Source organism: Leptopilina boulardi, unplaced genomic scaffold, assembly GCF_019393585.1.
Source record: "Leptopilina boulardi isolate dan_hultmark-lab unplaced genomic scaffold, ZJU_Lbou_2.1 LbouV2_373, whole genome shotgun sequence".
In the NCBI taxonomy this organism is placed as follows: domain Eukaryota; kingdom Metazoa; phylum Arthropoda; class Insecta; order Hymenoptera; family Figitidae; genus Leptopilina; species Leptopilina boulardi.
Genome location: NW_026137944.1, coordinates 841,444 through 913,532, shown reverse-complemented (window position 1 = coordinate 913,532; position 72,089 = coordinate 841,444). Strand labels below are relative to the sequence as shown.

The 72,089-nt window shown below is 31.1% G+C and overlaps 2 protein-coding genes across 2 annotated transcripts; both read right to left on the bottom strand.

Annotated features, from left to right (window-relative positions):
- Positions 1-22,994: 22,994 nt before the first annotated feature.
- On the bottom strand, positions 22,995-23,672 carry LOC127287845 (uncharacterized). The gene has a single exon (XM_051314967.1). It carries the CDS (start codon positions 23,670-23,672, stop codon positions 22,995-22,997), a length of 678 nt encoding a protein of 225 aa, XP_051170924.1.
- LOC127287844 (uncharacterized) lies at positions 23,672-24,514 on the bottom strand. Its single transcript, XM_051314966.1, has one exon. The coding sequence runs from the start codon at positions 24,512-24,514 to the stop codon at positions 23,672-23,674; it is 843 nt and encodes a 280-aa protein (XP_051170923.1).
- Between the last annotated feature and the right edge of the window lie 47,575 nt (positions 24,515-72,089).

Sequence of the window (72,089 nt, the reverse complement as noted above, 5' to 3'; positions counted from 1 at the left end):
TTTTGTATTTGATTCAAATAACTATTTATTTGATACGATAAAATAAAATACTTATGTCTAGTAACTATTTATTTGAATGGAATAATTTTCATAATTGGTTCAAATAATTATTTATTAGCTTTGAATATTCCATTTATTTGATTTGAATATTTTGTATTTGATTCAAATAACTATTTATTTGATACGATAAAATAAAATACTTAGGTTTAGTAAATGTGTATTTGGTTCACATACATATTTATTGGCTAATAGACAAGTAAATGATGTATTTGGATCAAATAAACTTTTTTTCAGTGTGTTTATCATGCTAAGGACTAACAATTAGCAAAAAATTGTTCGCATTTGCACCTTAAAAATAAATATTTTTTTTTAATTGAGTCAAAAAAATCATAAATAAGTTATTCATTATAAAACACATGAATACAAAGAAAAAGTATCGAAAATAAATTTAATTATTTTAGAATTTCAAAAAAAAATTAATTAAAATTTAAAACTTAAAGATTTTTTATTGTAAATGGCTATATACATATATATATATAGATTGTTAAGTAATTTATGCATAAAAATGGAGAATATTATTATTATAAAAAAAGCAATAAGAAGTTAAACAAAATAAATTTGAATTTTAAAATATTATTCAATACTCTTTTGGAGACTCAAGGAAGTTACAAACTCTTTATAATTGCAATCAGAGTTCGAGTGCCGTGGTCGCAATTTTTTTTACCTTCCTTGAGTCTCCAAAAGACTGCAAAAATACTGGAAAATATTAGAAACTATTAAATTATTTTCAATATTTTGATTTTTAGAAATTATTATTAAATTAATTATTTAAATTAATTATTATTTGTTAATGAATTATTAACAAAAGTGATAATTTGTTTCTATTTTAAATTTGAATAGAGTAGAAAAAATCATTTTCCAATAAGTTTTTATTATTTATTACAAAATCATTCTGACTACTTTTGCTTCCTCGTGGAGGAAGCTATGTAGTCCTTTCGTTTATAAACTTTTTAAAAATGGTGAAAACAAATTTTCCTCTATATAGAAACATGTTATATGAGATCCTGATCGATTGTCCGGATGTATGTATGTGTGTGTGTATGTGTGTGTGTGTGTGTGTATGTGTGTGTGGATCGATTTTGTGAACACGATATCTTTAACAGGTTTTAATGGATTTGGATAAAATTTGGTAGGCTTATTTAACACATTAATCTCTCAAAAATGACGAGAGGATTTTTAAAAATACCCCAAAAAAAAAATTTTATCGTCTTTTTTCCAAAAAATTTTTTTTAATTGAAAAAATTTTTAAATCGAAAAATTTAAGGTAATATATAATATAATCGTCTTCTTTATGTCAAGATGAATCGATTGATATATATAAAGTATAGATTTGATTGAAATTTAAAGAATTAAAGAAAGTTAAAAAATCAAAAATTCTCATTTTAGCTAAAAAATGATGTGTTTATTTAAATTCATGTTTATATATGAAATAATTTTATTCCCTGCATTGAAACGAATTGGTTGGTATATATAAAGTATAGATTTGATTTAAAATTTGAGAATTAATAAAAATTGAAAAATCGAAAATTCATATTTTAGCTAAAAAATTTTGTGTTTTTTTAAAATTCAAGTTGATGAATAAAATAATTGTATTCCTTGCATTAAAACGAATCGATTCGTATATATAAAGTTTATGTTACACTCAAAATTAATTAAAATTTTCTTTATTTTTCAAAAAATTTAATTAATTTAAAACATTTTTAATTCGAAAGTTTTTAAATCAATCAATTGAATTGGACAAATTCATTGCTTCCTTCACGAGGAAGCGAATTTTTTGCTTCACACAATGAGGAAGAATAATGTTTATGAAATAAACATAAAGGACCCCCTACTTGTTTACATTTCCGAGAACGCTGTCAAAACATTGTGGTAGGAAGCTCGCAGCAAGGTGATTCCTGGAATTCGACTATAGCTATTTCCCTCTCTATTCAGTCTATAGCACTCCACTCTTAGCTTTCACAAGTTTGACATTATTTGATGAGCTTTTTACTCTCAGTTCGCGTAAAGTGCAGTCTTTTCTTTTTTTAAGTGATTATTGAAAAAGGATATTCATTAAAATGGAAACTCCTACAAATGTTAAACGTAAGTATTTTTAAATTTCATTCCTAACAATTAATCGACGTATTTTACAATTATTACTAAACAAGATTGAAGGAATTTTTTTTACTAACTATATATTTGAATGATTTTAGTTTAGATTTCAGAAATAATTGAATTTTAAAGAGATTTAAAAAAAAAATTTATAGTTTTGAATTTTAAAGAGTATTTTTTATTTTTTTTTTTAATTTTTAAAATAATTTTAAAGAGTGAGTTTTACAGAATTATTTTAAATTTTAATGGAAAATTGATTGATTTGATTGGATTGATTTGATTGATTTTTATTGATTGATTGATTTTATTGATTTTATAATTGATTTTTATTGATTGATTGATTTTATTGATTTTATAATTGATTTTTATTGATTGATAAATTATTATCATTGATAAAATGAAATCATTATCATTGATTTTTATTTAAATTTTTTTTTAAATTGAAGCTATTTTATAATTATTCGAGATTACTTTATAAGGAAAATATATAAAATAAATTTTTTTCAAAATTCAAAATTTTGAATTTTTTTAAAACTGAAAAAATTCATAACTCTTCTATTTCGATCTATAATTTAAAATGTTACAGGAAAAATTTGTTTTAATTTGGGAGTACTTTATGGGAAAAATAAAATAAATTGTTTTTCAAAATTCAAAATTATAATTTTTTTGAAACTGAAAAAATTCATAACTCTTCTATTTCGATCTATAATGTAAAATGTTACAGGGAAAAATTGTTTTAATTTAGGAGTAATTTATGGGGAAATATATAAAATAAATTTTTTTCAAAATTCAAAATTTTGAATTTTTTTAAAACTGAAAAAATTCATAACTCTTCTATTTCGATCTATAATGTAAAATGTTACAGGAAAAAATTGTTTTAATTTGGGAGTACTTTATGGGAAAATATATAAAATAAATTTTTTTCAAAATTCAAAAATTTGAATTTTTTTGAAACTCAATAAATTCATAACTCTTCTATTTCGATTTATAATGTAAAATATTACAGGAAAAAAGTGTTTCAATTTGGGAGTACTTTATAGGAAAATATAGAAAATAAATTGTTTTTCAAAATTCCAAATTTTGAATTTTTTTGAAACTGAAAAAATTCATAACTCTTCTATTTCGATTTATAATGTAAAATGTTACAGGAAAAAGTTGTTTTAATTTGGGAGTACTTTATGGGAAAATATATAAAATAAATTTTTTTCAAAATTCAATATTTTGAATTTTTTTGAAACTCAATAAATTCATAACTCTTCTATTTCGATTTATAATGTAAAATGTTACAGGAAAAAGTTGTTTTAATTTGGGAGTACTTTATAGGAAAATAAATAAATTGTTTTTCATAATTCCAAATTTTGAATTTTTTTGAAACTCAAAAAATTCATAACTTTTCTATTTTGATCTATATTGTAAAATGTTACAAGAAAAAAGTGTTTCAATTTGGGAGTACTTTATAGGAAAAATAAAATAAATTGTTTTCCAAAATTCAAAATTATAATTTTTTTGAAACTGAAAAAATTCATAACTCTTTTATTTCGATCTATAATGTAAAATGTTACAGGAAAAAATTGTTTTAATTTGGGAGTACTTTATGGGAAAATATATAAAATAAATATTTTTCAAAATTCAATGTTTTGAATTTTTTTGAAACTCAATAAATTCATAACTATTCTATTTTGATCTATATTGTAAAATGTTACGGGAAAAAATTGTTTTAATTTAGGAGTACTTTATGGGAAAATATATAAAATAAATTTTTTTCAAAATTCAATATATTGAATTTTTTTGAAACTCAATAAATTCATAACTATTCTATTTTGATCTATATTGTAAAATGTTACAGGAAAAAATTGTTTTAATTTAGGAGTACTTTATGGGAAAATAAATAAAATAAATTTTTTTCAATTTCAAAATTTGGAATTTTTTTGAAACTCAAAAAATTCATAACTTTTCTATTTTGATCTATATTGTAAAATGAAACAGGAAAAAGTGTTTCAATTTGGGAGTACTTTATAGGAAAAAATATATAAAATAAATTTTTTTCAAAATTCAATATATTGAATTTTTTTGAAACTCAATAAATTCATAACTATTCTATTTTGATCTATAATGTAAATTGTTACAGGAAAAAATTGTTTTAATTTGGGAGTACCATATAGGATAATATATAAAATAAATTGTTTTTCATAATTCCAAATTTTGAATTGTTTTGAAACTCTAAAAATTCATAACTCTTCTATTTCGATCTATATTGTAAAATGTGACAAGAAAAAAGTGTTTCAATTTGGGAGTACTTTATAGGAAAAATAAAATAAATTGTTTTTCAAAATTCAAAATTATAATTTTTTTGAAACTGAAAAAATTCATAACTCTTCTATTTCGATTTATAATGTAAAATGTTACAGGAAAAAATTGTTTTAATTTGGGAGTACTTTATAGGAAAATATATAAAATAAATTTTTTTCAAAATTCAAAATTTGGAATTTTTTTGAAACTCAAAAAATTCATAACTTTTCTATTTTGATCTATATTGTAAAATGAAAAAGGAAAAAAGTGTTTTAATTTGGAATTACTTTATAGGAAAAAAAAATAAAATAAATTGTTTTTCAAAATTCAAAATTTTGAATTTTTTTGAAGCTCAAAAAATTTATAACTCTTCTATTTCGATTTATAATGTAAAATGTTACAGGAAAAAATTGTTTTAATTTGGGAGTACTTTATAGGAAAATATAGAAAATAAATTGTTTTTCATAATTCAAAATTTTGAAATGTTTTGAAACTTAAAAAATTCATAACTCTTCTATTTCGATTTATAATGTAAAATGTTACAGGAAAAAACTGTTTGAATTTGGTAGTACCTTATAGGATAATATATATAATAAATTTTTTTCAAAATTCAAAATTATAATTTTTTTGAAACTGAAAAAATTCATAACTCTTCTATTTCGATCTATAATGTAAAATGTTACAGGGAAAAAGTGTTTCAATTTGGGAGTACTTTATAGGAAAATATAGAAAATAAATTGTTTTTCAAAATTCCAAATTTTGAATTTTTTTGAAACTGAAAAAATTCATAACTCTTCTATTTCGATTTATAATGTAAAATGTTACAGGAAAAAGTTGTTTTAATTTGGGAGTACTTTATGGTAAAATATATAAAATAAATTTTTTTCAAAATTCAAAATTTTGAATTTTTTTGAAACTGAAAAAATTTATAATTCGTCTATTTCGATTTATAATGTAAAATGTGACAAGAAAAAAGTGTTTCAATTTAGGAGTACTTTAGAGGAAAATATATAAAATAAATTTTTTTCAAAATTCAAAATTTTGAATTTTTTTGAAACTTAAAAAATTCATAACTCTTCTATTTTGATCTAAATTGTAAAATGTTACAGGAAAAAAGTGTTTCAATTTGGGAGTACCTTATGGGAAAAATATATAAAATAAATTTTTTTTCAAAATTCAAAATTTTGAATTTTTTTGAAACTCAAAAATTCATAACTTTTCTATTTTGATCTATATTGTAAAATGTTACAGGAAAAAAGTGTTTGAATTTAGGAGTACTTTATAGGATAATATATAAAATAAATTTTTTTTCAAAATTTAAAATTTTTTTGAAACTTAAAAAATTCATAACTCTTTTATATTTTGGTCTCTATTGTGAAATGTTACAGGAACCCTCTAAATATTCAATTTTTTTTTATTATTTTTAATAAATTAAAAAAAATCATAATTTCTTCTTTGTTTCAGTCTGTATCGAAAAATGTTATAACAAAATAGTGTCTCATTTCGAGAGTAGCCCCCTCGCGGTCAAAATATCGAAGCTTAGGTGGTTAGCGATATATATTTTCCTTAAATCGGTGAGGCTTCACACTTACGTATAATGTAATGGCTAAGCCGAATGACGTTCGGAATTGATCGGGCGGGCTCGTGTATCTTTGCGCGGATTAGAGAAACAAACTTAAAACGAACCGTGCGTGCTGGTTTCATTCAATCTTTTGACTTTTTTTCAGATTTCATTATCGGCCCATATATGTTTTTAAGTTTAAATTTTTATTAAATTCAGAATTCTAAATTTTCTCTCGTCGAATATATACTTGAATAAGTACGAAATTCGTTTTCAAAAAATCTTATCATAATTATTATAAATTTTTAATTAAAATTTTTTTTCTTTAAAATATGGGTGATTTCAGTCGACCATTTAATTTCAGTCAAATCTAATTTTTTTTGTTCTGTAGTAAAAAAAAAGATTCTTTTTTTATGCAATTTTTCGAATTATAAATTTTAAGAATTTCAGTTTTGTAAATGTAGACAAAAAAAAATGAATTTCTTTTATTTTCGCCAAGAGAAGGAAAGTTTCAGTTTTTCTTTTACTTTTCAATAATGTTAAAAAAAATTTTTGTTTCATTTTTTATTAATAAATAAAAATTTTTTATAAACAAATTAAGTTTTTTTTAAATTTTGATATGATTTAAAAAAAAAAATTTTTTTAAACATATCTGGAAATACTAAGATTTTGCAAAAAAATTTAGAGAGGCGGTAAGTTTTATAGGTTTAAATAAACATTTAAACACTGCGCGCAGCGTTTAAATAAACATTTAAACACTGCGCGCAGCATTGTTCACATTTCTGAAAAGTAAAAAAAATTGTTAAATTGTTAAAAAAAATTGATAAATTGTTAAAAAAAATTTTTTTCATTTTTCATAGCTAAATAAAATTTCAGGTTAAAAAAAGTTTTTTAAATAATTTTTAACAATTTTTTTTACTATTCAGAAATGTGCACAATGCTGCGCATGCGGTGTTTAAATGTTTATTTTAACCTATAAAACTTATTAACCCACTATAAATTTTTTGCTAAATCTTCTTATTATTTCCAGGTATGTTTTAAAAAAAATCACATCCAAATTAAAAAAAACTTAATTTGTTTACAAAAATTTGAAATTTTTTAATAAAAAATGCAAAAAAAAAATTTTGTTAACATTATTCAAAAGTAGAAAAAAATGAAACTTTTTTTCTCTTAGCAAAAATTGAAAAAGTCTAATTTTTTCGAGTTATCAGCCATTGAAAATAGGTCTACATTTACAAAACTAAAATTTTGAAAATACATAACTCGAAAATTTGAACAAGAAAAAAAAAATATATGGCCGAATTTAAAGGGTCCAATGAAATCTCACGTGAAATCACCCATATATAAAAGTTAATGATTAATTTTTTTAACAGAAAAAAATTTATTAATAACCACTGTAAAATAAAATTATTATTGATAAATTGTTTAAAATTATAATTTTTATAAATATTGTCTTTATTTACCTAATTTAGTTAAAACATAAATAATAATAATAATAATTTTTAAAATTGATTATTTTATTTATTTTTTTTAAGTTAAAAAAACTAATCTCTTGACAAAATGTTTTCAAATTTAATATTTTAAAAAATATAAGCTACTTATAAAGTGTAAAGACATCAAAAATTGACTCAATTTTAAATAAAATGAGAACATTCTTAAAAATTAAATTGTAAATATTGTTGTCAGTATTAAAATTTTTAATTTCTAAAATATGTTATTTTATTATAAAATTACAAAGAATATTATTTTTCAAAAATTTTTACGGCAAAATAATAAAAAGAATTTGATTTTCCTTATGACTTTGACAAAAGCACATTATTTCACATTATTATTTATGATCTAACTGAATTAAATAAATAAAGATAATATTTATAAAAATTATAATTTTAAACGATTTATCAATAATAATTTTATTTTACAGCGGTAAATATTTGTTTCATTTTAAATTAATTATTATAAATTAATAATTATTATAAGATTTATCAAAAAAGAATTGCGTATTTATTCAACTATATATTTCTCGAGAGAACATTTAGAATTCTACATTTAATAAAAATTTAACCTTAAAAATATTGGCCGATAACGCCGATAATGAAATCTGAAAAAAAGTCTAAACATTGAATGAGGCCCGCACGCACGGTTCGTTTTCAGTTTGTTTCTCTAATTCACGCAAAGATTCACGAGCCAGCCCGATCAATTCCGAACGTCATTCGGCTTAGCCATTACAATATGAAAATTTGAAAAAATCGCTTGAATTGTATTCCACCTAATATTTAAAAAAAAATTTCATTTTAATAATGGCTTGATATTTTGATAAATTATTGTCTTATATAAAAGTTTCAAAATATAAACTGATTTTTTAAAAAATTATAAAAATTAGAGGGAATAAAAGTTTTGATTTTTCAGGTAACACTGTTATTTTCTAATCCCTATAATTTTTACAAAACTATGGACTTTAATTTATCATGAGGATTTTTGTTTAATTTTTCATGTACTCTTTAATGTCTAAAAAATTTTTTTTTCTTATTTTTTTAATTAATCGTTATTTTTTATTTTTAATCCCCTTTTCCGTTAAAATTTTTTTTGTTTTTTCATTGAATGCTGAGATTTTTTCTAACTAAACAGTATAAAGATAAAAATAGAACAACATTGTGTTGTCGAGAAAATATTAAAAACAGGGCAAAAGTAAGTTTTTTACATGTTTTGTCTTAAACCTAATTTTGTCCCATTTTTATATTTATACAGTATTTTAAACTGAAAAATAAGAGTTAATTAAAAAAATCTTTTTAGGCATTGAAAAGTACATGTAAAATTTAACAAAAAACCCTTATGTTCAATTAAAATCCGTAAACTCTTGTGGAAAGTTATACGGATTAGAAAATAACTGTGTTACCTGAAAAATCAAAACTCCGATCCCTCTTTACTTATTATCGTTTTTTAACAAACAAATTTAAGTATATTTTGAGTTTGTTATTTTCTTATAGGACATTAATTTATCTGAGTATCAAGCCAATTTAAGAACTTTTTTTGAGGTTTGCTTTTTTTCAAAGAATGCCTCCTAATATCATATGTTAATATAATCATATAATATATATGTTAATATAATAAATTAACTATTTTCGGTATGAAAATTGACAAAATTCTAATTAATATTGTTAAAATGAGGACCTGGAAATTTATCAAAACTTGTCCTGAAAAACCTGAAAAGTCATGGAAATTAAAAAACAAATTTCTGTTGCAACCCTAAAAATTTATAAAAATTTGGAGCATAGGACATTCTCCCAATTATTTATTGAACAAATAGAATAAAATTAATTTATTGAACACAAAGTAATAATTTTTAAACAAATAAATTATATATTAAATTTTAATGAAGCAGTGACTTCGTTTTGATTATTTTTTAATATTAATAATAACCAATAGATTAAAATAAATATTTGGACTTGGAATTTTTTTCTCTTTGACATTCTCGTTGTCAACTATCACTGAAAATGTTAAGAATTATCATGACAACTAGATTCTCAAAAAGCAGGGTCATTTTGACGTCCGCATCAGGAAGTTTGTCACAAAAAGTGCAAATAATTTTCCACTGAGACTTTCTGAAGATCGAGCGTCATCCTGACACATGGTATATCAGCACCAGGTGTCATTTTGACGTCCGCTTCCGGAAGTTTGTCACAAAAAGTGCAAATTAATTTCCACTGAGACTTTCTGAAGATCGAGCGTCATCCTGACACAGGGTATCTCAGCACCGGGTGTCATTTTAACGTCCGTTTCATGAAGTTTGTCACAAAAGTGCAAATTAATATCTACTAAGACTTTCTGAAGATCGAGCGTCATCCTGACACATGGTATCTCAGCACCGGGTGTCATTTTAACGTCCGCTTCAGGAAGTTTGTCACAAAAAGTGCAAATTAATTTCCACTGAGACTTTCTGAAGACCGAGCGTCATCCTGACACATGGTATATCAGCACCAGGTGTCATTTTGACGACCGCTTCAGGAAGTTTGTCACAAAAAGTGCAAATTAATTTCCACTGAGACTTTCTGAAGATCGAGCGTCATCCTGACACAGGGTATCTCAGCACCGGGTGTCATTTTAACGTCCGTTTCATGAAGTTTGTCACAAAAGTGCAAATTAATATCTACTAAGACTTTCTGAAGATCGAGCGTCATCCTGACACATGGTATCTCAGCACCGGGTGTCATTTTAACGTCCGCTTCAGGAAGTTTGTCACAAAAAGTGCAAATTAATTTCCACTGAGACTTTCTGAAGACCGAGCGTCATCCTGACACATGGTATATCAGCACCAGGTGTCATTTTGACGACCGCTTCAGGAAGTTTGTCACAAAAAGTGCAAATTAATATCTACAAAGACTTTTTGAAGATCGAGCGTCATCCTGACACATGGTATCTCAGCACCGGGTGTCATTTTAACGTCCGCTTCAGGAAGTTTGTCACAAAAAGTGCAAATTAATATCTACTAAGACTTTCTGAAGATCGAGCGTCATCCTGACACATGGTATCTCAGCACCAGGTGTCATTTTGACGACCGCTTCAGGAAGTTTGTCACAAAAAGTGCAAATTAATATCTACAAAGGCTTTTTGAAGATCGAGCGTCATCCTGACACATGGTATCTCAGCACCGGGTGTCATTTTAACGTCCGCTTCAGGAAGTTTGTCACAAAAAGTGCAAATTAATATCTACTAAGACTTTCTGAAGATCGAGCGTCATCCTGACACATGGTATCTCAGCACCGGGTGTCATTTTAACGTCCGCTTCAGGAAGTTTGTCACAAAAAGTGCAAATTAATTTCCACTGAGACTTTCTGAAGACCGAGCGTCATCCTGACACATGGTATATCAGCACCAGGTGTCATTTTGACGACCGCTTCATGAAGTTTGTCACAAAAAGTGCAAATTAATATCTACAAAGACTTTTTGAAGATCGAGCGACATCCTGACACATGGTATCTCAGCACCGGGTGTCATTTTGACGACCGCTTCAGGAAGTTTGTCACAAAAAGTGCAAATTAATTTCCACTGAAACTTTCTGAAGATCGAGCGTCATCCTGACACATGGTATCTCAGCACCGGGTGTCATTTTAACGTCCGCTTCACGAAGTTTGTCACAAAAAGTGCAAATTAATATCTACAAAGGCTTTTTGAAGATCGAGCGTCATCCTGACACATGGTATCTCAGCACCGGGTGTCATTTTAACGTCCGCTTCAGGAAGTTTGTCACAAAAAGTGCAAATTAATTTCCACTGAGACTTTCTGAAGACCGAGCGTCATCCTGACACATGGTATCTTAGCACCAGGTGTCATTTTGACGTCCGCTTCAGGAAGTTTGTCACAAAAAGTGCAAATTAATTTCCACTGAGACTTTCTGAAGATCGAGCGTCATCCTGACACAGGGTATCTCAGCACCGGGTGTCATTTTAACGTCCGTTTCATGAAGTTTGTCACAAAAGTGCAAATTAATATCTACTAAGACTTTCTGAAGATCGAGCGTCATCCTGACACATGGTATCTCAGCACCGGGTGTCATTTTAACGTCCGCTTCAGGAAGTTTGTCACAAAAAGTGCAAATTAATTTCCACTGAGACTTTCTGAAGACCGAGCGTCATCCTGACACATGGTATATCAGCACCAGGTGTCATTTTGACGACCGCTCCAGGAAGTTTGTCACAAAAAGTGCAAATTAATATCTACAAAGACTTTTTGAAGATCGAGCGTCATCCTGACACATGGTATCTCAGCACCGGGTGTCATTTTGACGTCCGCTTCAGGAAGTTTGTCACAAAAAGTGCAAATTAATATCTACTAAGACTTTCTGAAGATCGAGCGTCATCCTGACACATGGTATCTCAGCACCGGGTGTCATTTTAACGTCCGCTTCAGGAAGTTTGTCACAAAAAGTGCAAATTAATTTCCACTGAGACTTTCTGAAGACCGAGCGTCATCCTGACACATGGTATATCAGCACCAGGTGTCATTTTGACGACCGCTTCATGAAGTTTGTCACAAAAAGTGCAAATTAATATCTACAAAGACTTTTTGAAGATCGAGCGACATCCTGACACATGGTATCTCAGCACCGGGTGTCATTTTGACGACCGCTTCAGGAAGTTTGTCACAAAAAGTGCAAATTAATTTCCACTGAAACTTTCTGAAGATCGAGCGTCATCCTGACACATGGTATCTCAGCACCGGGTGTCATCTTAACGTCCGCTTCAGGAAGTTTGTCACAATAAGTGCAAATCAATTTCCACTTAGACTTCTTGAAGATCGAGCGTCATCCTGACACATGGTATCTTAGCACCGGGTGTCATTTTAACGTCCGCTTCAGGAAGTTTGTCACAAAAAGTGCAAATTAATTTCCACTGAGACTTTCTGAAGACCGAGCGTCATCCTGACACATGGTATCTTAGCACCAGGTGTCATTTTGACGTCCGCTTCAGGAAGTTTGTCACAAAAAGTGCAAATTAATTTCCACTGAGACTTTCTGAAGATCGAACGTCATCCTGACACAGGGTATCTCAGCACCGGGTGTCATTTTAACGTCCGCTTCAGGAAGTTTGTCACAAAAAGTGCAAATTAATTTCCACTGAGACTTTCTGAAGACCGAGCGTCATCCTGACACATGGTATATCAGCACCAGGTGTCATTTTGACGACCGCTTCATGACGTTTGTCACAAAAAGTGCAAATTAATATCTACAACGACTTTTTGAAGATCGAGCGTCATCCTGACACATGGTATCTCAGCACCGGGTGTCATTTTGACGTCCGCTTCAGGAAGTTTGTCACAAAAAGTGCAAATTAATTTCTACCAAGACTTTCTGAAGATCGAGCGTCATCCTGACACATGGTATCTCAGCACCGGGTGTCATTTTAACGTCCGCTTCAGGAAGTTTGTCACAAAAAGTGCAAATTAACTTCCACTGAGACTTTCTGAAGACCGAGCGTCATCCTGACACATGGTATATCAGCACCAGGTGTCATTTTGACGACCGCTTCAGGAAGTTTGTCACAAAAAGTGCAAATTAATATCTACAAAGACTTTTTGAAGATCGAGCGTCATCCTGACACATGGTATCTCAGCACCGGGTGTCATTTTAACGTCCGCTTCAGGAAGTTTGTCACAAAAAGTGCAAATTAATATCTACTAAGACTTTCTGAAGATCGAGCGTCATCCTGACACATGGTATCTCAGCACCGGGTGTCATTTTAACGTCCGCTTCAGGAAGTTTGTCACAAAAAGTGCAAATTAATTTCCACGGAGACTTTCTGAAGACCGAGCGTCATCCTGACACATGGTATATCAGCACCAGGTGTCATTTTGACGACCGCTTCATGAAGTTTGTCACAAAAAGTGCAAATTAATATCTACAAAGACTTTTTGAAGATCGAGCGACATCCTGACACATGGTATCTCAGCACCGGGTGTCATTTTGACGACCGCTTCAGGAAGTTTGTCACAAAAAGTGCAAATTAATTTCCACTGAAACTTTCTGAAGATCGAGCGTCATCCTGACACATGGTATCTCAGCACCGGGTGTCATTTTAACGTCCGCTTCAGGAAGTTTGTCACAATAAGTGCAAATCAATTTCCACTTAGACTTCTTGAAGATCGAGCGTCATCCTGACACATGGTATCTCAGCACCGGGTGTCATTTTAACGTCCGCTTCAGGAAGTTTGTCACAATAAGTGCAAATCAATTTCCACTTAGACTTCTTGAAGATCGAGCGTCATCCTGACACATGGTATATCAGCACCAGGTGTCATTTTGACGTCCGCTTCATGAAGTTTGTCACAAAAAGTGCAAATTAATATCTACAAAGACTTTTTGAAGATCGAGCGTCATCCTGACACATGGTATCTCAGCACCGGGTCTCATTTTGACGTCCGCTTCAGGAAGTTTGTCACAAAAAGTGCAAATTAATTTCCACTGAAACTTTCTGAAGATCGAGCGTCATCCTGACACATGGTATCTCAGCACCGGGTGTCATTTTAACGTCCGCTTCAGGAAGTTTGTCACAATAAGTGCAAATCAATTTCCACTTAGACTTCTTGAAGATCGAGCGTCATCCTGACACATGGTATCTTAGCACCGGGTGTCATTTTAACGTCCGCTTCAGGAAGTTTGTCACAAAAAGTGCAAATTAATTTCCACTGAGACTTTCTGAAGACCGACCGTCATCCTGACACATGGTATCTTAGCACCAGGTGTCATTTTGACGTCCGCTTCAGGAAGTTTGTCACAAATAGTGCAAATTAATTTCCACTGAGACTTTCTGAAGATCGAGCGTCATCCTGACACATGGTATATCAGCCCCGGGTGTCATTTTAACGTCCGCTTCAAGAAGTTTGTCACAAAAAGTGCAATTTTATTTCTACTGAGACTTTCTGAAGATGGAGCGTCATCCAGACGCATTGTATCTCAGCACCATGTGTGATTTTGACGTCCGCTTTAGGAAGTTTGTCACAAAAAATGCAAATTGATTTTTGCTTATACATTGTTATGACCGAGCGGTTTTTATATACTCAGTACTATGGGTTAGTTTAACATCTGATTCAGGATGTTGGTAATGAAAATGTATGTTAATTTGCCCTGAACCCTTTTTTGATGTCATTCGACATCACGTCACTAGAAACTATAGCACCAGGTGTCATTTTGACATCCGTTTCAGGAAGATTCCACCTAAAAGTACAAATTAATTTGTAGTGCTACGGATAATATTCAATTAATGTGTAAAATTTCACTTGTTAGTAAACGGAATTATGGGTTTTGTTAACAGTGGTTTACTTATCGTTAGGAATTAATTAATATACGTTTAGGAAATTAAAAATTTGATATTTAATCTTATCTTTAGGTGACCGTTGTTTTTGACGTTTTTCTTATTGTTTTTTTTATCACTAAATGAAGTTTATAATTGCAGTTTTCAGTTTCCAATCCCGCTTCCTATAGGCATCGTAGATTACAAGAAGATGTACTATGGAATAAAAGTGCTTTGGAAGGAAATTTTTGGGCCTGTTTTTGATATTGCATCGCATCAGTTTGTGGTAAGTGAGACCTGCTCTTTATAAGCAAGCTGGAAATGAAATTAATTTTATTAATTGGGATTAATAACATATTTTGTGTAATTTTAATTATAAAAACAAACATTTTTTGAATTAATTAAATTAAATATGTAGCGTCTATTACTTTAATGTGTTTTATGCTAATCAGTTGTGTATCAAGAGGATTTGTTAATTAAAGCGACATTTATAAGTATTATTTGCAGGTGAGTAATATATATGTTAAATATTCAAATTTCATTGTATTAGTTTCAATATAGTCTGAAAGATTATTAATGGAGAGTTCAGAAGCGATTTATTATTATTATTATTATTATTATTATTATTATTATTATATTTTGAAATTATGTTGAAAAAAAGAAAATTTTGTTGGTTGATTTAAATGTGAAGCAAGTGATCTTTGAGCTAATTATGTGAAAGAGAACAATTGGGATTCAAAATTATAATTCATAATATTATTATTTATAATTGAAATGTACACATAAAAAAAGTTTGAGACGCCTGGATTTTGAAAATTTTTAATGTAGAAGACGTTATTATTATACTTTAAATATTTTTAATTCAATTTTTAGTATTAATTGACGCTTGCAGTAATTAATACTCAAAAATTATAAATTGGCCGTTGATTTCCTTGAAAAAATATCTTCCAACCGCCACTATTCTCTCAAATAATTTCTCTTCAAACATTGCTTAGTAAAATCAATAATTCAAGTTTCTAGATTTGTAAAATTTCATATAGCAACTTGTAACTGAACAAAAATCTGTTCTTTGTACAAGGCATACAGGAAAGCAAAACTATGATTTAAACCAATTATTAATATTCTGAACATGTTTATATTTCGTGTTGAGTCACAGGTCCAGGCAGAATGTGGAGTAGAATGTTGTTAGAACTGTTAAAAGAAGACTTGTTAAATAAATTTATTGAAAAAATAATGTTAATATGTTCATTTTTACATACAATACAATCAGAAAATTTGGTCAATTTAAAAAATAGATATTTGCAATCTCATAATTCATTTAAAAACGCCAATTTTACCTGAAACAATTAAACTTCTTTTTTAATTGTCTATTAAAATCCATTCATTACGATTTCCAAAACATTGTATTCAAAATCCTTAAACACCAATTACTCTTGTCCAGTGAATATTTTCCTTGGTTAGCATTGAGTTACAGGTGCAGGTTGGAAATTAAACAAGATAATTTATACCTTGAGAAAATGAAATTAGAAAAAAATTATTACGATATCTTCAAATTGATATGACAGTATATTTTATTAATGATAGTGAAACAATTTGTATCACAAAATTTAAGTGATTTAACGGGCCCAACAAATTAAAATACTGTACCTGTTTAATATTTAATAACGGTCATTCTTTTCTTCTCTTGATAAGGCATTGTTGCAAATTTCTTTTCAACAGGATTAGGATTCGACATTACATGTCAGGATAGAAAATTGGCGCTAGAACAATTAAATTCAGAAACTTTTTGTAAGCACAGAGATTTTCAAATTTTTTACATTCAAATATAATGATTAAACATGATGCAAGTACAACGTGAATGATTAAAAGTATAGCTATTATATTTAATAATTATACTTGATTAATAAGATTTATAATTTAACTAGCTGTTGTACCCGTCTTCAACGGGTTTTTTTTCCTAAATGATTAATTTTAAATTTTCGTCTGCAAATTAATGAAAATTCCACTTTAAGAGATTTTGCCGTTTTGGTGAAGTGCCCGGATAGAATTTTGGGAAGTAACATAGAAACATACATAAAAAGGCAGATGCAGACATTTCTTTATTTGTGAAAAGTTAAACATTAATTCTTAAATCTCAAGCAACACTCTTAAAGTGTGTCTTCAAACATTTTTTAAATTTGAAAGATTTTAATTTATAAATTCGAATTTGTTATTTATTTTAAAATTGGTTTCTAAAATTTAAAAATAAAAATATTTTGATTCATACATCCAAATTTTTCCTAAAGACGCCGTATGGCTATTTCATGTCACAATGCATCAACGCCAACTTCTTAAAGTAATTTTTTTAAAATGTATTTTTTAAATTTACCTATAAAAAATCCAAGTAAATTGATAGTTTTCAGTTCCGATTATGATCTTGAATGTCGTATAATTCTTTTAAAACCGATTATTTTGTGCACATTTTCATAAAAAATTTTCTTTTCTTTGAATTCCTCTTTTCCGAAATTAATAATGGATATTGTCTGCATAAATTTTCTACCTCAATCATATACTGGTAAACTAATAATTTAATCAGTCTCTGAATTTGCTAAGTATTCATGTAGACATTTGTAACTTGCCAAAAGTATGGCCGATGTACAAGGCATACAAGAATGCAAATCCATTTTTGAAACCAATTATTAGCTTTCTCTGAATGTTGTTCATAGTTACTGTTGTGCCACAAGTAAAGCTGGAAATGAAGTCGAATGTTTTTGAAGTGGAGAAAAAAGTAACCTACAAGAAAAATTAATTTCTCAATAAAGTAATGTACTCATCTTATTTGAAAAATGGTAACTTATTTATATTAAATACGAAATTTACCTAACAAAAATATAAATTGCACTGATGAGCTTCAATAGAAATATCTATATTATATCAAGAATTTTTCTAAATTGTGAGTTGAACCACCAAGAATTGAAAGGCGAAAATCATCGTTGATTTCATTAATCTCTTGATGATATTGTTTTTTCATAAAAATTTTTTAAAGAAAATTGTAAATTTTATAATAGTAAAACATAAGAAAACGAAATTTTTTTATAAAAACAAATATATTACCCAGTGGTCAACTGAAACGACGGCGCCTAAGGCTTACCAGTCGTTGGCGACATAGTTGTTGTTCGAAGATTAATGGAAGCAATTTTTTCTATATCCAAATTTTTGTTCCCTCAAAGTGGTGCTTGAATGTTGTCAGTATTTTATATTACGTCACAGATGCAGAAGGGTGAAGAAACGGATTAATTTATTCGCTAAAAAATAATAAACTTTTAAAGAAATTGTTACAATTAAATTTATTAAAGCTTATATGACTGTATTTTTTAAATCTTAATTGATAAAGTTGCAGTAGCATGAAACTAGAGTTACTTTAAGAACGTAATGGAATAGAATTCTGTACCTGTTTATTAGTAATTGATGGTTATTTACTATTTCCCTCGATAAGACATTAAAGCAATGCTTCTTCTAACAGGATAATGATTTTATTGTACATGACGGGAGTGAGAATTAGAACTAAAACATTTAAAGACATTTTTTTTGTAAATCAGCGGTTTCAAAATTTTTTATGTTTAAATAAAAAATACATATTGTTTAAAATATAGTTGCAAAATCTTCTCTTGAATTATTCATATTCATTTAATTATTAGTTTACCTGTAAAAAATGTTATTGAATTGACGAGTGTTTGTTGACGATTTCAATAATAAATTCTCTGGAAAATTCTCTTCATCCAAATATTGTCCATTAATTGTCTCGAGAAACGTTTTTCTACTGGAATTACTTTTCTCATTAAGGTCTTCGATCCTCAAAATTCTATACATGTAGTTATTTTCTTTTAATCTTCCCCTCACAAAGTGATGAATAATTTTTCCATTGAGTTATCATCAATTGCTGGCTAACAATTAAAGTTTCTAGATTTGTTAAATATTCATGTAGCAACTTGTAACTGGACAAAAAATTTGACCATTGTACAAGGCATACAAGAATGTAAATCTATTTTTGAAATCAATTATTAGTTTTCTTTTAATGTAATCAGAAATTTGCATTGTGTCACATGTACAGGCAGGAAATGTAGTGGAATGTTTTTTGAACTGTAAAATTTAAATTTGAAAAATAAATTTCGGAATAAATAAATTGTAAATGTACAAATAGATATTTCAAATGTTTAATTTTGGATTTAAAAACTTTTTGAAGTAGAATAAAAAAATATTCAGAACTTACAAATCATTTTTATTGAATACCAATCTTACCTGGAACAATTAAACTGCTTTGGCAAGCGTCAATTGAAACGTTCTATTATGATTTCCGAAAAAATTTTAAAAAATAAAGTTCATCATTGATTGATTTTTGTGTCTGCTTTATATACAAATTCCAAGACTTCTGCAAATGTTGTCCACGGTTGTCATTGAGATGCAGATGCAGGAAAGAAATTAAATTGTATAATCGGAACCCTAAAAAAGAAAGTCAAGTATCCAAGTATTGTCCATTGATACTCTCGAGCAATATTTTTCTACGAGAATTACTTTCTTCATTAAGTGATGATGAACGATTTTTGTTGCAGCTCAAGTGAAGATATTTCATTTCAATGAAATGTAAAAATTTCTAATCTGAAAAAATAAGCTTGTTAGGCGGTTTTAAAAATTTTAAATTATATATTTTAAAATTGTCTGTAATGCTAAATTTAAAAAATTTTATTACCATGGTGAGATAAAAACATATACCTGTTCATTAGTAATTGGAAGACATTTTTTTCCTTATTGATAACGCCGATTTGTTCGCAGAATGATGTGGAGTCGATCTTGCATGTCTATAATGGGAAATTAAGAAAAAAATATTATTTACATCTGGTGAATATTTTATATTTATCACAAAAAAATTTTCATCATTTGCAATTTATTTTTAATAATTTTTCATTTTACCTGAAATAAGTCAAAATTGATTGATCGTTTTCATGATCCATTAAAGACTTCAATATCCTCAAAATTTTTTGCATAAAACTAATTTCCTTTAATCTTTTAAATATTTTACCATTCAAATTTATATAATTTTAAAAAAGTACATTATGTTTGATTTAGAAAGTGTTTTATTGTGACTTCTACTTAAAAAGTTTAAAAAGAGAACTCAGTGGAAAAAAAAGTTATCTTTCAAAGAACGTTCATAAAATGTTTTTAAAACGTTTTTAGAACGTGTGGGATAGGTTAAAGGAATTGAAATTATACACGAAATATAAATAAGGTACAACAATATATTTAACAGTTTATTATAAAAGTTGTAGGTTATTAAACAAGTTAAATTTAACTTTGGATTTTTTAACGAGTGAAATGTTCGGATAAATTGTGCGAATGACGAAGGGCACTACGTGGTGGACAAATTCGAACTGAGTGTCTTGTACATAAGGTACACCCTTCTTATAGTCTAAAACTCATTAAAAATCAATTAAAAGTAAATGAGAAATAAGACATCTCATTTACTTACTTTGCAATACTAGAGCGACACATTTAAAAACCTATTAAGTAGTCTAGTCTACTAGACTACAATTGCGAAGCATTGAATTCTACCCTAAATAATGAATTGTTAAAAATACATTAAAATGTGATTGACAATTTGTGTAGTGTGTAAATGTTGTATGAGAATGTTACATATAATATCAAATTTAAAAATACAATTTTTAAATACAAATATTGCGCTACCGCTACAGTACCCCCCTGCTAGTGGTTAACGATTATGAAAAACCACCCTGCAGGCGATCAGGGAAGCGCACGCGTCTGCCAGATCTTGTAGAGTGTGGTACCAAAAATTCCTCTTGTTCTGGTGTTGGTACCTGTTTCGAAGGTGCAGCTTCCTGGCTGCTGGTATCTGGAGATAACAAAACAATGTCCTCAGGATCATTAGCCAAAACGTAAGCTGGCTTTAGGCGATCTATCGAGACATTTACTTCGCGACCATTGATGCTGACGAGAAAGGTCTTTTCGAACCTTTTTATGACCCTGAAGGGACCATCGTATGGTTGCTGCAGTGGTTGTTTTGGTGAATCGTGTCTGACAAGAACTTGCTCGGTTGTTGCAAGATCCTTGAAGACAAATACTCTCTTGGTTCCATGACGAGATCCTTTAGACGGCTTGACGTTGCGTAGTTGTTGGCGAAGCACAACAACAAAATCAGCTGGGTTGTTAGTGTCGTCACTGCTGCTGCCACCATTTTGACCAAGAAATTCACCAGGAAGGCAAAGGGACTGACCATACACTAAGTCAGCTGATGTTGCTTTAATGTCATCCTTCCACGCTGCTCGAATCCCAAGCAGCACAGTTGGTAGCACCTCAGTCCATCGGTTGGATTGATGGCACATGATCGCAGCTTTTAGCTGCCGATGGAGACGTTCCACCATTCCATTGGCGGATGGATGATAGGCAGTTGTCCGAAGGTGAGTGGTACCTAATAAACGATTAAGCTGTTTAAATAGGTGCGACTCGAACTGACGACCTTGATCGGTCGTGATCCTCAATGGAGTTCCAAATCGAGCAACCCAGGTATTGTAGAAGGCTCGAGCGACAGTATCAGCTTCCTGGTTTTCCATTGGTACAGCTTCTGGCCACCTAGTGAATCGATCAACCATGGTAAGGCAGTATCGTTTTCCCTCAGAAGATGGCATGATGACGATGTCAAGGTGCACGTGCTCGAACCGAGTAGACGGTGATGCAAAGTTGCCTAAAGGTGATGAGACATGGCGTGAGACCTTTGACTTCTGGCACTCGATGCAGCTGCGGGCCCAATTTCTGCAATCAGTTTTTATCGACGGCCATACGTAACGCTGTGTTACGAGCTTAGCCGTAGATTTAACTCCAGGATGTGAGAGACTGTGGACGGTGTTGAAGGCTGCTTTCCGGAACTTTTCTGTGATGAATGGTCGTGCTGACCTAGTGGAAACATCACAGAAAATCGAGACATCTGCATCTGGAATCCGGATCAGCTTGAGCTGCAGGGCAGATTCTGTATCTTCCAGGATGACCTTCAACTCCTCGTCATCGCGTTGGGCGGCTGCTAGAGCTTCGTAGTCTAGGGCGGCTTCAACTTCAGAGATGCGTGAGAGAGCATCAGCTACAACGTTATCCTCGCCTGAGATGTGTCTGATGTCAGTTGTGAATTGGCTGATGAATTCAAGATGGCGGAACTGTCGAGGAGAACACTGATCATTCTTCTTCTGGAAGGCAAAAGTGATTGGTTTGTGATCAGTGTAGATGGTGAACGTTCGTCCTTCGACCATGTGCCTGAACTGCTTGATGGCCAAGTAAATGACAAGAAGCTCACGGTCGTAAGCTCCATACTTCCTTTCAGCTGGGCTTAATTTCTTGGAAAAGAAATTTAAAGGCTGCCAGCTGCCATTGATCAACTGTTGAAGAGATGCACCAACAGCAAAGTCGGAAGCATCGCAGAAGATGGCCAAGGGTGCCTCAGGATCAGGATGAGCGAGCATAGTAGCCTCAGCGAGGCTTTCCTTGCTTGCTTCAAAAGCCTCGACGGAGTCTGGTGTCCAAAGAACGGGAGCTTTTCCTTTTGTGTTCCCTAGTAGCAAGTCGTTGAGCGGTGCCTGGACCTTGGCAGCACCAGGTAGGAAACGCCTGTAAAAATTGAGCATCCCCAGGAACTGGCGCAGCTGCTTGACTGTTTCCGGGCGTGGAAAGGCACGAATAGCCTCAACTTTGTCAGGTAATGGTTTGGTACCTGCAGCAGAAACTAGGTAGCCGAGAAATTTGACCTCTGATTGGCCAAACACACACTTGGCTGGATTGACAACTACCCCATACTTCCTGAGTCTGTCGAAGATGAGTTCCAGGTGCTTCAGATGTTCCTCGGGTGTCGCAGATGCGATGAGGATGTCGTCAATGTAGACGTAACAGAAATCCAATCCTTGGAGCACTTCATCCATGAAGCGTTGAAACGTCTGCGCAGCATTTCGTAACCCAAAGGTCATGAATTTGAATTCGAAGAGTCCGAAGGGCGTGGTGATTGCGGTCTTCGGAACATCTTCCTCAGCGACTGGAATCTGGTTAAAGGCTCGAACAAGGTCAACTGTTGAAAATATGTTTTTACCTTGAAGAGCGTGCGAGAAATCCTGTATGTGCCTCATCGGATACCTATCAGGGTAGGTCCTCGCGTTGACGGCACGATAGTCGCCACATGGCCTTCATTCGTCCCCCTTCTTCGGGACCATGTGCAGCGGTGATGACCAGGAGGCCTTGGATGGTTGAGCGATCCCCAGCTTGACAAGCGTTGCAAAATCAGTTTTTGCGATCTTTAATTTGTCAGGTGCAAGTCGTCGTGGTTTTTGCGCGACTGGTGGTCCGGGCGTTGTCAGGATGTGATGTCTCGTAGAGTGCTGAACCGTTCTTGCAGCTCCATCTGGACGTGTTATCTCAGGATATCGTTGAAGGAGCTCGTGATATCGTGATGTCCCGGTGATGGTTTTGACACAGGGGACTGTACACTCAACTACTTCACCCTGGGAGGTAAGATGAGTTGCTTGGTCCAGGAGCCGTTGCTTCTGAAGGTCCACCAGGAGTCCATAGTGAGCCAGGAAGTCTGCACCGATGATAGGCTTCTCCACGTCGGCGATGACGAATCTCCACGTGAACTGACGGCGCAAACCTAAACTAAGGTTCAAAATTTGCGTTCCGTAAGTGGGGATGACGGTTCCATTGGCCGCGAAAAGTTCATAACTCGACTTTGCGCGTTGTTGAGGGAGTTGTATTCGCGGAAACACACATAGATCCGCACCTGTGTCAATGAGGAACCTGATTTTTGACGAGTCGTCTGTCACGAAAAGTCGGCGCGATTTTCCGGGAGAGATGTCGTCGGCCGACATTAACGACTTCCCGCATCGTTTCCCGCACTAGAAAAATTGCACGGCTTATCACATTTTTGCGCGTCATTGCCGAACTTCCAGTGGTACCAACACATGCCGCTGGATTGATGGTGGCGCCCCCTGGAATGCGAACGAGATTTAAATCGCGATTTGGACCGTGAGCGATCGCGACCACGCGACACTTGATTTACTTCCAGGGAAGCGAACTTCTGAAGCACAAGTGCAAGAGTTTGTTCTAGGCTGGCAAACCGGGCCTCGAATGACGTTCCAGCGGTGGAACTTGATTGCACTGCACTCGACATACCCGTGTGCGTTTCCGCGACGTTGCACAAACTTCCGTACGCGTCCGCGACGGAGTCCGCGATGTCGGCGCGTTTGTCCAGGTGAAGATCCTTGTGTGCTGCTAGCATGGCTTGCATGTGCTTCGGTAAACGTCCAAGCCACAGAGTCTGGAGCACATCCTCTGGAAAATTTGGTCCAGCCAGATTGCGGAGATGTCTTAGGAACTGCGTTGGCTTCCTGTCACCGAGCGGTTCGTTCTCCAGGAGGCGGCGCGTATTTTGCTCCTGAGAAGCGCCCATTCGCTTTATGAGCTCTGTTTTGAGCAGCTCAAATGTTCTCTCAGCTTTTGGTTTTAAGAGAACATCACGAATTTCCACTGTGTAACGCGGATCAAGAGCACTCAACGCGTGACCGAACTTTGTCGCGTCTTGCGTAATTCCCGCCGAATCAAAGCTGCTTTCTAATAGCAAAAACCAAAACTCAGAATCCGCGGGCAAGAAGGCTGGCATTTTAAACGCGACTCTACTGACGGAATCGTTGTTTTCAGTATTACCCGTCATTTTGATTCTTTTTTTTTTAACTTAGATAAATATTGTGACAAAAAAAAACCAAAGAAAAACTTTTAACACTGCACAAACTATTGTCACCAACAAGTCACTCTGTTGTCACTTATATTTTGTCAATATTGCCCCAGTGTTGGCACAGCGTCGGCACAACGTCGGCACTATGTAGTTGCGTGGTTGTCACAAGTTTGTTACGACGTTGACACTGTGTATTGACACTGTATAATGACAGTGTATATTGACAGTGTCAATTGGTAATGTCAATTGGTAGCGTTTGTTTTGACAGTGTGTATTGACACTGTAAATTATCACTGTATATTTTCACTGTATATTGTCACTGTATATTATCACTATTTTTAATAACAATTTGTCACTATATACTGTTTTTCACTTTTTAAACTTCCCACGATTAATATTTCGCGATCACGTCGGGGTCACCAATTTGTGGGATAGGTTAAAGGAATTGAAATTATACACGAAATATAAATAAGGTACAACAATATATTTAACAGTTTATTATAAAAGATGTAGGTTATTAAACAAGTTAAATTTAACTTTGGATTTTTTAACGAGTGAAATGTTCGGATAAATTGTGCGAATGACGAAGGGCACTACGTGGTGGACAAATTCGAACTGAGTGTCTTGTACATAAGGTACACCCTTCTTATAGTCTAAAACTCATTAAAAATCAATTAAAAGTAAATGAGAAATAAGACATCTCATTTACTTACTTTGCAATACTAGAGCGACACATTTAAAAACCTATTAAGTAGTCTAGTCTACTAGACTACAATTGCGAAGCATTGGATTCTACCCTAAATAATGAATTGTTAAAAATACATTAAAATGTGATTGACAATTTGTGTAGTGTGTAAATGTTGTATGAGAATGTTACATATAATATCAAATTTAAAAATACAATTTTTAAATACAAATATTGCGCTACCGCTACAAACGTAATTCTAATTTTACCTGTAAAAAATACAATTGAAGTGACGAATTCTATTTGCCGATTCCAAATAATTTATTTATTTATTTATTTAGTTAACGGGACAAGCCCTTTCGTACATAGGTACTCTTAAAACTAAGTATAATTTCAATTTATTAATATTAAGCTAATTAATTTATAGCTAGGTAGGAACATTATTAATATGATTCAATATTAATCTACGCAATAATAAGGTGAATCTGGAATACCTGTCATCAAAAAAATCAATATCATTTGCAACTAAATTTGCCTCTCTACTAAGCCTATTATTCAAAGCATTATTACCATAATTAGTTCTGTGATAAGTAACAGAAAAAAGAGAATTATATCTCCTCGACCTTCCAGGAACTGACAAATTAACCATTGAAAGTAGAGTAGGACAACTAATCATACCATTTACAAGTCTATAAAGAAAAATCAAGTCAGCATAAAGAAAACGCGAAGAGATCATAGGCATGTTAAGTATTGAACGCAAGTTATCATAGTCATGTGAATGAGCATCATATGGTATAGCAAGCTGTCTTGCTGCAAATCTGAGAAATCTGTTTTGAATACGTTCAAGTCTAATAATATTATATACATAAATTGGTGACCAGATAACTACAGCATATTCAACTATCGTTCTAACAAGCGTCAAGTATAACACTCTCAATGTCGCAGAATTATAGAAAACCGACGCATTTCTCATGACGAACCCCAGAGATCTTAAAGCTCTTGAGATCACTTCTGATATATGTTCATTATACGAGAGATCACTACACAATAGTACTCCCAAATCTCTTACTTTTGTTACTCTGATCAATTCTTCACCAGCAAGAGTATAGTGATATATTAACATACTTCTCTTTGAGAATGATATTATATTGCTCTTCTTAATATTAATAGTCATAAGATTACGGTCACACCAATCAGACAGGCGATTCAAATCAGACTGAAGATCCGAAGAATCCTGACATGGTTGGGAAGGACCTATAATCCTATAACATTTGAGATCATCTGCATACAATAGAAATAATGAGTGAACAAAAACAGAATTTATGTCATTCATAAATAAAACAAAGAGAAGTGGGCCAAGATTAGATCCCTGAGGCACGCCTGAGGTTGCAAAAAAAGGATCAGAATAATCATGTTTTACTTTAACTACTTGACACCTGTCAGAAAGATAGCTTCCTAGAAAAGAAACAAAGCTCTCACACACTCCCATGGCAACAAGCTTCCTCAATAATAATTTATGATCAACTTTGTCAAACGCCTTAGATAAATCAGCATAGACAACATCAATCTGTTTACCAATCTCTAGGTTGACAGTCAAAAAGTTAGTAAAAACTCCAAGGTTTGTTACCGTAGAGCGACCCCTCACAAACCCATGCTGCTCTTCAATAATAGTACTGGATACAGAAACATATAGAATATCAAAAATCAAACTTTCAAAAATTTTTGAAAAAATATTTCAAATCGTAATTGGTCTGTAATTAACAATATTATTTTTATTATCAGACTTGTAAACGGGAACAACAATACCCCTTTTCCATTCAGTCGGAAAGGAGGAAGAGTTTAATGATTTATTGTAAATAATAAACAAAGGTTCAATAAGCGAATAACCACTTGCTTTAATTAGAGAACCAGGAATTTTGTCAGGTCCTGGACCTTTATTTACATCAATATTCTTTATCTTATTAAAAATATCATTTCTAGAAATATACATATTTTGAAGATTAACTTCAAAATTATAATTAAAAGATTCATTGGAGATCTGAGGATTTGATATTGTATAAACCGATTTAAAATGTTTTGCAAAAAGATTAGAAACAGCCAATGGCGTATCTCCATTATCATCTCCAAGAAACATATGATCAGGTATAAAATTTTCACATCTAGATGAATTAACGTAATTCCAGAACACCTTAGGATTAACAGTAATAGAATTTTCAGTATTAATCACAAAATCATTATAACAAATTCTTGATAATTTTTTGCATTCGGATCTCAAATTTGAAAAGTTTAAATAATTGATGTCATTTTTGTTTTTTACATAATTTAAATGCGCAATTTTTTTTTCGAGAACTAATCTTTTTAACTCCCTAGTGTACCATGGCGGAAAATGTGAGGTCCTTAAAAATTTTAAAGGCACATAAATATTGAAAATTTCATATAAATAATTATAAAAATTGCTAACAGACTCATCAACATTTTCAGCGTCAAGTAACTCACTCCAATTAGTAGCATTCAACGTTGAGACAATACCAGCAATATTTGCATTTTTAAAATCATACACAAGGTTTCCCGATGACGATTCAGGATGAGCGGCAGTAATTAATTGATCAAACAAAATATCCACCAAAAGTGGTGGATGATAACTATCAATAGGTAATATCGAATCATGAATCAAATTAACATAAAAAAAATCTGTATTAACAAAAACCAAGTCAATTCAAGCCTGTATAATCAATCATGTCAAAAAACAAAGCCGCAATCGAAAATTGATGGTAAGGGAGATCAAAATTAATATCACAAAGAGGAATATCACCCCCAACATTCCAGTTAATAAAAGGCACATTAAAATCACCAAGTATGCATAATATAGAATTAATATTGTGTTCGTAAATATTTTCAATTAGTTTACACACTTCAGAAAAAACAGATTGCGATGAGTTAGGGGGGATATAAAAACAACCAATAAATATTAATTTGTCACGCACTTTAAATTTAACAAATAAGTATTCAACAATTGAAGATTGAGAAACAAGTAAAGAACTTTTCAAATTATTCTTAACTGCCAACAAAACTCCACCACCCCTCGACTTCTCACTCGTAACACTACTCCTGTCAAAACGAAAAACGTCATAATTAATGAAGCCAAGCTCTTTTGAATAAATATTTTTATGTAGCCATGTTTCTGTAAGAGCAAAAGCACTATAAGAAAACATAGAGACACACTGTCTCAGTTCATGTAGTTTAGTACGCACACCTCTGACGTTTTGGTAGTAAACCTGTAGAAGAGGAGAAGAACGAGAAGAGGGGAAAACACAATAAGCATTGGGAGGGGTCACTTCTCCTTGCTGTCTCCTATCTGGATAGTCAGCGTGGCTGTTCGACGACGGGGAGGGATCTGAATTATAGTGGGGACACCACGACGGAACACCATTGAAATATTCATTTCTCCCTCTGCTCGCCGAGCTTCCAGCTGTGCCTTTACAGCCTTTATCTCCTCCCTCTGCATCACGGTCTTGTCTTGTGTCATCCACAGATTTGATAAAGTCTTTGAATGTACTTTGTCCTGCTTGGCAGCGGCAAATGTTTTCAGGATTGCTCGTGCCCTCACCTCCGTCACACACACCAATTTCACTGGGCGTGGTCTTCGAGAAACCTGCGTAAGAGAGCCAATTCTAAACGCCTTTACATTATGTAGGTCCGTGGCGGGAGTAAATGGTTTTAACATATTAACAACCAGATCACTAACATCGTTAGTAACCGAAATAGAACCAGAAGCAGCTGTAGTGGAGGATGTTTCTGGTAAATTAAATAAAACTAAATTTTTTTTCTTCTCCTCTCTATCAGCCATTTCATTTATGCAATGACTGGTTGAGGTTGTCAAATCAAAATCAGTATTCACACCAACCACAGGAGCATCAAGTTTCTCCTCCACAACAGCAATACGCTCTGACAAATTAGCAATCCTACCTTCTACTTTTGACAGCCTAGTCAACGCTTCATCAATTCTGCCACTCATCTCAGCAAAGTTCGACGACATAGTATTATAGTTGTTATTCAGTGATCTATAATTGCTATTGAGTGATGCATGATTATTATTAACAACAATAGTCAGATCACGAATATCTCTTAAAATGCCTTCAGAATTAGATGTTGATTGTGATGATTCTGCTGAAGGGGACAATGACCTTTGTCCACAACACTTTGAAAAGGCACCATTAGATAACACAGATAACTGTGCTGTACAACCAGGATGGTAAGGCAGATTACATCCTTTACACAAAATTGGAGGAACACGTGTGATGTCCTTATTGCATTTTGTACATTTATCAACACAATCACTCATAGTGCATATAAATTGAAGAAGAAAAAAAAATAAAGTAAAACAATCAAATATCAATATAAGCACTATACACGATGATAAAAGAAACAGAAATTGTTCAAGAAATGTTTCAACCAATTGAGGTTAGAAAACTAAATACTGAATTAGCAGATCAAAAAACGCCTATATCAAAGTCAAAAAACAGTTCAATAACAAAACAAGATAAACACTACAATTCGTCAAACTCCGCAGAACTCCATCAATAATTAATAATAATGAAAAACAACAAAAAATTGGTTAGACACGCACGATCGAATGTATCTATTTCGCCACCTAGCGGCAATAATAATAATAATTAATTCTCTGAAGAAGTCTTTTCATAAAAATATTATCCATTGATATCCTCGAGCAACATTTTTCTAAAAGAATTATTTTCTTCATTGAGTGCTGAATAATTTTTCCATTGAGTTGTCATCAACTGCAGTCTAACAATTAAAGTTTCTAGATTTGTTAAATATTCATGTAGCAACTTGATACTGAACAAAAATTTGTTCGTTGTACAAGGCATACTAGAATAAAAATCTATTTTTGAAACCAATTATTAGTTTTTCTTTATATGTTGTTCACATTTTGTATTGTTCTAGAGGTTTAGTCAGGAAATTGAAGTAGAAGAATGTTTAGAGTGCGAAAGATGAAACCTATAAGATAATTTAATTCTTTAATAAAATAACGTTGATATGATAAAATTTACATACTTATAAAAAAGTAAATTATTCTTGATTTACAAAGTGCTTTATTGATAGTTCTACTTAAAAAATTTTAAAAGACAGCTCAGTGGGCATAAAATCATGTTCGTTCCAAAAATGTTGTTAAAACGTTTCGTGTCAGCTGCACAATGTTTCAGAACATTATTTGAACATTCTTGTTTCTAAAATTTTATAAAACATTATTTGAAACGTTTTAAAAAGGTTCTTTAATCGTTTTTAAAACCAACATGGTTTTTTTCCCACTGGGAAGATACATTTAATTAGTAATTATCAGACTAATAAATCCAATGCGTAAAAACTAAAATTAACAAATAATTTCAATCTTATTCTAATTTTACCTGTAAAATATTTATATGATGTGACGAATTTTAGTTGCCGATTCCAATAATTATTTCTTTAAAGAGGTCCCTCCATCCAAGTATTATCCATTGATAGTCTCGAGCAAGTAATATCAGTTTAATGATATGAAAATAGTTCTGCACTGAAAAAAGCTTGTTAGAATATTTTTGATAATATAATATTAAAAATGTTTGTAATGCTAAATTTGATGATATATGACTATAGTGAGATAAAATCTTATACCTGTTTACTAGTTATTGGCGGACATTTATTTTTCTTCTTGATAACGCCGATTTCCTTGCAGCATGGTATGGATTGAATTGTTCATTTCTAGTATGGGAAATTCAAAAATAAGAAAATTATTTACATTTAAGCCGCTATAAAGTTTTACCACACATAAAATTATAACGCCCATTAAATTAGCATGGTGGTCAGAATTTTATGGGCGATTATATTTTCCAGTTGATAATTTGGTGAATATTTTAAATGTAACTCAACAAATTTTTATCATTTGCAATTTAGTTTTAATAAATTGTAATTTACCTGAAAAAGTCAAAATTAATTAGTATTTTCCATTAAGGTCTTCAATATCTTCAAAATTTTTTACATCTAACTATTTTCCTTTAATCTTCCCCTCACAAAGTGATGAATGATTTTTCGATTGAGTTGTCATCAATTGTAGGCTAACAATTAAAGTTTCTAGATTTGTTAAATATTCATGTAGCAACTTGTTCATGTAGCATACAAGAATGAAAATCTATTTTTGAAACCAATTATTAGTTTTCTTTTAATGTTGTTTCTAGCTTTACACTGGCACAGTTGTAGACAGGACATGAAGTGGAATGATTTGTAGACTCTAAATAGCTAATTTTATAGTAATACCATGATATTATTTTGAGCAGGTGATATAATTTTTATGTTTCCTTAGAGTAATCATATTTTTTAATAAATTTAGTGTCTACTAAAACTTTACGAAAGAAGAAAAAATTATTTTTGAGAGATACTATCAATCGTTTCTTGTTTTGTAAATCACTATATTTTAGTTATGAAAATCAGTTGGAAATATTTTTGTTCTTTTTAGGCTATTAGTTTTTGTGTTTTCAAAATATGGCAAGAGTCCCAATTACTAATGCACTTAAGAGTTTTACATATTTAGAAAGTATTTTAAAATTTGACATAAAAAATATGGTTTTTCTTTTCATTTTTGTTTGTATGTATCAAACAGTAACATAAAAAATTTGTCATTTTTGCGTAATAAGAAAATAATTTTAAAATTGATAGAAAATATATTATTACATGTGACCGAATTGCCGAGTACTAAAAGTCACTGTGTCCCAATTCACAAGTCTCAAATACCTTCATGTCAGAATTAAAATGATAAACACCTAACCAAGAACACTCTATACTTACTCAACCAATTTTAAGATTCCTTATGAAGAAGAAAAATTGTTGTCTAATAAAGTCAGTATTTTTGATTTTGTAAATTTAATTTTTAAATTTTGTTAAATTAAATCATTTTTGGCTAATTTATTAATTGTTTGTTTATAACCACAAATTGTATACTGAAATGACATATTAACATCTCGTTGCAAAACAAAACACGAAAAGTCGATGTTTTGAAGAAAAGTCATGTTATTTTTCGAGGCTTGATCGAGTTAATGTCGACAAATAATTCTATATTGTATCAGAAATATTAAATTACTTATTTCATATCATAATTATTTTGAATAATTGTTTTCTTTTAATTTTTTAACTTTCCACGAAAAAGGTTAAATTATCAAGTATAATAAATTCTGTTTATATCCAATTTCTATATTATATTCTTTTTTTAGGCTAATATTTTATAAAAGTGAAGTCCAATCAATTCCTTTTTCATATTTTTATAATTTTAGATTTTTTTCAAATTTGCATAAACAATGTAGAAAGTTCAATTTCTGTTTATTCCGTTTTAAAATTTTATAATTCATTAATTACTTCAAAGTTGCCGAGAGTCTATGGTAGATCTTTTCAAATTTAATATTTATAGTGTAGTTTATGGGTCATTTATAAACTGTTACTAATTTTTCAATATTTTAAATGCCCCCCTCCCCTTCGTTGACAACCGTAAACTTTCTGTTGAGAATTCAATTTAATGCAATTAATGGTTAATTCAGTGAAAAATGCACATTTTCAAGAATTTATTTGTCTATTCAGAGAGAATAGATTTGTTTTATCCATTTCCATTTAACAGTGTAACATTTGAACAATATTTTTAAAAATTTTCCTGCAAGATATTGAGAATTTAACGAGTGAATGTGTATCTCTTCAGCGGCCACCAAAAAAGGTAGTTTTGAGCAGTACACTATAACTCGTTTCAGAATTATCCGAAACAAAAAAATGAAAATATTTTCATTTTTTTAAAAATATTATAAAAATAATATTTTTATTGAAGATTTAAATATTGAGGATGGTTGTGGGCAGTAAAATAAAGTGAAACGAAAATTAAAGGAAATACATATATTCAAAAGGAAGTATAATGCAATGAAAATTGAAATAAATTAAAATAATGCTCTAAGGTTATGTCCTCACTTATGGTGTAGCCCTATAAAATTTTATTACATATTAAACATAATTTCTAATTTTTAACCAATTTGCCCTGTATAAATTAAAATAGTATAAGTCACATATAGTTTTTTCAAAATTATACACCTTTAGAAGGTTTTTGGAAGTAAAAAAAGAATGTTTCGATTGTTTTAATCTAAAATGAATTTTTTGAAGTAAACCTAATGAAGTAAATTATTATTGTAGATAATTGAGAATTATATTTTAATGGTTTTTTTCGAATTGAATTTTCTCGTTTTGTGTAGTTTAAAAAAGAGAATCAAATGCTTCTAATAATTCAAAATTAATTTTCATGGACTTAAAATACCTTATATAATCCAGAACGAATTAATGATTTTTAGTTTTCCATCTTTGTTTTATTGAGCCTCTAAAAATCATGTACATGTATATATTGACAGGTGTTGATTCTCAGAAGCAATTTTCTTCTCAAGATTTTTCTTCCTCACAAACTGCTGAACGATGTGCTTCATTAATTTATCTTCAATTACACATTGCAATTGAGATTAGAGCTAACATGAAAAAATTTTAATAAATGAAGGTTGATAAGTTAATTCTTAAATGTATCATAAGTCAACAATTATTTACCTCTAATATAAATGAGCAGCATTTAATATTTTATAATTAAGTAGTAACAAAAAAATTGTAAACAATATTGAGCATTACAAACTTACCAATATTATAATTTTCTATTACACCAAAATTTAATAAATTTGAAATAATTTTACATTTAACTCTCATAATTTAAATATTCAAGTTTTTTACATTCCATATGAAGAATAATATTATTGTTTTGAAATTTGAATAAAAAAATTTTGCCAAAAAACAATTTTGTTTAAATCAAACGATCAATTTTGTTTATAAACCTAAACTTTTGCATATTTAAAATTAAGTTTCTTTAATATAAGTGATTATTTATTTTATTTTAATAAACATTTTGATCATTTTAATTAATTTTCTGTTTGAAAAAAGAATTTTGTTACTAAGGAAAACTTTTAATTGAACCAAATAAATATTTGGATATCTTTTTAGTAATGCATTTTTGGTTAATTAAAACAAAATTTGACTGTTTTAAGTAAACTTTTTTTGGAGTCTTCATTACCTTTTCTCGATAAAATTAATTGTCTTTCTTCTTTTTTAACGTCACTTAAATGAATGCTACAAATGCTGTACAAAAACAATTTTGTTAACAAGATATATTTTAGCCACTTATATTTCCGAAACCGGTGTAATGTATTCCACTATTATATTGGTAACTATTGTTTGGATAATTGTCAACTCTCTCAATATGTAATTAATTTTAATAAATTAAAACAAATTGTTTGATACATGTTTTAAAATATTATTATTAATCTACATTTTATTAATTGCAGTACTGTATTCATGCTTTGAAATGTCTACCACTTTACTAAGTAAATGCACGGCAGGCATGAGAAACAATAGATCAACGCCAGGGTTCGCAAGTAATATACGTTAGTATATAAAGGAGATTCTACAATTTTCTTTACATTGACTTGGTGTCGACCATAGATGGGTAAAAGTGCTTTTCTAGAGGTTTTCTACGTATAATACATATATAACTAATATAATTTAAATTTTATCAAAGCATCGATAATTAATTTTTGACAATATCAGAACTTTTAAAAATTGGAAATTCGAAACAAGCACATTTAGGATTATTTTTTAAAATTAGCCTTAAGGGTATGTGGGCGAAGGACGTTTTTTGTAGTTTGAAACTTTCTCTGAAATAAAAAATGATTTCGGGTTAAAATTTTGGAAAAATCATTTAGTTTGGTACAAGAAATCTCGCTATACTTCTCATTTACTATAACTTAACGCGAAAATAATAAAAATAAAGCAATAAATAGTAAAATAATGTATTATATCGTAGTTCATTTAGCGGCCACTCGCTCGAATTGGCGCTGTTTACTGGAGCACTGACACACTCAAGTAACGTCTGTGTATGCGCCGCCATGTTTGTTTTAATTTTCGTTTAAAAATGTCACTTTTTAAACATTATTTTTTAATAATGAAACTCAATGTTACGAACCAAAGAAATTATTAGTTTATAGAAATAAATTACCTTAAAAATAATTTATTAAAAGAAACTGGGGGCTTTTGAGATAGTCCAAATTTCAAGAGTTCTCGGAGGTCCAAACTGCCTTAAATCCAATTTGGATTTAAGTTTATATTCATGGGTTCGTTTTCGCTAAAATGCTGATATTTTCTAGATTGAATTAGAAAATATACCGCGACTTCTTTTATTAAATTGTCATGGATAGAATAGAGGGAAAGAATTAATTAGCAAAGAATTAGGAAAAGAATCACAAATTTTATTTATCAAAAGAAATTAGCAAGACATAAAAAGAAATAATCAAATTTAACAAATGTAATTGAATTTTAGTTTGGAACGATACGTTGAGTACTTACCGTTCCATGTTCCTTATTCTACCGTCGAATAGTCGAGAGTTGACAAACACTTTCCGACGGGCAAAACATTCAATAAAATAAAAATAAAATAAAAACTATTATAATTTTGTGTCCTCTCACACTCACTCAGGTGGCGCATTAGCGGTTTGCCGTTTGTCGTTTTCGCGTTAACTAGACAGGGACAGACAAATCCACCCTCTTACACTAGTTTGTTGACCGTCAATTACAAAGGCAGGCGCGGGTCCTACACGTACCCGGCTGGTCTCGCGACAAAGATAAGGAAGGCGACGTTCCCTTAAAACTTCTCCCCGAATTGATTTCAACCGGCCTCCGTGGACTTCGGAGTAAGTTGGATTTTATTTTACGTCCGGCCACAGTAATTGTATAAGCATACAATTAAAGTGGGTCCTTAGTACCGGACGGGAGCGCGTTGGCTTTTTAATTGGTGGAGGCACGGGTGTTATCCCGTCTTTCACCAAAACCGTACTGAACATAGAGAAATGGGCCAGAGATGCCTCGTAGGTACGCTTAGGGATCTAAAGTGGGAATTAATGCTGAATCGTAATTTTGGAAAACAGGTGGAAATGGTAACAAGGGTATTGGACATTGTTACTAAGCTAGTTTTTGCAAACTAAGGAAAATTTGTAAAGATAGAGGTGGAACTCAGGGGCCTGTTGCCATGCGATTTTTAGCTGACTTCACATTTGAAAGGAAGTTGCTAAATAATTTCGAGAATTGGAGTTAAAATTAATTCCAATTAAAAATAATTAATAAAATCGATATATTATCCTAAAAGGATAATTAATTGTAAAATAGGAATTTTCCTTATAGGAAGATCCTTAGTACATTCACTGTACATGTATCTTTAAAAATGTTTAATTTTTAAAATACATCTTTTTAATTTTGTTTGAATTCCAGTATTGGGTGAAATATTTTAATTTTAATTTCATTCCCAATTTTGATCTGGAATTGAGCAGTAGCATAACTCAAAATAAATAAATACACGTGCTTTTAATCTGACAGCACTGTATTGCATAGCTTGTAGGCTTGGACGGAAGAAGGGAGGTAAGGAGAAAGAATAGGTGAGGAGAATAAGAGTGTGATGGTACTATGGAATATAGCGTACCATGTAAGCGCCTATAACCCGAACTCATATGTATAGGTGCTTGTAGCGTATAGTCCAAACGAGTATGCGAGAGCCAGCGACCGCCATGCATTCAACGGTCTGTGGAGTAAGAGAGAAGCGATACAGCTTAAAGAAACGTTAGTCTAAGAGAGAAAGGTTCGCTAGTACAATGTATCTCCTTTTTCTCTTAGGACGGCTGCTAGGTGGAAAGAGACGCACGCTCTAATGTATCTGAGAGAGAAAGATGTGCTGGTACAGCATATCTTCTTTCTCTCTCGCACAATGCCGAGGGATGTGCGGGGAGCTTCCACTGAACGCGTTCAGTGGTAACCCCACTAGACGGCACAGAAATACTATTTTAATTTCGATTCTTTTTATTTTAATTTCAATTTTAAAATTAGTTCTTTAATAATTTAAAATTTAAACATTCTTTTATATCAACAATATAGATGCGGCATGACCTATTTAGATTAATATAATGACATATTTTAGTAATTAATAAACTAATTAATGATTTTAAAATAAAATCTGCGCTTATTTCGTAACACTTAATTTAAACATATTTACCCATTCAATAGCACCTCGCAACGTTGCTGGAAGGTCTCCGGCCGATGTCTCGGCTGTTTACCATTTAACAAGATTTTAGCATGAATTATCAGCTTCAGGAGGTTGTGGCAATGTATATTATTGAGACCGCAATATTCGCAAAATTGCGGTTCGCTAACGACAAAAGTTACAAGTTGGTAACATTGCAACAATGTCCATTCGCTTCATAACGATGCCAGAATTCTGAATCTTTAATTCGCATCCTTCGCAAAATTGCGATTCGCTATTTATTTACGAACTTCGTCTGTAACGTCGCCGCAAGGTTACTAATGTTCTACAATGGTCGCGGCTCTTGCGACGACGTTATTGACGAAATTACGACCCTTTTTGGCAATAAAGAGCATAGGTATCTCTTTTAATTAATTATGGGAGTCACCTATGTACCAGTACGCATAAATATGTACAGACATACACATGTCGAGCTCAAAAGCCTGCATAAATTATACTGGACATATTAAATAAATAATAATCCCATTAAAAGAATCTTAGTGGTAAGAACGATCTAGCATCCTTCTGCTGATGCATCGGAATTTCAAGATTGTAACACTACGCCTTTAGGTGACAAAAAATGATAATTTAACGTTAAGACTAGTCTCAACTGATAAAAATTAAATAAAACTATTATTTATTTATGTTACGATTTTCGGCGTAACAAACCACCGTGGAAATTCCTATTTTTCGTCCTCGAAAAACTTGCGGCTTTTTAGCTCAACATGGTTTTCTTAATTCTAATCAATTCAACATGAAACACACAAATCACTCTGCAAATGATGGAACAAATTAGGCATCCCTGTACAAGAAAATATGTTATAGCATAAGTTTGATTTCTTTAATTAAGGTAGCTGGCGCTGTGGCAACCATGCACAGGGTGTCAAGTTGTCGCGATAACAGCATCCTATGGCTCCACGGATCACGTCACCCTTACTGCTGCGGTACAGACACAGGTCCCCGCAGGTCAGTTCGTAGGTATTTGTCATCGTGTAATTATCGAGCGTGAACATAGAGTTGAGTGCGAAGCAAAAAAAAAATTTTTTTTTTTCTTTTAATATTTCGTAACAACAATATAATTATTTTGTGGTGAAAGTGGTGCAAGTGGATAACGTAGTTTTCTCGTGAAAAATAAGAAGAAAAAGAAAATTGGAGACACAATGAGTTCGAGCGCAAAAAATATTCAAACTCCAGAAGAACAGATTCGCGAGAGGGATCTTTTCTTGGAGCGCCACCCCCGAATTAAGAATTTATTAGAAAAGCTTCGCAATGGAGAATCAAACGAGAAGGTTATCTCCAATTTAGAGGTTGACAAGGAAGCGCGAAAGATGACGGATTTGGAGTGGGTCCAAAACAGTAGACTCGAAGCTCTGCTAGAGAAATTACGAATTGCCAATGAGCAAATCTTTCCTCATGGGTGAGTATTTTAAAATTATGGTTTCTATATATATAGGGTGAAATATCTCGAGAGTCCGCTTTTTGTTTATTGCGCATAAATGAAGGGCAGAATGACAAAGGGGACACGCGCCAATTGACTGTTTTTTACAGGTCGTTTAAAGAAAAACTGGAAAATTAGTTTCTTTTTATGGAATCGATGAAATGAAAAAAAAATTGTTTGTTTTCAAGAAAATTACGAATTACAAAATTGAAACTTTGGAATTGAGCAATACTTTCATCTTTAAATTCAATTGTTAACTTAGTATAATCATAGAAATATTTAAAAATTAATAACAAAATGATTTTAAAATTGTTTAAAATTGAAAATATATTATTATTATTAATTTTATTAATTAAAATATTATTAAAATAAAACCTAAAAAAAAATATTTTTGATAAAATTAAACAGATGGATAAAGTGTGAAGAATGAAATTCATAAAAAAAACATTTCACCTTCATATCGTTTCCTTTTAACTATATATATACACTACCGTCCGAAATTGTGCGAACTCTGCTTTTTCAACAACTATAAAACTGTTCAAATCTTCAAAAATATTAAAACTAAAATTTTTTCCTCTTTATTTTATTAAAGCTAATAAAATTCTGAAAGAAATGACACCTTGACAAAGAGAATGTGTTAATTTTTCAATTAGATATCTAAGAAAAACCCAATTTTCAATGTTTTTACTATTTTTTTTATTTCTCTGTCAAAAATTAATATTTTTAAACGTTCTTAGGCTCATTGAAATCGTATTTTGTTATGCAATTCAAATTATATAAAACAATTCATGTACACATTCTTCGCTAGCGTATGCAAACCCTGAAAGTTGGCTCATGAAATGTCAAAAAATTGTGATTAATATTTATATGACAAAAAATGATCAGTAAAATGTATAAATCTTAAATTTACTTACATAAATCAGAGAAGTTTAGAATGATATATTTACTTGATTTTTAAACATTATATTTTATTGTAGAATTAAATTTAAATTTTTTGACATTTTATGAGCCAACTTTCACGGTTTGCATACGCTAGCGAAGAATGTGTACATGAATTGTTTTATATAATTTGAATTGCATAACAAAATACGATTTCAATGAGCCTAAGAACGTTTAAAAATATTAATTTTTGCCAGAGAAATAAAAAAAAAAGTAAAAACATTGAAAATTGGGTTTTTCTTAGATATCTAATTGAAAAATTAACACATTCTCTTTGTCAAGGTGTCATTTCTTTCAGAATTTTATTAGCTTTAATAAAATAAAGAGGAAAAAATTTTAGTTTTAATATTTTTGAAGATTTGAACAGTTTTATAGTTGTTGAAAAAGCAGAGTGCGCACAATTTCGGACGGTAGTATATATATATATATTTTTTTTTTATAGATTTCAGGTATCTTTTGGAGAGTGGAAACCCGCTCCACAGAAAGTGTCACCCGAAGTATTCTGGCCGCGGAATTGGGAAATGTCAACATCTATAGTCAAACCTCACCCAATTTGTTCTTGGTTTCAAGAATACTACTGGTCAGAGTGCGAAGGGCAGTATTTAATGCGTGGTTTTTGGGCACCGGTAAGTGGAATAGAAATGGGGGGGGGGGTAATTGAAATACAATTTTACATAATAACATAATATCCTTATATACTAACGCTTCCGTCGACCGCTTCGCGGTTGACTACGTTGCTTCCGTGCTCCCATTCTAAATTGCAAAATATCGAATTTCAGTTCATTTTCCAAAAAAAAATATATTTTTTTTTTCTTTTTTTTTTTACAATTTTATTTAATGAAATTACTATGTTGAAAAATTTAAATTATTAGAGTTATTTTGTAATTCATTTGTTATAAGAAGAGAAATAAGTAATTTTTTTTTTTAGAAATTCTTTCGAAATCCAGTTTAAATTCACGAACACTTTCCGGACTTAAAGGTTTTGCAGGGAGGACGACCTGAACAAGGGGCTACACAAATCTGGTAAGTCCATACAACGAGAAACATATATATATACATATATATGTTTGTAATTTTTTTTTTTAATTAAAATTAAAATAAGTATGTAAAAAAAATTTTTTTTTTTTTTAGTTCTCTGAGGGATCTTCCAACTATAGCCCCGACGGAAGGATATCAACCTATAACAGAGTGATTGAGACTTTGCTTTTTACAACTACACGATTGGCTAGGGCCTGGAAAGCCTCGAACTCGCGGCTGGTGGATGCTGGTGAATTTACAGAATATTTCGGAACCTCATATACATTAGTAATTTACGAAATAAAAGAAAAAAAATTTAATTTCTTTATTTAAAATTTTTTTTTTTTTTTTTTTTTTTTTTAATTAATTTTCTTTGTTTTATTTTCAGCGTTTGAACATAGATCCACCCAATGCATGGGTTACAATCCTGAACGATGGTTCTGAAGAGGAGTCGGAGGAGGAGTGGTTGTGGCATGTCATCCACTCTCTTATTATTATATTTTTATTATTATGTAAGGTGGCATTCACATTGGAATTATCAAAGAGCTAAAAATAAATTGTAATTGGAATTTCATTATAATTGTTGAATAGAGGTTCCTCTGTTTACCAAACTCGCAAAAAGATTAAAAGCTAAATTTTAATGATTTTTCAGGGTTATTAAAATAATTTAATTTAATATTAAAACATATGATCTCAAAATAATGGAAATTTAATTACTTAATCAAAAAATTTTTTTTTTTTTTTTTAATATTAGTTTGGCATATCTTTTAATAGCCCATTAAACTTGAACTAGCAAAATTAAACGCGCGCAAGCGTGCCAAATTGAGTATTTAATTGTTTGTTATAAGGAAATTAAAGATTAATATTATCAATAATAATTTAATTTATTAGAATATTATTACATATTAAATGATAATAATGAATATTATATATTTACAGGCCTCGAATTATACGACTCTTTTTTTTTCAAAAATACGACTTTTATCGACTTATTTTAATAAAATGCGACATTTTCTTTTACATTAAAAAAAAAACGTGAATAAATACATTTTTTTAGTATAAAATGTAGACCTTCTTCAGATCTTCTTCAATTCAATTATTTAACACATTTTCAACTAAAATGATTCTTCACTAAATTAATTATTTTTTAAAAATTTTAATAAAATACATCACAAATTCAATTATATCAAAATTATTTTTCAATTAAAATTTTTTTGAAATTTAACAATTGTTTATAAAAAAAAAACATCACAATAAAGTTGAATTAGTTTTTAAAAAAATGTCAGTTCAAAATAAACTAAAATTCAATTATTACCCAAAATTTTAATTCAAAATCTATTAAAATTCAATAATTATCCAAAATTTTCAAATTAAAATTTAATTATTTACCAAGTTTTTCAATTCAAAATCAACTAAAATTCAATTATTTTTAACTATTTTAATAATATTCTTTGAAAATTCAACTATCTGAAACCATTTTTCAATTAAAATGATTTTCAAATTGTTGTATTTTGTCCGCATTTTCCAATAATTTTTTTTTTTTTTTTTTTGAAATCATCTAAAATTTTTAATTACAAAATACTTAAGGTTTCAATTAATTTCAAAAATCTCAATTTTAAATATTTGAAAATTCAATTAAATATAAAAAAATGTTTTCCAAAAATTCTTTGATAAATTACTTTTAGTTCTGTAAAATTTAATAATTGTTTGAAAAATAACAATATCTTTTGAAATTTAATCATTTCTAAAAACACGTGAAATCAGAAAAGGCCAACTTCAAGTTAGGACAGAATGAACGAAAGATATTCACGATTATTATATGTAATTATTATCAAATTGCTGTCATTGCGTCCGACTTGATTATGTCATTGAAAGCCCAAAGCCAAACTACGGTAAGTGTCAATTTATTGTTATTTATATTTTCGAATGGCAGCGAAAAAAAATTTTATTGAAGAATATTGGTTATGTCGCCACCGCGGAAAATTCCTGTTTCGCGAGGCATATTATAAAAAATTTTTATCAATAATTTAGGGAGTTTATTCCATCGTTTGCATTTACAAATAATCGACCACACATACAGTTATTTTTTTTTCTTTTAATTTAAGTCGTAATTTATTAGCGAAGAATTTAAACCATATATGTAAACTAGTATTTATAAAATTCGGAAGATAATAAAAGATGAGGGGGGGGGATGACAATTTTCTTGAGCGGTTCAACGATGGCCAAACGCCTACCCGGAATTAAAGCGCCACTGAGTGGCAGATTTACGCGGTTACACCACTCAAGTGCTCAAAACCCAAAAAATTGTCCTCGATCATTTACGAGGGAGAAGGTCGTGGGTACGTCCTGGCGGTGTCAATGCCATTGTGGGAACGCTCAATAAACTTTATTTTTAAAGTGAAGTTACATTTCTTTCAAACAAGGTTTGACAAAAACCAGCAATGAGAATGGTCTTCTCTGGCCAAGAGGAAGGTAAGAGAAGGGTAATCCTGAAATATTAATATTTCAAGCCGCGTATTGTTCTTACTGGCATGGACAAATCATTGCTGCCTTTTGTTATAGCACATTTACACACAAAATTTTACGTGGTTACCAAACCTTTTCGTAGCGGTAACATACAGAGATACAGTTGTTGTTGATTTCTATCTTGGTGTACCTCTTCTTTTGATGTAGTTGACTTGGACCTTTTTATTTGGGTTCCATCTGCAGTGACATTGATGTTACTTGTTCCAAAATGATCCTTATTATTATGGATTGGCAGGATCATTGGTTCGACAAGCCAAGGCTTGATTGCGATTGGTTGATTCTGGTTTAGTCGAGGACAAATTTGGTAGTAGTTCGACCTCAACTTGTTAACCTTAGTTGTGACGTAGGATTGCTCTACCCAGGGTAGGTTTAAAATGCAAATTGGTGGCATTTTGAATTACGATGTAGACCCAATTGTTTCCTGGATTGAACATGGGCCCTTTTCGAATAGGGAAAATTTATTCTGTCACGCTTGAAACTCAAATACCGGCACTCTCAGTTCGACATCACCTGAGTTGGTCCCTGATTATAGTGTTAGCATAGGGTGATTTGAGAGAAATCATCGCTCAGCGATCTAAAAAAAACAGAGGTATATTAATAATAACTTAAACGCAGATAATGGCTAAATGGTTAACCATTATCTTATTTTACGTTGGTCCCCAATCAAAAACTTACTACCGACGTAGTGCCGGCGCAGTACCGACAAGTAATGGTGCAGTATTGGCACCTAATACTGGCGCAACTTTAAGATAATAACATTTTACCAGAGAAAAGAAAAACTAAATACATTTTAATTTTGAAAAAGAAAATCAAGGTGAAGGAAAAAAAATTTTATAAACAAATATTTAAACAAAAGATTTATCGGGTTTACTCTAGAACTCTTTGCAAACTTTTTGTAACAATTAAAAGAAAATTTATTCGAGCCAGTACCTGCGCAATATCGGCTAAGTACCGGTTTGCCATTACCGGGAGGGCGGCACTGCAACAGCACTGATACAACGAAAATACCAGCACTGGCCCAGCCCAAACTGCCCAGTCCTGGCAGTCAACACCGAACCAGCACCGCGCCAATAATCAACTCTGGTTGAACTGAAATTCTTGGTTGGGTAGCGTTACAAGCATTATGATACTGGATAGTATTGCCACCATGGAATTCTTAGGGTCGTATTTCGTACTGGCTAGCGCGAGAACTTGCTGAGATGATTAATCTTATCTCTTTCGTTGGGTACTTAGTTACCTCTAGGCCATTGTCAAAGACACTTTAAATTTAAAAAAAAAATGGAAATTGCAGAAAGGGAGGAAATCATAGGAGTTATGTTGAGGGTGGAACTAGTTCACCAAGGCCGCATCATCATAGAGGACAGATGGGTTTTTCTGAAGGAAAATGATTCCCCTCCTAATTGTATGCGTTTCTTCCAATTGACAAAGCCGTACATACATGCTCATTCTTTTTCAAGATTACCAATGAATTTCCCTTTATTTTTGTAGATTGGAATCTAGTACCCAACGATGGGAGAGAAAGAGTCTCGGGGTGCTTGTTGGTTTATCAAACCGACCTAGGCACCTATTACCAACTAGAATATAGGTGGATACACGGAGCCCCCTAGTCTATTTATTTTAGGTTTAAATTTAGTTAATAAGAAAGTCAATATGTATATTTAAAAAAAATAAATAAAAAAAAACAAAAAAAAAATGGATATATTTGGAGATAAGGAAAGATAATTTGGAGTTGAATTTAAATGCTAGGTTTCTTTTCGCCACCGCGGAATTATTCCTGTAAACTTGCTGCCAGAAACCCAAAAAAAATTACAACATTAAAATACAATTTAAAAAAAATTAATTTTTGAAGTGGCTTGGAGAATTTGGAAAATTGGAACCTTAAAATCGATCTAAATAAAAATTTTTTACAGTTTTGGTGAGAAATAATGGTAACAAGGGTTAAACATCATTTCTGTTTCAACGCGACCGACTATGCCTGAACATCCATACTCTTGCTCATGTCAAGAGTGAGTCAGGACACATGTGGGACACATTAAATATTGTTTCCTCTTGTCCTATTCGCCACCGCGGAAAATTCCTGCTAATCAGGCACGGAATTTTTCACGAGTTGGAAAAGGAAACAGGAAAATGTAAAGAAAAAAAAAGAAGAAAACCCTGAAAGTTTAGTATTCAAAAAAAGCAAAAGAAATTAGTCATTTCAAGGTCTAGATGGTCGGGTCTGTACAGTAATTTGATTGTTCCGATTTCTTCGTCTAATGATGTCAGCAATAGGAATAATTCCAGGGGGAGGGGGGATGGTTTCTGGTTGAATTGGAAGTTCATATTTTGGTGGTGGAATTATATCAGGTATTGGCCTCTGATGACACATTAGAAGGCCAGAAGAAGATTTTTTTTTAGTCAATTACTATGACGTCATCGTCGTATTTTAGAGTGGCGTTACTGTCACAACTGTCATGGTCGTTATTCTTGTAAGACTCTACGGGTACAACGGTGGGGCGTATAATCCTTATTTTCTCGTCGTTATAATTTTCAATACGTCTTACTCTTAGACGTAAAGTGGGGGTATCTGTGAGGATATCAGCTGATCGCACCAAGGTTAATGAGAGTTTTCTCAAGTCATGGCGATTAACAACAGTACTCTTATGAAATGGAAATTTTGGATTAAACACCACAAAATAATGCAATTGTTCTGAAAATTTCCCCCCAGAAGTTATAGGATTTCTAGAGAAGTTGTTAGTTGGAGGTGGAAGGGTTTTAGGGAGAGCTGTTTGAGAGACAGCAGAATCTAAAGCTTTCACTATTTTTCCGTCAGCGGAAAATTCTCCCTGTATTTTTGACTTGATCTTTTTTGACCTCCCACCTCTTTTTCTATGCTTACTCGGCATTAGAAAAGGCAATAGAATTTAGTGCTAAAAGCAAAGTGAGAAAGAATAAAGAGTCTTATGAATACAGAAAAAGGTCGAACACGGTTCTTGGAGCCACCGACTAACTTTAGTGATACAGAATTAAGTCGTCATCTGATTCTTAATCAGAGAGCCAAATTTCTTTATCCCAGGCGGTCAGAGTCATCACATAGTACCATTTTAAATCCCTTTATGCACCACAGAAAATTAAAAAGAATAGAAAACTCGGGGGTTGTAGAAACGGATCGAATACTGTTCTTGGAGCCACCGGCCACTTTTAGTGATGCAGAATTAAGTCGTCATCTGGTCTAAACCAGAGAGCCAAATTTCTTTTTCACAGTGGTCAGAGTCGTCACTTGTAACAATTTTGAATCCGTATATACAGTCCAGTCGAATTGAAATAAATTGAATTTTAAAACGCACGTAAACCTGATAGAGTTTTTCGAGCCACCACCGCAGCATGCGAGATTACGTCATCATTCGGTTACCCGAGAGCCAAAATCTCACAGCACGCAATAGAGTCGCCAGACACTACTCTGATCAGAATCCAGTGCTGATTTTATCAATTAGCAAAGAATAATATTTTGCTGATGCCAATAATTAAACTTAAAGATCGAATAGAATTTAGTCAATTAAATACAATGATACAATTAGTAAAAAGTAGAAAATTAAAAGTCAAAGAAAGAATAAAAGAAAAATTCAAATTTTGATATAGACAACACACATTACAAAAATGACATGTTAATTGTTATCAGATAAAGAACAAAATAGGATAGAATTTAAAAGCAGGACCAAAAAGTAAAGATAACAATTTTTAAAAGAAACGTGGCAAGGTAGCAATTTTAAAAGATTCGAAATATCGAAATCAAAATTGAGAACGAAATCCCACCGCTGCCACCATCAGTTTGTTACGAACCAAAGAAATTATTAGTTTATAGAAATAAATTACCTTAAAAATAATTTATTAAAAGAAACTGGGGGCTTTTGAGATAGTCCAAATTTCAAGAGTTCTCGGAGGTCCAAACTGCCTTAAATCCAATTTGGATTTAAGTTTATATTCATGGGTTCGTTTTCGCTAAAATGCTGATATTTTCTAGATTGAATTAGAAAATATACCGCGACTTCTTTTATTAAATTGTCATGGATAGAATAGAGGGAAAGAATTAATTAGCAAAGAATTAGGAAAAGAATCACAAATTTTATTTATCAAAAAGAAATTAGCAAGACATAAAAAGAAATAATCAAATTTAACAAATGAAATTGAGTTTTAGTTCGGAACGATACGTTGAGTACTTACCGTTCCGTGTTCCTTATTCTACCGTCGGTTAGTTGAGGGTTGAACACCTTCTCGCCCCTTACAATCACTTGCCGACGGGCAAAACATTCAATAAAATAAAAAGGAAACTATTATAATTTTGTGTCCTCTCACATTCACTCAGGTGGCGCATTAGCGGTTTGCCGTATGTCGTTTTCGCGTTAACTAGACAGGGACAGACAAATCCACCCTTTTACTCTAATTTGTTGACCGTCAATTACAAGGGCAGGCGCGGGTCCTACACGTACCCGGCTGGTCTCGCGACTAAGATAAGGAAGCGACGTTCCCTTAAAACTTCTCCCCGAATTGATTTCAACCGGCCTCCGTGGACTTCGGAGTAAGTTGAATTTTTATTTTACGTCCGGCCGCAGTAATCGTATAAGCATACAATTAAAGCGGGTCCTTGGTACCGGACGGGAGCGCGTTGGCTTTTTAATTGGTAGAGGCACGGGTGTTATTCCGTGTTTCACCAAGACCGTACTGAACATAGAGAAATGGGCCAGAGATGCCTCGTAGGTACGCTTAGGGATCTAAAGTGGGAATTAATGCTGAATCGTAATTTTGGAAAACAGGTGGAAATGGTAACAAGGGTATTGGACATTGTTACTAAGCTAGTTTTTGCAAACTAAGGAAAATTTGTAAAGATAGAGGTGGAACTCAGGGGCCTGTTGCCATGCGATTTTTAGCTGACTTCACATTTGAACGGAAGTTGCTAAATAATTTCGAGAATTGGAGTTAAAATTAATTCCAATTAAAAATAATTAATAAAATTGATATATTATCCTAAAAGGATAATTAATTGGAAAATAAGAATTTTCCTTATAGGAAAATCCTTAGTACATTCACTGTACATGTATCTTTAAAAATGTTTAATTTTTAAAATACATCCTTTTAATTTTGTTTGAATTCCAGTATTGGGTGAAATATTTTAATTTCAACTTCATACCCAATTTTGATCTGGAATTGAGCAGTAGCATAACTCAAAATAAATAAATACACGTGCTTTTAATCTGACAGCACTGTATTGCATAGCTTGTAGGCTTGGACGGAAGAAGGGAGGTAAGGAGAAAGAATAGGTGAGGAGAATAAGAGTGTAATGGTACTGTGGAATATAGCGTACCATGTAAGCGCCTATAGCCCGAACTCATATGTATAGGTGTCTGTAGCGTATAGTCCAAATGAGTATGCGAGAACCAACGACTGCCATGCACTCAACAGTCTGTGGAGTAAGAGAGAAGCGATACAGCTTAAAGAAACGTTAGTCTAAGAGAGAAAGGTTCGCTAGTACAATGTATCTCCTTTTTCTCTTAGGACGGCTGCTAGGTGGAAAGAGACGCACGCTCTAATGTATCTGAGAGAGAAAGATGTGCTGGTACAGCATATCTTCTTTCTCTCTCGCACAATGCCGAGGGATGTGCGGGGAGCTTCCACTGAACGCGTTCAGTGGTAACCCCACTAGACGGCACAGAAATACTATTTTAATTTCGATTCTTTTTATTTTAATTTCAATTTTAAAATTAGTTCTTTAATAATTTAAAATTTAAACATTCTTTTATATCAACAATATAGATGCGGCATGACCTATTTAGATTAATATAATGACATATTTTAGTAATTAATAAACTAATTAATGATTTTAAAATAAAATCTGCGCTTATTTCGTAACACTTAATTTAAACATATTTACCCATTCAATAGCACCTCGCAACGTTGCTGGAAGGTCTCCGGCCGATGTCTCGGCTGTTTACCATTTAACAAGATTTTAGCATGAATTATCAGCTTCAGGAGGTTGTGGCAATGTATATTATTGAGACCGCAATATTCGCAAAATTGCGGTTCGCTAACGACAAAAGTTACAAGTTGGTAACATTGCAACAATGTCCATTCGCTTCATAACGATGCCAGAATTCTGAATCTTTAATTCGCATCCTTCGCAAAATTGCGATTCGCTATTTATTTACGAACTTCGTCTGTAACGTCGCCGCAAGGTTACTAATGTTCTACAATGGTCGCGGCTCTTGCGACGACGTTATTGACGAAATTACGACCCTTTTTGGCAATAAAGAGCATAGGTATCTCTTTTAATTAATTATGGGAGTCACCTATGTACCAGTACGCATAAATATGTACAGACATACACATGTCGAGCTCAAAAGCCTGCATAAATTATACTGGACATATTAAATAAATAATAATCCCATTAAAAGAATCTTAGTGGTAAGAACGATCTAGCATCCTTCTGCTGATGCATCGGAATTTCAAGATTGTAACACTACGCCTTTAGGTGACAAAAAATGATAATTTAACGTTAAGACTAGTCTCAACTGATAAAAATTAAATAAAACTATTATTTATTTATGTTACGATTTTCGGCGTAACACTCAAAATTATGTATTTTTCGGAGAACAGCGAGATTCTTTGTACTCTAATCTATCATCCCTCAAAATTTTAGACAAAAATCTTTTCCCATTTCAGAGTAAAATGTAAACTACCAAAACACATTTTCCCATACTAGGTCACGTGGAAGGTTCCCACATACTCTTAAGGCCAACGCACAATAGCTTCTCGAAAGTCGTTCGCAAATGTGGTTCATGAGATTGAAAAGGACACAAAAATATCTTTGTTCTTTCCTAACGCATGCATCTCGTTCGCGAAGCTGTTCTGCTTTGGGTCTTATGTATAATACACATGTAGGAAACTTATTATTACTTCTTGGACTCTTTATTGGCCGGACATCAGGGTTACCAAAGCAACTGCAAAACGTCGTCTTATCTAAAGGTGCTTATATACCTCAAATTTCGATCAGATGAACATTATTTCTGGACCGTGAAAATGCGTGAAAAGTCATTTTCACGGCGGGTTTTTTTGAATTGTTTTAAACAAAAAATGTTTTTTTTAAGAAATATAATATTAAATAATTGTTTTAATATGTAAGGACACTTTAAAATAGTGATAGAGAGATGATTTGATTAAAAAATTTAGCAAATTTTGCTTTAAAACGTTTTCTGCTACAAGAAAGTGTAAAATGACGATGTTTGTGAAATGGTTTGTACAGTGTACATGTGTACATGTTTCTTTCAGTTATTCGAAACAATTAGTTGAATTTAAATTTATTTGATAAACATTTCAACTTACCGATTTATTTTCAGCACTCATTATTTATTTCAAGTTAAAAAGAACCGACATAACATAAACAAAACTCTGAGAGACACTGACAAGGAAGAAGCACTGTACAAACCATTTCACAAACATCGTCATTTTACACTTTCTTGTAACAGAAAACGTTTTAAAGCAAAATTTGCTAAATTTTTTAATCAAATCATCTCTCTATCACTATTTTAAAGTGTTCTTACATATTAAAACAATTATTTAATATTATATTTCTTAAAAAAACATTTTTTGTATAAAACAATTCAAAAATACCCGCCGTAAAAATGACTTTTCACGCATTTTCACGGTCCAGAAATAATGTTCATCTGATCGAAATTTGAGGTATATAAGCACCTTAAACATAACAAAGCAGACGACGTTTTGCAGTTGCATTGGTACACCTAACCTTAGGCCACTAAAGAGGCATAACTAAAGTCATGTCTCGGTATGTAGACCGCCTAATTTTGTACTGTGAAAATCCGCTCTATATTACAGTAAAATACCTTCTTTTATACTCGAGGTTTTCTGCGTACTCATCTCTGGTGTCGACACTAACAAAATGCCCTGTCAAATAGAGGGTTCACATGCAATAAGGAGATACGCATTAATGTGAACGTCCCCGCGTACAGAGATTCTGCGTCTGCGTGAGGGGCTAATGAAAGTCCTTTGCATCCCCTTATTGCCTATGAAGCCTCAATTAATGCGCTTGCTACATTTTCCAGCTGTGATTTGTTTAACCTTTACTAATTAAAACTAATTAATTTAGTACATCGTTTTAATAGTGCGTTCTGTTCATGTCACTAGGAACCAAAGTAATGAAAGTTGTTGTAGAAGCAGCTTAATATATAATATAAGGTGTTTTCGGCGTGTCGACGGATCATTTAGTGGTGCTCTAACGATTTATAATGTAAATTCTCACTTTTCCTTAAACTCTTCAGCCCGATTCATGCAAAAAATGTCAAACTGCTCAAAAAATACAAAATATGCTCTCTAAATCTGAATTAGTAGTTTTCTACTAATGAAAGAGTGAGTATTCATTTATCAATTAAATTAGTAACAGTTTTGACTAATTTTTAGTAAAAAAAACAACTAATTTATGAAGTGAATCGTATTTTTTACTATTTCAAATTAGTAAGCCGATTTACTCCATGAATTAGTAGTTTTCTACTAGAAATTAGTAGCTTTTTTACTAAAAATTAGTCAAAACTTTAAATAATTGAATTGGTAAACAAATACTCACTCTTTCATTAGTAGAAAACTACTGAATCAGATTTAGAGAGTACCTTAATTTTTAGGAAAATATAAAGGCCTAAGCACAATTAAGGCGGGTACGGGATATGTAACATTTGCATATATTTTGAGGTTAGGAGGCCCATATCCCACATTTGTTTCACTTACTCGACTCTTTTGTGCTTCAGATCTTTTACAGGAACATCTTACATTTTCTGAAATTCTCTATAATTTTCTAAAAAATTGACTATACTGTAAGTTTAAGGCTTGATTTATCAAACAGCTACTTGTGTAAAATTTATTGTTTGTAGATTAAAGTTTTTTAAAAATTCTAAGAACTATTAAATTTTAATAATTTATTATATTATTTTTAACTTGAAATGATTTTTAAACCAGTATTAAATTCCTCTGTATATCTTTATCTACATTATTGGAAATTGGATAAACTGCAATACGCCATCTAGTGTTTAGGTACCTACTTCTGACAAACATTTTCCTTTTTCGTCTTTCTTTAATTAATATGATAGAAAGAGAAATAAAAACCAAAATGTCTGATAAAGTAGGTAAAAATCACTAGACCGCCAATCACAATTAAACATTTTTAAAATTCTTTGCTTTAGTAAAGGAGGAGGTTCGATAAGGCCTGTTTCCGGGTCTCTGATTATTAATCTGATATTGGTCTTTTAAAATTCAAAATGGTGGATCTAAAATGGCGATCGACTTAAAAAAAATTATTTAATTAGCTTGAAAATCGTTACTCGGGATTTTTCAAGACAATTAAATCATTTTTTAAAATCCGTCATTTTGAAATTTGAAAAACTAACATTATTAAGTAATCAGCTACTCCGTCCACAATGCTTTTTCTCAAATCTCTGATGAAACTATACCTTGTTGGACATAATTTATTTATAACAATTTTGTAGACAATCTACGTCTTGCATAACAAAATAACCAATACAAAAGTTTCTTTTTTTTCACTGTAGAATTGATATACGTTGTCAATTTTTAGGTTTCCAAACACCATAGGTGTACCTTTGGAACCCTTATGGAAAGACTTGTGCGGCAGTCCCAGAAGAGATTTCCCCACTTAACTTCTATGATTTCGAACCTGGTGACTAAAATTTGGTACTCATAAGTAACTCCAAATTAAATCTGTCCCCCCTCTTTGAACTTATACAGTTGTGAATACATACATACGTATTTTTAGGTGCAGATTAGAAGAAGCATCACAAATGCAGTGCAGAATGTCATTAGTGATTCTTAAATTGAGTCTACAATTGACATTTTTTCATATAATAAATAGGTTGAGCTTTTTGAATATTTAAACTAAAACAAAAACCGCTGCCAAGTTGAAGTATGAATTGCTTTCTCATGGGAAATGTACTTTTTGTCTTCATTCAATGAAGACTTGGCTTCCTCATGGAGATTTTTTGTAATCAATTTAAGATAAATATAATATAATTAAAAGGTTCACAAATAGGACAGTCGATTTGTTTTTCAATATTTTCTAAGTTGGTTATGATTATTTTTAAGTTCCACAAAGATTATTAAGCAAATAATGCATAAATGTCAATTTTTCAAAAAATTTAAAATATTAATAACTCTGAATAGAATAACAGGAAAATGTTTGCTAACAGGTCAAAAGATGCGCCTTGAAAAACTCTACAAAACTATACTCTGTTCCAGGAGAGATCGATATTTTTCTCCGCATCTTGTTGTAAAAGGGTGTACTTCTAAATGAAAAAGGCGTTTTTTAGTATTTTTTTCAAAAAAATATAGCCAATTACATGAAAACGATTGTAACATGTGTTGCTTTTCCTATGGCTAAAATCAATCAAATTTAAAAAAAATTGAAATAGAAAGCTTATTTGCTAAAACAAAAAATAGTAGACGCCTCCTTCTATAGTTTTCTGCGCGTAAAGGGCCCAAATTCGTCCTCAAAAATATCGATCTCTCCTGAAACAGAGTATAGGGATAAACATGCATTGATGTAAATACTTTTTTTTAAAGTTATGGTCAAAATACGTTTTTTTCTAATTATTAAAAATTCATTTACTTTGGATAGAATATCAGTTGATTGTTCGCTAATAGTTTAAAAGATGCGTCTTTAAAAAACTCTACAAAATTAAAGAAAAATATTCATAGGTGTCGTAACATTTTTCTAAAGTTATGGACAAAAAACGAATTTTCAAAAATTTTAAAATGCAAAAAAATAATAGTTAATTTTTACTAACATGGCTCAAAGTACTCTCATTATTTGTCCGCCAGTGAGACCTACACTGAGAAACCTTTTGCACCGTAACAGACTTTCGACAGACGGCTGCGGAGCATTCTAGCGGTCAGCTATAAAACTACGTTTTTTGGTCTGCAGCCGTACAATTTTTGGAGCGTAGCTGTCCAAAAAATTGACGGCCGAAAGGTTCATTTTCATTTTTGGGCAGTCACGATACAAAATTTAGAATGCAGCGCACCAAAACCTATAGTGGCGCTGCAGTCACACACGTAGTTCTGATGCGGTGCAAAAGGTCTCTCAGTGTACAATTTAAAAAAAATTAACGCTTTAGCTCTTATAGTATTCGAGATATTTATGAAAATGTAGTGTATATACACATACACACACGGAACGACATTTTTTATAAATGTAATTTTTGGATTCCTGTGGTCAAAAAACATAAAAATGCATAAAAAAATCAAGTTCGAAAAATTTCGGTAAAAAAATACTTCCTCCATGAGGAAGCAAAATTAAGCTATTTTTATATTTGAAAAAGGTGTTTATTTTGGTTGAACCTTTATGGAAAATAATAAATGAAAATCAGTTTTAAATTTTGAATTGACTATGTTCAAATTGTTTAATTACTTGACAGAAAAGATTTTTCCGTTTATTCGTAATTTAATTTTTCGTCATTAAGGTTGCTGAATAATTATCTTGAGAAATTTAGAAATTTTGTATTCCTCATATTGTACCAGAATGTCGTTAACATACGGTGGCTTTCGTTTTAATCCAGATAAGTGCGGAAGAATTTTTAGGTATAATAGAACTAATAGTTTAAAATAATTGATTTATTAATATAAATAAATTAACAATGAGATATCTTTAAAAATTTTAGGTATAATAAAACAAATAGTTTTAAGTAACTGATTTATTAATATTAACAAAATTTAACAATGACTTTCGTTCAGTTATTTTAGATGTGAAATAATTTTATTATTTTAAATTTATTAACCAATAATTTTTTTAAATTGTTTTATATTTTCATAAATTAAAGTTTAATGGCTTTATATAAGGCCTTTCTCCTATACGCTGGTTCCAGAATGGTGCTAAACGCAATGCAGACGCGACGCAGCCCCATCTGCTTAGCATTGTGATGCGTCGCGTCTGCGTTGCGTTTGGCTTCATTCTGGAACCAGCCATATGTTCCTAAATGTTTGCGTTACGTGACTGACGCGTTGGTTCACAAATGCAGTGACGTCATCAAACCATTGATACCAATCGCGAACAAAAAGTTTGGTTTATCTTCCTCTAATCCCTGTTCTCCAATTTTACAATTTTTAATGCAAATTTTTCTTGACGGCTTTTAGTAATTTTAATTGTTTATTATTTATAATTAAAAAATTCAGTGTCTTAAAATAATAAACTAAAATTTTTATTCGCGATTAGTATCAATACTTTGATGGCGTCACTGCGCTTGCGAATCAACACGTCAGTCACGCAACGCAAACATTTAGGAACCTATTGAAGAACGGCCTCTAGGGGGGCTATGACCCCTGCGCGCTTTGTACGCCAACCCCTTGTCTTTTATTGTTTTTGTAGATGGCTTTGTGACCTTTTTTGTTTATGTTTGGCCAATTTCTGGAATTTAAAACTATTATTAATATTTTGTAATTTATTTTTTTAAATGTTATTTATGATTTTTATTAATAATAATTTTTATTATTTTTAATTTTTTAAACGAAATTTATCTAACTTTTTAAATTTTTTTACCAAAATTTGACCTACATTTGAGGTTATGTTCGTTTTTTTTTCATTTTCCTCCAATGATTGACCAAAATTTTGAGGTTATGTTTGTTTCTTAGTCGTTTCCCGCAAAAATAACATAACCTCACAATTTAGGTCATTTTTGGCGGGAAATACACCCCCTTTCACTCAACAAAGGGGGGAGGAATTGAGGCTATATTTAAAAACTTGATACAAACATAACCTCTAAAATCAGGTCATTTTTGGCGAGAAATCCACCTTCACTTGCGGCTATATTCAGAGTCATGAAACGAACATAATTTACCCCATAACGGGTGGAGGGGGGGACTTGCAGCTATATTCAGAATCTTGAAAAGTCATCATGAAAAGGTCTACTGGCGAGTAGATAGGCGTGGAATAATCGTCAATTGCAAGAGTCTAATACCGAAAAATGAAATAAAACTTATGCTATCGTAGTAGGAGATGTTACGTGCAACCTTCGCGCGGCGTTGTTGCTATTAAAACACATTTTTCTTACCCAGACAATTTGCTTTTTCATCTACTTCTATTTAAAAAAAAATTTTCAAAGTCATCAAATCGGATAAGCTGATGATATAGTTCAACGTAACTTTTTAAAAAAGAGCATTTTTATGTAAAACTCTTTCTAATCCATTATTTTATATCTCTTTAGTACGTAAATGACTGAGCTGGGGTTTTCGGGGTCGGTGATTACGAATCTGATATTAGTAAATTGTATTGATTTTTAATTTCCCTGTACGTCATAATATATCTGACAATTTGAATTTTGAAAAATGGAAACCGGATTCGTAATCAGCGACCCCGAAACCCCCGATTCACGATTTTCAAGCGAATCTGAACGATTTGTTGCAAATTTGACCGCCATATTAAATCCGCCATTTTGAATTTTCTAAATCTGCCGTCGGATTCGTAATTAGCGACCCCAAAAACAGAAAATTATTTATATTTTAATATGAACTTTAACTATATTTTAACTTGCATCCGTAAACTAAATTTTCATCTATTTTCCAATTAAAAAATTAACTAGGAACGGAATAAGTTTTCATATGTTTTCAAAGATTAATTTTAGATAAATTGTTTTCAAAAAATTCATTATTTCATTTTAAAGAATTTGTTTTTAAGATGCACCACGGATGACGTCCTTCTAACCTATGACCTTCATTTTCAGGTTATGTCAGTATTTTTTCTATGACTTTGACCAAATTTTGAGATTGTGTTCGCTTATGACCTTTGACATACATTTGAGACTATGTTTTATAATACTTGGTTTTAAATAATCCGTAGTTACAGACTTTAATGCTTTAATTTACGATTTTCGTTAATGAAAATGTGGAAATTTTAATTTTTATGGAAATGAGTGGTCGTGAAAAAATTATGATTTTAGTGTACAAGATCGTGCATATATAAGTGTATCAATTATTTTGTATATGTTCTTACTTGTAAAGTAGTCTTGATTATTTGCACTTAGGTTTACATTAAACAAATAAATAATAATAAATGAATATATAATAATAAATAATATAAAATTCCATTTTAAATTATATCCTACAAAAAATCATTTTTCAAGTCTTTGTTTTTTATAATAACTAATATGAATTTTAGGTGTTCTAAAAGAAAGAAAGGTTGTCCCGCAACGTTGATTAAAAATGGTGAGAATTTTAATTTGAAAAGAGAGCATAATTTTAGAGTCTGTACCAAAAAAAGGAAGAATCCTGAAAATGATAAGTTGGCACGTGAAGAAATGCTTAGAATGGCCGAAGAAACGGAAAAGAATCCTGCTGATATATATTATAAAGTTATTCGCAAGTAATTGTTTCTAAATATTATTTACAAAATATGAAAATTTTTTACTTTTTAAGGGGCCAAACTCGTGTAAAACAAAATTTTTTTACAATTTTTGTTTTGCTTTAAAAGTTAGTTTACTATCTGTAGAATATGATCCTACATTACTTATCTATAATTAGATGTATGAATGTCTGTAGTAATCATAAGTTTAGCACTTTAGATGCAACCAAATACTGTTAACTATGAGCACGAGATGCCTCTATTCTTTTTGTTTCTTGTCAATATAATTTTATTAATTTTCATTAGCAAGTACCATAAGCAAGTAAATCTTGGTTTTAGTGCAAATAGTTATTTTCGAATACACAACGTCTTCAAGGCAATAGTTAAAAAAATACTTTTATGTATCGAAAACTTAATACGCGTTTTTCTCGAAACGTGTTTTTTCGCGCGCCGTCCAATGTAACTCAGCCAATTTTTAACCGATTTTAATCAAACTTACCAAAAATTTTCTTTATCTTACTGGCTATTGCATGACGAGCTCCTTTTTTAAAAAAAAAATTTTTAACAATTGTTTTTGAACATTGTTCATAAAAAAAGTGATTTTTTTTAATCGAATTATAATTCTACCGAATTGAATCTGACCGTATTGTTATATTACTGATATTTTAAAAAATTGTCACCTAACTGAGTTGACTTTTAATTGAACTGCTATTTATCCAAATTGTCATATAACCGAACTGCCTTTACCCGAATTATTATATAATCGAACCGATTTGTCATTTGACCTAAATTCTTTATAAAATACGAACTTAATATTAAATTTTAACGTAGGAAAATTCGGTTAAATGACAATTTTTTCAAAAACTTTTCAATTTTCTCATTGTGAGATGAATAGATGTCTGGAATATTTGGTTGAGAGCGTTCTCCAAATTATTTATTTTCTTTCCATAGATTTAGAAAGCAGGACAAGCAAGTTGACTTATCTTTAACGAATATGCAACAAGCTATAAAGAGATTAAGAAGAAAGAATAGGGGGCCGACTCCCACTTCAATTCAAGATCTTGGAAGTATGTTGTTTAATTATCACAAAGTTGATGATATTTATATTGGTCAAGCTATAGCCGATGACGGTAGTATGGCGGTGCTTTTTTCAAGTGTTAAATTGCTTGGACAATAATTGGAAAAAGAAAACGAAATTTTCATGGACGGAACGTTTGACGTAAGCATTTTTTGTACTAAAGCGAATCGATTATTATTCTACCATAAAGTTTATATTTTAAATAAAATTTAAGAGAATTTATGAGAATATTTATTTAAATGAATCCAAAGTTGCTTTCTTAATTTTTTGCCCGTGTAATGTAATATACTATTTTTTATAATATAAGTAAAAGACCCAGTAGTCCATCAGCACTAATAATAATCGATCAGTTTGATATAATTGGATTTAATTAGTTAGAATAATTAATTAATAATTCGATTAAATTGCTATAGAGGGTGGCGCATAATAATATTCCAAATATATTTTTGCTTTTTCAAGAACTGTGTTTATTGTCTGTAGAAAACAAGTGATTTAAAAATTTTTCGTGAATTCTCATAAATTCTCAGAGAAAAAACGAGTCTATAATTTACCGCAATCTTTTTTCTCTTCTCGACATATGTTACCGTCTTTAGAACACAACTACGGTTGGACGTCAGCAGACATGAATGGCCCAATATTGGCTGCCATTACTTCCCCAGTATTGTCAAAATGCAAAAAATAATAAAAATAATTATATTATATAATTAACTAACTAATTAATTTATCATATTTACTTGGCTTATTTCCTTAAATTAATCGCAATCATGCAAACATTCGAAATATTCTTACCACATCCTGACATTCTGATCACTCTGCTACGCTGACGTGAAAGCAAAAAGGTTTTGATAAGCTGCACTACTGGCGAATAATGTGCCATTACTGGGCCAAGCTACGTCCTATTATTGTCAATTATTATTTGCCATCATGAATACAGAATTGTAGCCATTAATATATCAAATAAGATACAACATTTTTGCCATTAATGGTAAAAATGTTGTACTACGTTCTAGCTACGTTGTACACTGATGTGCAAAAAGAAGAATCTTATAAAATACATTGTAGTCACTTTTAAGACGTTTAAAACATCTTAATTTTCCTTCTTAAAGATCAATGCATTTTAAAAGGCTCTAGATAACTTTTTCGAAACAAGTTAAAAGTATTTTAAAATAAGATGCCTTCGTTTTGCAATGTAGTTGGGTTCTAATATTGGTAATTGCATTACTGGCAGTTGTATTTTGCTTTTAAAGATTGATCAACTTCACCGCGAATGTGTCGAATCTTATAAAAGTACACGGAAAGAAAAGCCTTTGCAATATTTGTTAAAAATGATACAAAAATTTAGTATATTCTTTCGCAAGTCATGGAAACTAAGGCTATTTATTAAAAATTAATATATTTGTAGCAAAAGCTTTGTAGAAACAATTTTAACTGAAATTAAAATTACTATTCTAAAATTCATAAGAAAATTTTATTTTTACTAAAACTATATGAAAATTCATTATTTGTTACCTGTCGAAGGATTGGGTCATCGCTGTTAATTGTTCTATATTGTAGTTGAAGATGCAGATATGGTTTGTATACACAACTACACACGCACGCAGATTCGGTTTGAATTTCTTAATATATATCCCTATACATAACTTATCGACAATACGCATATACATAAACGCAGAATATCGCAACGCACACTTATATTATATACATGTTTCACGAAGGTAGAAAATTTCCTTATATACTAAGAAGATAGATTTTAATGCACTTGCTAGAAGCGCTTTATTTATTACTTTAAATTATATGAGCTATTATTTTTTTATTCATAAGAAAACAATAACTAAATTAAACTAACGTTTAAGAGGTCATTTTTTAAAGTAACAATGATCATGAATTTCTTATGATTTTTTATAAAATTCGTAATAATCTAAAAAACTTCTAATTTAATTAGTTAGTGAATTAAGTAAATATTTAAAACTTTATTACCAAATTTTGAGAAATGTTTTTACTTTTAAAAATTAATTACTACCCGTTATGTGATCTTTTAAGTTGCTCAGTTATAAGATCCACATTCAATTCAGTTTAATCTTAATAATGATTAAAGAAATACAATATATTTTCCATAAATTCGGAAAACAAATCATTTTAATAAATATAACTGAAATTGAATGAATGGGAAAAATTGCCAAATACAGGAGTAATCATCGTGACTTTTCGTTAGCAATCGGTCAAATTCGTTCAGACTCGCTCGGTTGCCTTCGGTCCTTCTTCCCCAACCTTCTTTTCTGAAATTTTCGTATCAGCTATACCAAAATATGAAAATATTGAAGCAATTAACGTAATCATTCTATAATGATGTTTCTAAAATTCTTAATAAAAATTGTCATTTCAGTTTCCTATAGTAAAATTTTAATTTTTCAAATGACTTTACTAATTTTTAGGGTTTCGTGGCCCATGGCCGAAAGCCTTATAGTTTCACTTTGGCGTCCGTCTGTCCGTAGTATATTTTGGGGCACCACAGCTCCCAAAATCAAATTTTAGGGCACAGATCCCAAATTCGAATTTTTGGGCCCCACAGATCCCAAATTCGAATTTTGGGCAAACATAGCTTCCAAATTCGAATTTTGGGGCACCACAGATCCCAAATTCAAATTTTGGGGCACCATAGCTCCCAAATTCAAATTTTGGGGCCCCACAGATCCCAAATCTCCATTTACTGAATGGACATTACATGAATGGACATTACATGTCCCATTAGTTAACATGCCCCTACAATTGACATGTCCCAGTAGTTGACCTGTCTCAGTAATTGACATGTCCCAATAGTTGACATGTCCATATAGTTGACATGTCCCTATAGTTGACATGTCTCTATAGTTGACAAAATTCAAAATTTGGGGCACCATAGCTCCCAAATTCAAATTTCGGGGCCCCACAGATCCCAAATCTCCATTTACTGAATGGACATTTTCCCGAATGGACATTACATGAATGGACATTACATGTCCCATTAGTTAACATGCCCCTACAATTGACATGTCCCAGTAGTTGACCTGTCTCAGTAATTGACATGTCCCAATAGTTGACATGTCCCAGTAGTTGATATGTCCCTATAGTTGACATGTCCAAGAGTTGACATGTCTTAATAGTGGACATTATCGAATAGACATTTTACCTAATGTTTTAGGTAAATTTATCAAATAAATTTTATTATTTATTTTTAAATTATTTATTTTTGATTTTTTTTTAATTAAAATTTAAAGCGCCACGAAATCCTAGATGTAGGCGCAATTGCGCCTAGTTCTTTTCCTATTTTTATTTTCTAACTATATTATATAATATTATTTTTATTTCAGGCTTTCTTAAAAATGATAATAATAATTAATTAAATCCGTTAGTTTCCATGACATGCTACCAACTGTAGTAAAAATAGATTTCAAAACATTAAATATTATTACAATTTTTCTTTCCGTGTAGAATTCTGATAATCGGCACCATCGTTGGCCCATTAATAGGACGTTTTAAACACCAGAAATGGCCCAGTAACTTTTGTCAATTCTCGTCAGACGTTTCTGGACCAATGATAAGCCGTTTTGTCAGTCTTGTCATTTCGCACTTGGGTTAACTTACATTTAAATGATGATGATTGATTATATTAACATCTATATCTGATAAAGAACCCCCTTTATATTTTATCAACATTATTAATAGATAATTCCTTCCCATCTTGATGCATGCCAATGTTATATAATGCAGATGAGAATACGTGGAAAAGTAAGAAAAATTTTTTCTTTTAATTTAGTTTGTAAGAGCAATGAATCATTTGCAATAACCATTAACACTAAACAAATCAGTGGTAGATCATTCAAGTTTATTAAATTTCTTATTTAGACTTTAATTAATAAGTCTATTGGCGACGATGGTTGTCCCGACAATTCTTCCTAAAGTCTAGTCGGACCAACTTTAAATTAATAGTCATACCAACCAAAAAATTATACAAAAATTTAATTGTTTAAACAATTAACACATTATTATTTTCAATTTTTCAGGAACATTATAAATATTTCTCTATCTATTAATATTAACCAAACATCAGCCCGACTTTAGACAGAGTCGGTCCGACCATTATTGAAAATTCGGAAATTTGGACTTAGATAGCCATAGTTGGTCAAACTTTGGCAGCCATAGTTGTGCCTACCATGACTCGACCAACCTACAGTGGCTGCCGTCCAAATTCACACCTAGGCCTAGGTAAAATTGTATGAGGGTTAATATCTAATAGAGGTACATCTTATTCTGAAAGTATTCTGTACTGAAATAATAATTAAATGTTTTTAATCTTCAAAATGAAAAAACTACTCCTAACTTTAAAATCAATAAAATAAATTTCTTTTAAATTCAGTGTAATAAAAATATGACATTAACAACTGTTGTCTTGCTTTATTCATTTTCTCTACACAGAAAATTAAAAGGCATTAAAATAAGCTGCAACGCTTCTTATTTTAATCCAATTTTGCTTATTTTAATACCAAAATGGATTAAAATAAGAAGCGTTGCAGCTTATTTTAATGCCTTTTAATTTTCTGTGTAAACGTTAAAAATGATTAAATTAATTTTAAAAAGCAAATTATTCAATTTATTATCACTAATGATTTACCACTGATGTGACCACCCCACGTGTATATGGGTTATTCTCCTGAGAGGGCTCCTTTGGTTGTCTCGATTAATTATTTAAAATCTATTTACTAAAAATTATTTGCAATTTCTGTAGTAAAAATTTTGCGTTTTCTGGAATACTAGAAAAAAATTAATCAATTTTATTGAATTGAATTGAAATAAATGCTAAAATAATGTCATCTCCGAATCCTTTTGCTTCCTCGTGGAGGAAGCTTTGTAGTCCTTTCGTTTATAAAACTTTTCAAAGTGACGGAAACAAATTTTTTTCTTTATAGAAACATGTTATATGAGATCCTGATCAATTGTCCGAATGTATGTATGTGTGTGTATGTGTGTGTGTGTGTGTGTGGATCCCTTTTTTGTTTAGAAGATAACTTTAACAGGTTTTAATGGATTTAGATAAAATTTGGTAGGCTCATTTATCATATTAATATCTCAAATCTGACCCAAGGATTTTAAAAAATACCTCAAAAAAAAATTTTATAGTCTTTTTTCCAAAAAATTTTTTTTAATCGAAAAAATTTTTAAATAGAAAAATTTAAGGTTATATATAATAAAATCGTATTCCTTACGTCAAGACGATTCGATCGATATATATAAAGTATACATTTGAGGTAAATTTAAAGAATTAATGAAAGTTAAAAAATTAAAAATTCACATTTTGGCAATAAAATTTTGCTTTCTCCACGAGAAAGCAAATTTTTTTGCTTATCGTAAAGAGGAAGCAAAATGTTCATGTAATAAACATCTGAATTTACAACTTGTTTACAGTGTCTTCAAGCCGACTTCTGTCACTACATTAATTTTTTATAGGATTTTTTCAACTCTTTAAAATTTGAAAAAAATAGTTTCAGAAACTACAATGTTTTTTCTATTTCATATACAAGTATATCTAAATAGTTTTAATAAATTATTTTCATTTAGAATATGGAAAATATAATTGTCAAAGTTTTAAAACAAAAGAAAATCAACAATGCTTTGAGAACTATTTTTTATATTAAATTGATTTCAAAATACAGTCAAAAAAATTTAATCAAAAGCCGGAGATCTAAAGAAACCTATTCATGAGAATCACCCATATGTAGTACAGTTCAGTCGCCAAACTGACGAATTTGAAACTGAGGAAAATCTCCAAACTGAGGAATGTGATTAGTTCCTACTACCGCCATACTCAGGAATGGCGACACTGAAGTTGACCATGTTTCAGTGCCGTATTGAGCCGCATGTATGTAAATCTTTTTTACTCCCATATTAAATGTACATGGAGACGGCCCTGAAATTGAGTGAGTGGGGGCTTTCTGAGTTCCAAAAGATGAGAAATTTTCGCCTTTTTGTCAGTTTGGCGAGACAGATGTAGTATAGTAATATCAAAATCATATATAAATAATAAATTTTATTTATTTATTAGGGTGTTGGGGCAGTTTTCGTTTTAAGTACTAGGAGAACCATAAAAACGTATGATGCAATTTTTAATAAATTAATTGAATGCTGTCCTCAATTACGAGAAAATATTAAGCATATTGTGGGGGATTTTGAGGCAGCAACAATGAATTCTGTCAGAAGATATTTCCCATGCTGTCAATACCATATTTGTTGGTTTCATTATAAAAAAGTAATGTTTCATATTTAATTATTAAAAGTACTTTAAATGTTTAAATAGTTGAGTGAAAACATCTTTATACCAGAATGACCGAAATTGAAGTCAAAAAGTTCAATGCTTGCATTTCACTGGTTTACATTTTTTTTGTCAAATCAATTTTTACCTTTTTGGTAAAAAGTCGCGTAGTCCAATTTTTGACAGCGTGAAGCGTATAATTTGTGTTGGAGTTTGATACTGGGACTTTTAATAGAAGATAACAAAAAAACTACAACATGAACAAGAATTAGAATTGAATCTGAAAATTTATTCAACAATAATGAAAATGTTTGAATACATTATAGAATAGAGAAAAAAATTACTGTGTAAAATATACTCCTGCAATCTTGTTTTCTTGGGTTATGCATAGTCCCAATCAGCACGGAAGCTTGCAACCAAGTTGCAGCAAGCTTGTGGGTCGCTCACATATTATGTGATAAATATTTTAGGTATTTTAGACCCCCTTCCCCCGAGTGAAACTTTTTCTATAGTTTAGTGTAGCAAAGATTAGAGGATATTACTTAGCCCCCTCCCGGTACTAAACATTTCATATAATATGTGAATGGAATGGCAAACTTATTGCAAGTTTGGTGCAAATTTATGAAAATTATCATTATGCGCCGTTGCTATCACAAGCATTTACGGCTGCGCAGATCATTTTTTTGATCTCCCAGGAAATGGTGTGGAAATATAAACAGAAAAAAGTTCATACCTAAACAAAATTTTTATTAATATTCTGCAAGCTTGCAGCAAACTTCCGCACTATCTTGCCGCAAAAAGGCACTTTGTTACTTGCAGAAAACTTGGTGCAAGTTTGCTGCAAGCTTATGTATGCTGATTGGGGTCCAATATTGTAAAATTTTCTTTCAATTATGTTGCACTAGTACTAAAGTAAAGTCACAGTGATATTATACAGTACTTTCTAAATCAGAATCATAGAAACTTCACTAATTTTCATCGAGTAGTTGCTAATTAAAATAGTTACAAATATGCTACTAATAATTAGTGAATGGTTGCTGACCCATAATCAGCGATTATGTATTATTACACTGAAAAAAATTCATCGAATTTAACAGCTATATCACCTTTTTTAATCAATTTATAATAAAAAATTAATAATTATTAATAATAGTAATAATATTACTGACATATTACTGTAATATAACTGTGGCATTACTGTAACACTACTACAAAGTCACAGTACTGTCGTACGAAATAAGAACTTAGTTAATTCGCTTTGTTGTTAGGGGCGTCATTCACACCATTGGATCATCGAAAACCAACCTTAGCAAGACAGTGAGTTACCTAAGTTTTTATTTCGTATAGCAGAGTAATATTAAAACATGTAATTTCACTGTGGCATTACTTGTAATATTACTTTGAGGCGAGTATTTTAATATTACTGTAATTTCTCTGTAATGTTATATTCAAAAATTACTAACATTATATGTAACATTACAGTAATATTACATTAATGTTGCATACTACTTAGATATGTTTTTTAATCGAATGTCATGTAGATTATTACAGGAGGTCTGAGATTTACTTTTTTATTTGAATTTTCAATAGTGTCAAAATTTTCTCTTTACAATTCTAATATTCACAAATATTCTTCAATCTTCAACATTATGTTCAAAATTTGTAGTTCCTTAAACATTAGTTAATAAAAATTTATTAATATAGGATGTACGTAAACGTTGGAAACGGTTAAAACTTCTTGTAAACGGTCCACAAGATTTTCTGGAATTAGTACTTGCATTGCCGTTATTACCAGCTGGAAAAATTGAAAATGCAGTTAAAATACTGAAGAGTAAAATTAAAGAGTACGATGTAATTTACAAACGGAAATTAGAAATGTTCATGAAATACATCTGCAGAACCTGGGTAAAAGTTGCAGATGCTTTGTCCGTTACGAATTTAGAACAACGAACGAATAATATCAGCGAGTCGTTCAATAGTAGAGCTACTGCTCGTTTCGGAGGGATTCATCCGAATATTTGGCCATTTTTAGGTAATTTTCACATATTTATATACTTCTTTATTTTAAAGAAAAAAATTATATTCTAATTTACGATAAGGAATGTGAGTTATCTCCGATACATTATGTCAATGTTTCTTCGAAGAATCCGCACATGCTTTATATGTATGTGTATATGGGTCTTTTCATGGCCCTTCTACTATAGGTGTTAAGTTTTATTTTTTTAAGATAATTGATAGTAAATATTATTCGATTAATAATTTAACAATTAATTAACTAATAATGAATAATTACTATCAAGTATCTTAAAAAATAAAAATCAACAAAGTCCGAGGAGCTCGTATTTGGAGACTTGGCTTTCGAACCTATTGTAGAAGCTCCATCAGAATTTTCACATCATTTCCAATGATCTTTAAATTTCACTTGAACTTTCAATATTCGACTCGGATAGTTTTTTCTTTAGTATATTTATCTTTAGACCACGTAATCATGAATGATACTGTTTCAACGAATATGGATACATTTTTAACTTTTATATAAATATTCACAACGACACAAATTTTAATTTATAAATTTGTTCTATGAGATTATACTCCGTGTTTTTGGACAATAACTATCTATTAATGATTGGTTATCAACAAAGAGGCATCAGCAATTATAGGTCGTCATCAATAGATGAAGTTGATATCCTTTTACAATCATCACTTGAGCCTTCAAACTCGCTCAATATAATTAATCAAATGTTTTTACATGCTTTTATGTATGTCGAGAACTATTAAAAAAAATATGCGATCTTTGAAAATAGTAGTAGGTATCTTCTTTCTACAGAGGTCGCTTTGTCAATTGGTCACAATTACATTCATTTACGGTAACCACTGCAGCTCATCACAGAATCAACTAAAATAAATAATTCAAATAGCATTTAAAAATATAAGGTCTAACACAGCTCTTAAACCTTGAGATATTCAAAAATAGAAAAAATGGTAAGCTTGTGAATCCAAAAATCTGAAAAAAAAATTTTATGGCCTTTAATCAATCCCAAAAACCATAATATTAAATATTATTAATATATTAGAGGTTTAATACCTGCAAAAACTTCCACAGAATCAAAAGCAACCAGAATTTTTGAAATCGGTCAAACGGTTTCTGAGTTCTTGTGGTTACCATTTTTAAAAATAGTATTTTGAGAAAAACGCGTTTAAAATTTTGATTTCAGGTTACAATTTGTCACACAGAAAGAACTAAATCAGCTTAAGACTTTAAAAATTCAAAATGACGGACGAAAAAGGTAAAAATTAACTGAATTTGATTGAAATTCATTTCATGTGGTTTTTTTGGAGTCGCTGAATTTGAATTTGATGTCAGATTTTAAACACTCAAAATCATATTCGCAATCAGCGACCCCAAAAACCGCTATGAAACGAGTTTCATACAAATTTAATTTATTTGTAAATTTTTGGTCCGTAATTTTAAAATTTAAGAAACAGCACTTTGCTTACAAAGTAACCAGAAGAAGCTAAGTATGATAAGTCGTATCACAATTTTTTAACTAAATTCAAGTCTGAAGACCGGATGTCTGTTTTTATATACAATGATCTGTAGACATATATATGTACTTTGTTAAATGACTTAATTTTATGAGCGAATTACGATACATATTTTCCTATTAAAAAATGAAGAAAAAACTACTTTTGTACCCAAAAAAGTTATGAAACCCTTTAAATTGATTTTTAAAAAAAGTTTTTTGTATTTTTACGTATTGGGTACTTTTTTATCAATATGTGTTTATTTTAATATATACATTTATCTTGAAATAACATTTTTACGTAATAATTTTATTGTTAATTTTTAGATAATCTGAACAATGTAATATTAGATGAAGAGATAAGATTGGATCGTTTATTGAATGGAGAGAATGTGAGCGGCTTGATGAGAAAAAAAGACATACTCAGAAATGAAAAGATTAGAAACGCTGAACAAAAATTAAGAAACGGAGGGTAAAATAATTTTATACTAGAATACATACGAGAGATTGGATATAAATGTTAAATTTTCAAAAAACGATTTCTATGCACTAAATTCTCTATGACGCATTTTGATAAATTTATCTTAGGGCAATTAGTTCTCGATAACTTTTCAGTGTGAAGTTTTTTTATATTTCTACGAAAAATATTTACTCTTGTTCTTTTTCTAAACTTTAATTTTTGTAACATTCAGTCCTATGTCTGGGCTATTCATACCTGCAATACGCTATTTTGCACCTTTTTTCCTCATTCCTCCTTATTGTTAGTGTCACAAATTTTACATACAATTTTTTCTACTGATTACACTGATCGACAAAAAATAACTTTTTCTTGTTCATGGATCGGACAATTATATTCTCATAGATTTTTTTTATCGTTGAACATGAATCTAACCTTGAAAAGTGCCCATCACGTCGAAATTTTGAGAAAAATAGACTCAAGATCTCACGAATTTTAAATTAACCTTACACAGTTGGAAACTTGGTAAGTTTTTGTAATAAGTTCGCCGTTATATCAAGAAGGTTCAATATATGACAGCGTACACACTCAAATTTTTACTGCACCCAAAAAAAAATTTGTTTGAAACAAAAAAAACGTTTTTTTAAAATCAGTTTCTGAATTGAAGATGAAATTTGTTCGAATTGAAAAAAATTGTCATTGCCTTCATAAAAAAATTATTTTTAAATGCTTTTAATCAAAGAAATTGTTTCTTTAATTGATATCTTCAATCGAATGAAAGATTTCTTCGGAACAAAGAAGAAGCTGACAGAATTGAAAGAAATCATTTCTTTGATGCTTTTATTTTGAATAAAAAAATAATTATTTAAATCAAAGAAACATTTTCTTCTATCCATCTTTCTATCAACATTCTTCTAAGATCTACCCAAGCTTGCTTGGCTATGCGTGTTTGGCTTCTGTTCTCGAGATTTTCGATTCAATTCCCCGTTCGTGTAAAATTTTTTAATCTTAATTCTAAGTTTTCTGTGACCAAAGTAATATTTCTTTTAGTCAACGAAAGAAAGGTAATGGAATCTCTCTAAATCTGAATTAGTAGTTTTCTACTAATGAAAAAGTGCGTATTCGTTTATCAATTGAATTAGTAACAGTTTTGACTAATTTTTAGTAAAAAACTACTAATTGCTAGTAGGAAACCACTAATTCATTAGTAAGTCGTATTTTTAACAATTTCAAATTAGTAAGCCTATTTACTCCATGAATTAGTAGTTTTCTACCAGCAATTAATAGTTTTTTACTAAAAATTAGTCAAAACTATTACTAATTCCATTGGTAAACGAATACGCACTCTTTCATTAGTAGAAAACTACTAATTCAGATTTAAAGAGATAATTTTTTCAAATCAAAAAAATTTTTCATTGACTCTATAACAAAGCAGAAATTAATTTAAAACAAAGTAATCTTTTTTTGGGTGTGATGTTTGTTAGAATGAACTGGTTCACTGCGGTAGCTAATTTTGAGAATGGAGGGACCTTAGAAGCCGAGTATTACAAGGCCGGTGGTGAAAGCTATCCCCACCATGGATATCGTAGTCTTCCATGAGGCATGAGGTGGACTGTGACATGGGGTGTTTTCGGTAGTTGCTGACAGTATACTGACAGTAAAAACTTACCCAATCAGAATAATCATGATCTGATGGATCAACCAATCACAATATACTGGCAGTATACTAACAGCAACTCCCGATAACACCCATGGTAGGAATGACTTTCACTATCCGGCTAGTAATACTCGGCTTCTTAAGTCTGTTTCTTCTAGCGACACATGATATTTTTATTATGGCTTCACGCAAATTACTACACTCGTTCATGTCGTAAATTACATGTCATATTTTTTCGTAAGGGCTGAAACGTACCTGTGTAGGTTTTCGTCAAGGATTCCTAAAGAAAATTGTATATAAGAACTTTCAAGGATTGTAGACGGGGTGTAATTAGCTGAGCGTGATGATTTGTAGAAAAAATAGCGCCAAAGCATGTAAAATTTTTAACATTAGGGGGGAGGGAGTAAAAAAGTGCAAAATAGCGTGACGTAGTTTATGAATGACCCCATCCTATACAAGAATTTTTAATGGGAATGTGCCTAACAAATAAAAAAAATTGAGTTAATTAAATATAAAGCTTAAAATACTTTTCAGGTCAATTGAACAATTTTTAAAAGAGTGTGCTGCATAATAAAATAAAGCATTGAAATGGGTTTTCAAAAAGTGTTGAATTGAATATAAAAATGACACACTCGACAATTGTATAAAACGAAATTTTCTAACCAGGTTATGGTAAATCACAGCAAAGAGTTATGATTCAATTACATATTATAAATTATAATCAATCTATTACTTGCACGATATGTAATTTTACTAGTTAAATATGCGTACAGAATATTCCCCGCTTAAAGAAAGTGGGAAATATTCTTACAATAAGTAATACATTATCTTATTGTAAGAATATATCCCTCTTAATTTAAGAGAGAAATATTCTAGGCGCCTATTTAAGAAGAAATTCTTAAATCTAGAATATAATTTTTTCAGTGTGTACCCACTCAAAAAACGATATTCTAAATTTAAGAATATAATCTTAGCTTCTATTTAAGTATATTTTCCATACAGTTTATTCATAATGTTAAAATAAAATAGTATTAAAATAGGAAAATGTTTCTTAAAATAAGAACATTTCTAAATTTAAAAACTGTTTCTTATTTAAGGAATATTATATTCCAACTTTAAGATGAAATACATGGAATATAAGCTTATTGGCGATTCAAACAGCTACACTAGCGCCACAGTTGAACTAATTTAGGCGTGACTCGCTCTGTAGCACTCCATGTGTTTTAAATTATTTTTTTTTATTTAACGCTTAAAAATAATTTTACAAACGCAATAAAAATATCAGAATAATTAAATAATTTGAAATAAACTGTCAAAACAGAGACTGCTTTAGAGCGAGTCACGCCTAAATTAGTTCAACTGTGGCGCTAGTGTAGCTGTTTGAATCGCCAATATAGGATC

What these genes read in the sequence shown, in the direction of transcription:
- LOC127287845 (XM_051314967.1), bottom strand. Translation starts at nt 23,672, where the DNA reads ATGTCGGCCGACGACATCTCTCCCGGAAAATCGCGCCGACTTTTCGTG.
- LOC127287844 (XM_051314966.1), bottom strand. Translation starts at nt 24,514, where the DNA reads ATGACGGGTAATACTGAAAACAACGATTCCGTCAGTAGAGTCGCGTTT.